At 40.0% G+C, this 72,089-nt stretch overlaps 3 pseudogenes across 3 annotated transcripts; all 3 read left to right on the forward strand.

Annotated features, from left to right (window-relative positions):
- The first annotated feature begins 16,195 nt into the window (after positions 1–16,195).
- LOC306641361 (zinc finger protein 518B-like) lies at positions 16,196–18,923 on the forward strand (annotated as a pseudogene). Its single transcript has one exon. The product of its transcript is annotated as a zinc finger protein 518B-like (transcript).
- A 33,553-nt stretch (positions 18,924–52,476) lies between these two features.
- LOC306641362 (cell division cycle-associated protein 4-like) lies at positions 52,477–53,096 on the forward strand (annotated as a pseudogene). Its single transcript has one exon. The product of its transcript is annotated as a cell division cycle-associated protein 4-like (transcript).
- A 14,453-nt stretch (positions 53,097–67,549) lies between these two features.
- LOC306641364 (low-density lipoprotein receptor-related protein 11-like) lies at positions 67,550–69,292 on the forward strand (annotated as a pseudogene). The gene has a single exon. The product of its transcript is annotated as a low-density lipoprotein receptor-related protein 11-like (transcript).
- Positions 69,293–72,089: the final 2,797 nt, after the last annotated feature.

Raw genomic sequence — 72,089 nt, forward strand, 5'->3', positions numbered from 1 at the left:
GAAGACACAGAGACAAATCAACACAGTAATCTCATACTAGACAAAGGTGCCAAAATCATAGAACGGATAAAAGATCGCCTGTTCAACAAATGGTGCTGGAAAAACTGGAAATCCATATGAGGTAAAATGAAATTAAACCCCTATCTCTCATCCCAAACAAAACTCAACTCAAAATGGTTCAGGAATCTAGTCATTAGACCTGAGACCCTTTACCAAATAGAAGAAAAAGTAGGCCCGAATCTTCTTCATGTTGTCTTATGACCAGACTTCCTTTACAAGACTCCCAGAGCATAAAAAATAAAATCAAGAATCAATAAATGGATGGATCCAAACTAAAAAACTTTTATTCAGCAAAGGAAACAATAATGTGAAAAGAGAGCCTACATAGTGGGAGAAAATCTTTGCCACACACACTTCAGATAAAGCACTAATCTCCAAAATTTATAAAGAATTTTAAATACTTTACAACAAAAATACAAAGAAGCCAATCAATAAAAGGTCTAAAGAACTGGGCAGACACTGCACAGAAGAAGTTATACAGATGATCAGCAAATATAGGCAAAAGTGCTCATTGTCTCTAATAGTTAGAGAACTGCAAATCAAAACCACCCTAAGATTTTATCTAACTCCAATTAGAATGGCTGTTACAAGAACATAAGCAATAATAATTGTTGGTGTGGATGTGGGGGAAAAGGCACACTTTTACATTGCTGGTGGATTTGCAAATTGGTGCAGCCCCTCTGGAAAGCACTATGGTAATTCCTCAGAAAACTTGAAATGGACCCACTATTTCACCCAGCTATCCTACTCCTTGGTTTATACTAAAAGGACGTAATATCAGCATACTAGAGCAATGCAGCCACATCAATTATATCTGCTCAATTCACAATAGCTAGATTGTGAAACCAACTTAGATGCCCTTGAATAGGTGACTGAATAAAGAACCTGTGGTATCTAGCTAGATTGTGAAACCAACCTGGATGCCCTTCATTCAATAGGTGACTGGATAAAGAACTGTGGTATCTATGCACAATGGAATATTAATCAGCCATAAAGAAGAATAAAATTATGGCATTTGCAGGTAAATGAATGAACATAAGCCAATTGCAAAATAACAAAGGTCTTATGATTTCTCTGATAAGTGGATGATGATGCATAACAGGGGGAGGGTAGGTGGGGGTGTGATAAGAGAAGAATGGAGGAACTTTGGATTGTGTAGCGGGAACTAGGGTGGGAGGGAGTCGGGAAGGAAAGATAGTGAACTGAGACAGATATTATTACCCTATCTACATGTATGAATACAAAAATGATATGAATCTACATTGTGTACAATCATAGAAATGAAAAGTTGTACCCCATTTGTGTATAATGAATCAAAATGCAGTCTGTAAACATAAAAAAAAAACTTTAAAAGAATGAATAAAAAATAAAAAATAATTTGTTCATTTTATTTTTACTTTGAGATGTTTAACATCTTTGGAAATCACATAAGCTTACTGTGGAGCAATATAATCAATGTTGATTACAAAATTCATCAGAAGTGTAGTTCAAAACTTAGGATGGGATACCATATATCTTAAAGTGATTGATTTCTAAGGCAATAAATCATGCAGCAGAAAGAGTCTGCGTGATTTAAAATTTTAGAAAAATAGAAATGCTTTCTATATTGATTATATTGGTTACATACATGCCAAAACTGATCAAATATGTGCATTTTATTGTATTTCAATTATACCTCAATAAAGCTATGGAAAATATTATTAACCAATATACATATATTTCATCTATGTAAAATTAGAATATAAAATGTGCATTTATGAACTTACCACCAGTTTTAGAAATACAACTTTATCTTTGAAGCCCCTTTGACTCCCCTCTGTTTCCCTTTCATCTTATTTTCCACATTCATTCGTTCAAATATTTCTTGAATGCCTAAAATGAGCAGGAACTGTTCTAGGTTGCTATTCTATGTTTGTAGTAACAAGTGTGTCTTGATTTCCCCACATTTTCCCTTTCTTTACTACTGTCTCTGCTGCCCACTACCTGAGTTTTGAGTCTCCCCTTGAGCTGCTGTCTGCTTTCCAGGTGCATTCAGATCCCTTCTGTCAAACCAGATATACAGATACCTCTGTACAAACTTGAGCTTGAACCTGCAGAAACTCCAGGCGCCCTATACCACCCTTGACTGTTGTCAAAGGCAGAGGCTAGGATCACAAATTAGGCAAATGCTTCTGTTCATAAACCAGTCACAGATGGGAAGGTGGAGGTGCCATTGGACACATCTGGGGAACACTGCCTGACACACAAAAAATACATAATTAATACTTTTGAACTAATGAAGTGGAGTACTATTATTTTCTCACTGGATGTACACATATATACAGATTTCTATGACTGGATACATAATGCACATACATACACATTTCTATTTAAAACTGCTTCTCAACTAGTTTTGCTTATACTGCTTCAGGAAGAATTCTACCAAAGAATGAAAGAAAGAAAGTGAGTGAGAGAGTGAGTGAGTGAGTGTGTGGGGGAGGGAGAGGAAGGGAGGGAAGGAGGGAAAAAAGTCAGGTGCAATGGTGCATGCCTGTGGTAACAGCAACTCAGGAGGCTAAGATTTAGGAGGACTACTAGAGACCAGGGATTTGAGGCTAGCCTGGAAAACAGCAAACCCTGTCTCAAAACATAAGCAAACAAATAAAACAACAACAACAACAAACCCTTCTGTGCTAATTCATATTTATATAAATGTTTATACTTTAGTTCTGTGATTTTAGGGCTCATATATATACTTCTATGACATACTGTAAACAGTTACTTGCAGTCACTTTTATAGCTTGGACAGAATTTATTTCCAGAATTGATGCAGTTTCTATGCTTCTTCCCTCCAAAAAATAAAAAATAAAAAGACCAAAGAAAGAAAAAAGAAAATGATGTGGACCTGAGACTTCTCTTTAAAATAAAGTTGCTTAAAAAAGAGAACAAACATAGCTTGGTGACTATATGACTTAAATGGGCTTTCAAATTTCTCTTTTGTTATGTATGGGTCAGGAGGTCAAGATCAACCACAGCAACTTACTGAAATCCTAATCAACTTGGTGAAACCCCTATCAAAATAAAAAAATAAAAATGGCTGGGGATGTAGCTCAGTGGTAAACTGCCCCTAGGTTAGACTCCCAGTACCACCCCCATTCCCCCAAATTGCTATTTTTTAGTAAATCTGTTCTGCCAGGGTTCATGTCAGCTGAAATACCTCAACATAGCCACACTGGCAAGGCCTCAGTGTGCACTGACCTGAGTATTTAAAGCAAAATGCCCTGCTACTTTTCCAGGAACAAGACTCCTCTATCTAAGGAGACTGTCCAAGGGTGTTTCCCAACTGTCTGACTCATTTCAGTGAGACTAAGTTCTATTTCCTTCTCACTTACCTGTGAACCTGCTCCAACTTGCTGAAATTCAGTTAGTTCCTCAATGCAGAATCACTTAGCATTCATAACACCCATTATCTGACCTGTGGGATTAAGGATGTTGTCCCATGATATTAGAGGTGCAGGGAGCTAACATCATGTTTATCATGGTTTTGCTATCCTTTAAGGATAATAAGCGACTTGAACCCCATCAGGTCCTTTTTCCTTACTCGTTTAATCTATAAATGGGGTGCTATGCTGTTGTCTAGAATTGCTAGATTGCTTGAAACTCCTCCTATCACATTGCCTCAATGGACACAGATGTGCTTTAGAGCATCATAGTCCCAAATAGCAGGGCTCCCAATGGCTCACACTCTATAGTCTATGATTTTGTAGCTCAGCCTTGAGTATTCGTAGCAAATGACTGAAAATGACTGATGATTGTTTACATAACAAGTGTTGTTAATAATATCCCAGAAAAGCAAAGGTAGGAATGCCATGAAGACAAAGAGGAATCTGGTGTTCTGTTCTACTTTGTTATATTCTTTTGTGACAAACTTTGTGTGTGTGTGTGTGTGTGTGTGTGTGGTGCTGGTGGCTGGGGATTGCACTCCCTAGGGCCTTGTGCATGGCAGACAAGCACTCTACCAAATGAACTATATCTCAAGCCCCTAGTGACAAACTTTCTTATTGGGAATTTCCTTTATTTTACCTAAGGATTTTAAGTAATGACATAACTTAACACCCAGACTCTTAAACCATATCATGCCGAGCATATAAACCTAACAAGAGTCCAATTCTAGAATACAAAAAGAAAGTTTTTGTAAACTTTATAAAATATTCGAAGTTTGTATAAGTTATTCAAAGACTTAACTGAAAAAGACAACTAATATTTTGTAAGGTAAAATAACAGGTGTCCTTAAAAAGTAGAACTGATCATGGAAACCAAACACATGCTAGGCAAACACTTCACCACTGAGAAACAACCCAAGTCCCCAGCTCTTTTTGTTTTTTGGTTTTTGGTTTTTTTTTTTTTGCTTCACACATGCTAGGCAAGTGCTCTGTCACTAAGCCACAACCCCAGTCCCTTTTGCTTGTATTACTGATAATTGCCATTCTGACTGGAGTAGGGGGATGCTATGGCCACTTAAGTTTCTTAATATCTATTGTGAAATGTTGCTCCGGAGACATGGTTCCATATATATTCAACCAAGATCAGCACGCAAGAGTCAACACAAGTACAGGCTCAATGATCTTCAAATCTATAATATATTCACCCCAGGTCAACACTGTGGGGAGGCTGCCTTAATAATTCACTGAAACCCAGAGGAAGAGGTCCTCGTATCAGTTCCCCACCAATCACGATGCACAGAATTTTGCATCTGATGTGAGAGCAAAAGAATACCTATTGCATATTATCCACTTTGCAAGGATTCACAACCAGTGTGAGTCCAGGTGATGCAGATGCCATGACCCCAGCCCTCTTTCATGCTACTCCTGCATACATATATCAAAACTACTCTGGAGACTCATTTTCCAGAAGATATGAAGAAACTACAAAATGCACATAGCATTTACCCAGTAATTCTGCCTCTATAATATTACCAAGAAAATAACCAGATATGCTGACAAAGACTTACATACTAAGTGTTTACTCCCACATGTCTTAGAGTGCCCTCAAAAGGAAAGCAGTTGACATGCCCTATCAATAGGAAACAGGAAAGAAAGTAGAAATACTAACAAGACATCTCCTATGACATTAAATGTCACCTACTGAAAGGAGACTAGATGCCTGGGAAAAGATAGAGATTTCTACTGAGGCCTAGCAGAACTTCATTGACCCCAAGGACTCTGCTGGTTTTCACTCATTCTGTGACATGGCTCTCCAGAAGGATGGACTTGAATGCACAGTGTCCAATACGGAAACAAAAATGCTAGCACGTGTTAAAAATATGCAAGAATGCTAGGGCAACATCAACAAAACAAACCTGAGAGTAACTGGGAGAGAAAATAACATTGAGATGTAGTCTAAAGGCATTAAGAATATTTCTAATGTGATAGTAATAGAAATAAGACATCCTTCATGATAAAGGATGAATATAGGACCCCAAACAACTGATGAGAAGTTCTCTAAGACACATCAGAATCCAAATGCCTCATGTAGAAAACAAGGAAAGAATATTAAATCCTGCAAGAGCAAGACACCAAGTTATAATGATAGGTAAGCCAACAGGCTCACTTCTGACTTAACTCAGACCCTAAAATTGAGGAGGGCCCAGAATCAGATACTCCAAGCTCTAAAAGAAAACAATCCCAGCCAAGATTGCTACACCCCACAAAACTCTCCTTTGTATCTCACAATGTAAGTCTTAGCTAATACAAAAATATCAGTATAATCCCAAGAATTCGAGCAGAGACCATAATGAAATTAAACCAGAAATCAATAACAAGAAAAATATATGAAACCACATAAACACATGAATTTTGAAAAATACCCTTTCAAATGAAGAATGGATCAAAGAAAAACAAAGATATTCTTCAAACAAATAAAAACAAAGAAAAAAACAATAAAAATTTTGGGGACCATATGAAAAAAGAAGTGAAAAATTGTTACCATTGTGTACATACAATTAAAAAAAAGAAACCAAAAAATAATTTTAGACTACACCAAAAGGCCTTAGGAATGAAAAAGTCAACTAGCTCCAAAACCAATAGAAGACAGGGGACAAAATTGGTCAGAACAGAAATTAATGAAATTGAGAAGAAAAAATACAAAGAAGCAAGAAAAAAAAAAAAAAAACAACAAACAAAAAAAAATGCAGGGAGTTGGATATGTGAAAAGATAAGTAGGATTGGTAAACCCTTAGCCAAACTAACCAAAGGGAGAGAGAACAATTTCACAGAGTCAGAGATGAGAAAGGATATAATAGTTCAAACATTTTTAAATCCAGAGGATCATTAGAGACTATTATGAAAATATTAACTCTAATAAACTGGCAAATCTAGAAGACATTGACAAATTTGTTGACACATATGACCTGCCCACTGTGAACCAGAAGACAGGGACAAATTTGTTGACACGTATGACCTTCCCACTTTGAACTAAGAGAATAATATGAACAAATGAGATTGAAACACCATTTAAAAGGCCTAACAAAAAAGAAAAATCAGGACCACATGGATTCTCAAATTAATATTACCAGACTTTTAACGAAGTAAAAACACCAGTCTTTCTCAAATTATTCCATAAAATTGAAAGGAACTCTCCAGCTACATTCCCTGAACCCAGTATAACCCTGATACCAAAACACAACAATGAAATATCAAGAGAAGACAACTACAGATGAAAAACACCATCAACATACATGTAATAGGCTATAATAAAAGGTCAGCAAACTTCACTAAAAATCACCTTAAGAAGATAATACACCATGACTGAGTGAACTTCCTCCTGGAAAACCAGTGATGTTTCAGCATAAGGAAAATCAATTCATGTAATTTACCACTTAAAGAGAATTAAGAATAGGAATCACATGATCTTCTCAAAGAGGCAGTGGTCAAGAAATTAGTTTTGGTGCACCAAATGCAGCATATTGCCTGTCTATAAAATAAACATTAGTGGTAGGGGGAGGGCTTTTTGGTGCTGTTGATCCAACTGGGGGCATCCTGTATGCTGTCCAAGTACTCTGCTGCTGAGAAAAGCCCCAGTTCCTATACAGGCAGGTTTGGAGGAATGTAGCCACACCCACGAGACCCAATAATTCACAGAGCCTAAAATAGCAACAGAGAGTCTTCAAAAAAAAAAAAAAAAAAAAGCTTTCCAATTCCTAATAAAATACACATTATGGAATGTTGCTAGGTCTCCTCCCATATTTATATAAATGTCCTTCCTACATATTTAATATATATCTATATTATCTTTCATTTAAATATGGTATACCCAAAATGCAATTATCCATTGTAACATATAACACATAATAAAGATCCTGATAATTTGTATGTATGCACAGCTTTGAAATCACATTTTTCTAACACTGAAGGATTCAGTTCCAAAAATGAAGCTACTGGATGAAAAGAATATACTGGAAATTTTGATATATGCTTCAAAAATCACCCTTCAAAATGATTTTTCAAATTCTACTTCCTAACAGTTCCAACAATGCATATTAATGTCTTTTTCCTCAGTTTTGCCAGCATGTCAGGCAACTACATGAATGACATACTTTTTAGTGTGATTAAACTACTTGTTAACAACCGGTACCTCTCTGTTTTGCTACCTTGTTCTGATACTCATGCAAGGATGAATAGCTCTAATGAAGGCATTAAATTTGATAATGAATATAGCCTAAAATAGAATTCATTTTACAATAACTGTTATCTATGGAAAATATTTGCAGAATCTTACTGATCATGTTCTTCTTTCTCCTCAAGAGCAAACTGCTGTTTCCCAGATTTTTTGCTACTTCTTTGTTGGATTAATTCATCACAACCAGCAGCAGCAGCAACATCATCACATGGTTGTTCTGATGTTTCCATTCCATGACTTCCATGCATCATGCATTGTTCTTCAACCTTTCAAGAAAGTCTGATATTAAGATAGCTGGTATTTTTCAATAAAAGGCACATTTTGTTTTCTCTGAGGTTAGAACCTGACTCATTGGATTGTCATGATTTCAGTATATAAAAGGTAAATAAGAAAATTCCAGCCTGCACAATTGTCCAAGACAAGGACAATTCCTCCTGTGTTTAGGTCATTATATTAAAGATCCTTAAGACGAAGGGTTATTGTTTTTTGTTACATGTTGGTACAGCTGAAGTTTGTTTTATTTGCACATTTGTACATATTGTTACCAAGTGCCTTAATTGTTTAAAATTTCTGACTTGAAAGTTCTTTTGAAAAAGTTAGATTTACCTCACATTTAGGTACCTCACAAAATTTATTATGGTACCATAGCTGTTAGATTTTAGTGGGTACTGTAGGATTCATTTGAAAATTTACAGAATTCCATTCTTCACAAGATGGCAAAAATTAGCTACAGTGGTATAATCATCATTTGCCTGGATATAAATTCCTTTCCACACATTACGGTCAACATATGTAGCAAACTTGGTGAAAATGTGACTTGAATTTTTCTGTAATTCTGAACAGTCCTCTAACAACAAAAGCACAATACTGTTAGATTTTGCAAGTCTACAGATGAGATCCAGGAACAGATTTCATAGTCTTTTCTGACTTTCCCCCTTCCTTTTAGTATCATGAAACATTAATAATTTTTTTTAATTCAGAAGGTATATTATAGAAACTTTTTCAGATTTTTCATCTAATTTGCTCGCGCAGATGTAGGTCTATCAAATATCTTATTTTCTTTATAGTTATTTGTTGCATAGGCAGGAACTGCAGTATTTAGAAATTTCTATTTCAGTTCATTTTCAACTGCAAAACCAATGTGTATCATGTAACAAATTGATTTAAAATAAATCTACATTTGTTAAACAACAAAAAAATTAAAGCTAAATAGGTGCTTACTTTAATTTAGTCATTACCCTCCAGTGAAATATTTGTAAATTTTGCTTCATTTCTATTTAAGGAAGGAATCCATGTTCCAAAATGTAAAGAGGGACATTAATAATTCTATGATTTAATTTCACCTTTCTTGGCCACCTACTAATTTCTATTCCCACGTAACTGCCAGAAGCAAAAAAGAACATCATGAAGGTTGTCCTCTTCTGTCTTTACTACCTGATCTAACATTCACCAGGCAGATTAGAGAACAAGACTTTGTGAGGCTTCAGGAGCAATAGGCAGCTTTTCATTTCTGCACTAATCTATTCTTACCCCCATCACCTTTTCCCATTTGAATTCTAAGGTTTTAAAAATGGGGTGGAGGTCACTAAAGTTGAAGGCCAAAGTTAGTATAATCAGAGGGGCAGAGTCAAACTGTGAAGTTACTAACATACAACAATAGAAAATGAGCTGCTTCTCAGTTTCTCAGATTTCTCAATTAAGAAAACTATCAAGAAAGTTTCACAGCTGGATGGTATGGAAATATTTACCAATTCTAGCCTGATACACTATTTAAAATAGGAATAAAACCAAGAAAGTTTAAATGATCTCTTCAAAGATCCTAAATGTCATGAGCTAGAATTTTTGGCATACCATCTAAGGATACAATCCCATCAATTTCATCATGCTGGGTCAAAACTTTCATCAAATAAGATAAATTTTATCATATCAGATGCATTACATGTGTAATTTAGTGAAAGTATTTCATGAATTCGAGAACAACAGAAAGCCTCATCTACTTTTCTTTTACCTGATATCTTTGACTGGTTGGTTGTTTTTGTGTTTCTTAAAATCTTAGGGTACCTTGGACTTCATCTTCTCCTTTGGCATCATATACCAAATGTTGGGCTGAGGGTGTGTACTCCTTATGTGATGAAATCACACATGTCTACACTTACCCAACATTTTACAACATCATGTAAACAGCTGATTCAAAAAAAGCATATGAGACTGGTGACTTCTTAAAAAGTATGGAAGCACATGCAATTTTTTCTAAATATTTAAAGTCATGTTGGAACTGTGTTTTCAATATTTTGACAAAAAAAGAAAAATCTTTAACCATGAAAGTACAACGACTATTTAGAATATTACTCAGGTGCTCAAATTGAAATATGTTTTTGTGTCCCCTCTCACTCTCCATTTCCTTCTCAATATACTTGATTGTTGGTTTAAATGAAAATAATTTATCTCTAAATCAACACCCCAAAATACCTTGAGCAAGTAACAACTCTTCACTAATTATCTCTAAAGTTATTTTGGTTGATAAAGTCACAGGGTATAGGTCTGCATTAGGCCACTTGGAAAAATGACAGAAAGTCTTCAGATGTTTAAGAAGCAAAGATTATGAGAATATTTCCCGCAACCTGAGACTTAAAGTTCCAGGTGCTCTCTCCATTATGTAAAAATGCTATACAAATTGAATATACAGAAAAATTAATACTTGATTCCAAGGATAAGCTTTAGCTACAAGTTACTGTAGGATTTGAGAATATTTTAAACTAGACAACTAGCTAAAATATTTTAATATTAACTGTCAAACTTTGATCAATTGATTCTAAAGGGCAAGGCTGAATGGTAATTCCATTTGGCATAGTTTTCATTATGAAAAAAATTATAAAAGCAAAATATTCATTTTAATGAATTTTAATTCCATGGAATTCAGGTCTTGTCTTTTCTTCTTATATCAATTCTAAGAGTGCTTTTGCTGACAAATTCATATATTTTTAGTTAAAAAAAACTTAGAATAATTATAAATGGAAAATCTTTACTATAAAATAAAAAAAATTCAAGATAAAAATCTACTTTTTTTCTCAATGAAAAAATTGATTATCCCTCACATGAGACTCACATGAGACTCACAAAAAAGTTCTTAAATTTTTAATAAAAGAAGTTATTAGTTTTTTAAGATACCTACTGATGCTGTCACTGTACATTATAGCAAGAACTAGTCACTATAACACTTGAGTCAGTTGAAATTGGATGCAACAGGATGTGTGCCTAATTTTAGCACCTTGAAAACACACTCAAGGAAATTTGATTCTGACAGTCTCCATGAGGTCATAGATAGCATGACTTCACGGAAAATACTCTAAACTTAGAAGTTGTTCCAGATTCTAAGCACCAGTCTAGTGTTGTTAAGTAAGTCATTTCCTAAAGACTCAAATTTTTCTTTTAAAAATGTACTTTAGCTTGCCAAAGAAACAGGAAAGCAATGAAAGAATTTGTTCCCTATTCTGAAGTATATAGGAATTGCAAATATGATTTAAGGTGCATTTTGCCTCAGGTTATTATGTTGAAGTACTCAGAAGATAGTAAGCCCTAACTTGGGCCACCAGCTGTTCTTTGAGTCTAGAAATTCACAGAAGTCAGCAATATAATGATTAATAACCCAATTTATTTATAAATATATCATTCTATTAAATTAAGTGATATAATTGTCACCTATGATTGAACCAATTAAACCAAGGGTAGAAAAATAATAAATGTTGAGACTTGACTTGGGACTATTCATATTCCTTGCCTATGTATTCATTCATTCCCTGAACCAGGAGTTCTTTGTTAGAATGATGCTTAATCTCCACACTTACCTCCAGCAACTTGGAGCACAAAACCCTCCTATGTATAGAAATAGTGCTGAAACATGATAAAGTTTAGCTCTCTAAATCCAAGTGCATTTTGATTTCAAAAAATTGTACCCAATGTCCTCCTCATTAAGGCTGATTTTAAAATATTTGGATAACCTGAGGGATATATACAAGTAGATTGGGAGATTTTCATTACTACAAAAAAAAAAATGACCACTTGAGTGTAAATGGAATGATGTTACCCACCCCAAGGAAAGAAGATTATCAATTCTACCATGACTTAAGAAAAAGATCTACACTGACCAGTAGGTCATTTGGGTGCAGAGTTTGGGGCACAAAAGAAACACAGGGGCAATTTCTTCCTGCAACATTCCCTGAACCTATCTGATAGTTTAGAATGATACCAAATTACTGGTGCCTCATAGCATAACTCACCACAACGGTCTCTACTTCGATGTCAGATCCATATAAGTTTGACAGTAAGTGGGAAGGGTCAGCTTGCTCACTAAATATGTGACTAAATCTAGAAGGTCCAGGTGCCAAAGCATGTGATTCCACTTTGGGAAAAATGAGTGACCATAACAGAATATGAATGCATAAAATGTATAACTTTTAAGTCTACGCATGCATCACCATGAAGAGTGCAGGACCTGGATCAGGTAGTAGAGTTAGTAGAGGCTAATAATTACCCAACCACAAGACAAAATTTCAAAAGTGCCACTGTAAGAATAGTATTAAAAGAGTGATAAAGATGCCCTTTTCCTCTCCCCTACTTTTTAAAGAGGATTTCCTTGACTAAAGGACAGCCCTAGCTTCTAGAAAAAATTAGGAGTGTGTGGTCCAAGGTATGTGCTCTTAACAGGAAAATTACTTCCTTGTAACAGGAAATTCACAAGATTTCCTGTTAAACTTAATGTGTGAAGTCTCAAATGTCTACTTTGAAACATCAAACATGTGGCACTCTTGGAATCCCAAGGACAGGGGTTCTACTTGGAATGAAATGGATGATGTTGGGATTCATAATGATAAGATCTTAAAAGTCCTGAGGTAGGGCTTGGGTGTTTTGCACAGTAGGAACACTCACCTAACAAGCCTGAGTCCCTAGTGTCAAACCCCAGTTCTTGGATGGAACAAACTCTTGAAAGAATCCTACAATCTTTGCAGCATCTGACTTCTCAAACTTTGTTTAGTATTCTTGGTTTCATGGCTGCTTTTCCAAATGATCAAAATTACCAGAACTCAGTTGAAATCTCACCTGATGTAGAAGATGCAATTCTTCTGCTGATTGTGAACCTCCTTTCAATATTAGCTAGCATTTCATGTAAACAATCACAGGGCATCACCACTATCAACAGCATAAGATAATGCAGTCTGACCCCAGCGATCTTGCAAAAACACGTCAACTCCTTGTTGAAGAAGCAGCCTGACTGTTCCTTTGCTTTTGTGTCCTGAAGCAAGCATGAGAGATATTCTAAAACAGCAGAGAGATAACTTCACCTCAAGAATCCCAATGAAGTTATTCAAACAGCTCACCTGATCTGTACTACCAGTTTCATATCTTGCCTGTCCCTGTAACATTGACCATTTGCACATGGTAACAGAAACAAACCTCTAGAGAGCTTCAGGGTTCATCTATGTACAAGAGCTTCAGAGATAAAAGGAGAATACAGGAAACATCTTGACCCACTCAGGGCATACAGTGTAGAATTTACTAATTTAACGTCCTTTGATGGCCTATGCCGAAGCCATTTATTTGAAATAGGAATGAATTAAAGAGAACGATTGCCTACTATTTTCCTAGGATACTGTGCTATACTGCAATGCATAGCTGAAAATAAAAGAAATTAAAGTGATTTTCAGGATTAAAGCTGTAATAACAATCATAGTATTAAAATAATTATAAGATTAATGTTAGTATTCATATGAAAATACAATATTAGAATATTAAGGTAATGATAGTCTAAAATACTGGCCATAGGAGTTCCACTTAATGATGTTGATAAAAGGTACTAGGTTAAAACAAATGTGCTTTGGTATAAACCTTACAACCACATCTTGGGCATATACCATTTTCCTTTTCCTATCAGAAAATATTTTGGTTGATAGGCAATTTTCCAAGGTAGCACAACTCTCAAGTAAAACTAACAAGTAAACCCAGTCCTGTGTGAATTAAATTTCTATATATTTTCCTTTGTCAAACAACTATGACTTTTATTGAGGGAAGCAAAACAATAACGATATAGGTTATTTTCCTTAACTCTTCCCATTCCAACTAAAAAAAAGAACATCAGAATGTGTTTCCAAAAAAGAAAAAGGTGAAAACCATCAGATAATAGCCAAAAACAGTCATATAGAAACACCCTTTTTCAAGGAAAGCAATTGAAACCAAAAAGCATCCAAAAGACAAAATGAGTTTTAACTCTGCATTACATGTGATGCAGAATTCTTAAGGCATGGCTAAGCAAACAGAGATTTAAAAATCAGATGAAATAAGAGAAAATTTAACATAGAATCAAAAAGCAAACAAAAGTTTTTATTTTCAAAGCTAATCAAAATAATATATGCCTTTAGCTAACAGAAATGCATAGATAGATAACAAAATGTCACTCTTCATTGTAAAGGAGTAAGAGTCCTGTTACACTGTCTTTGTTTTCCCCACCCTAATACTTGGTAACTGATGTTTTATTTTGGAAAACTGTACAATGCCCTAAACATTGTAAGATAATCAACTTCCTCCCATGAATTGAACATGTCTGACTTATGGGATTCTTACCTCTTTACACCATCAGTAAGGTCAAAAGAAACAGGGGATAAATAAAGGTCTGTACTTTCCCTGATCAACTGCATGTGTAATTGCTCCCTTGTCTAGTAAAAATTCTTCCATGTGTTGTTTTGCCTTAGATTAGTAACAGTGGTGTGTCTCTCCTGTAAGAAAACAGAAACACTTTAGATTCACCCAGTTGTATATTTCACAACTGAACTGAAAATTGTATAAACGACAATTTTAAAGTGAAATTATAATGAGAGAAAACACATAGTAGCTCTTCCTCCTTAGAGCTTGGCACTTTGACAAGTGCTGCTCCTTCCCTTTGAGGTGGCCCTCCCCTGCCTATAGTGACAACATGAACTTCAGCTGTCTCCACAACTCACTCCAAATACTCACCAACTCCAAGAACCTTGCATTTATCATGGTACTATAGGGTAATAAGATTATTCCACACCTGAACCAAGACCAGCTTGAAGGCAGGGGCTATATCCTTGATGTGGACAGACATGAACCCAGAAACATGGTAATAAATTTTTAAGTATTTCTGTTGACTGAATGGGCTATATTCCTCATCTTCACGGCAGCTTTTCTCTTTCTATATTCTGAAGCATATTTTCTTTTCCAGAAGTATCAGCCCCCAACAGAAAGATCTTGATCACTGGTTTCTGCAACAATACAAAACTATGCATTCTATATCCAGTATTAAAGGAACAGCTTTAACTTTGCTTAATGTCAATGGGGTAACTCTTTTTGGAGGCAATTACAAATATTTCAGGCATTAGAGTTTCAAGGAGCTCTAATTTCAGGGAGCTCTTCAACAATAATAGAGTTTTATTCAGGTTAAATAGAAATTAAATTGATTCTCTGTTACTTGTGTTGTTAGGATCCAGAATCTGCTATAAGGCAGTCCCACCCCGAAAGGATCATATTGAGAACTGGGTCTGGACAGTAAACAAACAGATGGTTTTGGTTGGTTATGATTAAAAGACCCATGAGCTTTCTCCAATTATCAGAGGAAAAATTCCCGCATTAACTGCTCTTAACCTCAGTACAAAATTATGTTCCTACTTATAAGGATAACTCAGTGACACTCATGCATATCTGGTTTTTAAATAATTGTACAGGTTCCATTTTAATTTCCACTTCAAGTCACTTTTCATTTGAGGACAAATAAAAATGAGAATATAAAAACTACTGGTTTGTCATTAGAAATTAACTGTGATCTACATGGTTAGCATAATGAAAGGCACTAAAGGAACTAGATCACTTGATATTTTAGAGACACTGCTGATGAAAAAAATACCATGTGGTTGACGATATCCATAACCTATCTACTTATAACCATAATTATTCTACTGAGGCTTATGTATAATCATATTGCAATACAGAATCATGCTTTGGATGAAAAAATATGTAAAATACCAAGTTTAAATTCTAAAAAAGTAATTCAGTTTCAAATGGATCATATTCTAATCAAATAAAATAATCAAGTTTAAAGACACTAAATTTTAAAGACACTAAATTCCTTATCAAAATACATTATCAAACAGGAATTGTAAACTCAAACACTTCTAGAGGAAAAGTGATTACATGAGGAAATGCCTATGTAGATCAACAAAGAACTGGAGAACTCATAGTCCTAAGACAAAGGACCTCATCTGTACACCTACCAGACAGCAATGTGTACTCAAAGGAGGACAGATACAACTCTTTCAGTGGGCTTAATAGCCACATTCTATGTGAGACTCCTCAATTTTCAGGCTGACTCAATTCACAGAGAGAAGCTAAATATGTGCATAGGTCACGTTTGATCCACAGACTTGGTGTGTGGGTAAGTGTATTGCTGTGGGTTTGTATCCAATGACTGTGTATGACTGTACATTTTAGCAGTAAAAATCTGCTCTGTGTCATATCTTTTGTTATCATAAAATTCAGGCCCAAAAATATCCTAAGAAGAACAGATTTAAGTCCTTATCAGTGTAAGTACTGTGACTACGGTGCTATTAGAAATGACTACTTGTCAAGAACAGGAAGAGAATCCACGTGAGGGCTGGTGCTAAGAGACCACTCAAAACTGCCACCAAGCTAGAGCCAAAAAAAACCGGTGTTTCCCGACAAAACATAGAGATCTTAAAGCCTCCCAAACCAAGGGCCACATTTCAAAATAAACTGTCGAATCAGCTTTTGAGATTCTCTCTCCATGTAAATAAAGATAAAATTCACAATAGTCTGCTGTTACCTGAATCAGAGGAATATCAAAAAGACGTGTGTATTCCAAATCAAATGACCTTATTCGAGCCAAATGAAATCAGCCTGTTTGAGAACAAAAGCATTGAGGTGGAAGTGTTATCCAAGTGTTATCTCCTGCAAAGGAACCCATTCAGCCCGGGGTAGCCCCTGTGGAGCTAGTTGTCCCTGTGAACTGTTTAGCCCAGTTGATGGACATGAAGGTTGTCAATGGCACACAGCAGGTCCTTCTCAAACTGTTTCCACTGGAGGAAAAGAGTTGCCTGGAAGCTGGCAGGGGAGATGGAAGGGATCCCAAGCACATGAGTAAAGAGAAAGGTGCAAAGGAGCCAGAAAATATACTTTGTGCAGAAGAAATAAAGTCACTAGCAATGGAAAGAAACACTGGAAAACTTGTAGGTGTCAATAGTCTTCAGTCTTCAATTTAGAAACAACTGAAAGGTATGAAGTGGGTAAGGTCTTATGATCTTTTCACGTCTGGCTCTGGTGTGCACAATCACAGGGAAACTTTTCTCAATTCTGATGTAGTTGAGGATTTGCAGACAAAAATGATTTGTATCCACATAGGACCACTTTTTCTTTTGCCTCCTTAAAAGGTCACTCTCCAGTCTCTGTCGTGAAAAGCAGTGTCCTGTGTGGTCCTGGAGCTGCATCAGGCCCCTTTCCTTGTAAAGCTGCTGGTTCTTTTGTTGAAGATGGAAGAAATGTGCACAGTGATTCTCAGCAGGTATTTCATCTGGCTGTGTCACCTACAGCCACTTCCTGCTCTGGAGAGAAGGGCTTATTGCCTGCAGTCAATCACAGTGACTTGGAACCTGGAAGTCAGAGCAAGGTTCCTGCAAAAATGTCTCCTCTATTGGAAAACTGAAAGATGACCAGGCAGAAGACAAGGCAGCCTCAAGTCCAGGCCAGACCTCCTCTCCACAGGAGAGTGAGTATTTACACACAGACATGACAGGAGGAGAAGACAGAGTTAGATCTCAGCCTGGAGGTGAACCTGGGGAATTAAAGGATTCTGATTGGATCAGTGAGACTTCTGAGGGCCCTGTCATCTCATCAGTACTTTCTCTGAGCTCTGGGTCTGAAAATGTCCGAGAGGGCATTAAATGGAATAGTTCGATATCCAAAATAAAGTCAATTGAACCCTGACGCCGATCGCCAGCTGAATGAGTCCTGTGCCAAGCCTTCATCTTTGTTTGCAAACAGCGCCCGGATTCGATCCGCATCAAAGGGAACCTCTAAAGCAACACCTGAGGGCATTCAAGACATGAATGTGTCTCTTCCTGGTCTGGGGCCTTCCACAGGTCCTCTTCAGCAACCCCTGAATGAGGATGGCAATGGAGAGCTTCCTCATCAGCAAATCTAATAACAGTTTGCTAATGGCAGTGACAGGAACACCAAGAATAGAGGGACCAGGACGGCTCATGTTGCCACTCCAGTGCTGATCCCCAAAGGGGCTGGGCTGAGGGTGCTCAACTCCTCAGAGGATGCCCACATCGTACAGGCTACCTGTGATGAACCTGCTGGCATACCTTGCAGCGAAGCACAGTTAACAAAACCACCTCCTTCCTGCCCCATGAAACAAGACTCAGACCTGCAGCCTTTGATGAGTGACAGTGAGCCAATTGACATGTCCCCAAGTCTCCTTGAGACAGCCCTTTGGCCTAAACCAAGAAAAGAGGATGCTCTGTGTAGCACCATCCCTAAGAAAACTGGCCCTGTGCCTGGGCATCACAGCTGTGGCAACTTGAATAGGCAAGGGAGACTGCTGTCCAGGAGTCTTCCAATGAATAGAAATAAAACCAGGCAAGTAAACTCATCCAAGAAGAAAAGCAAGCTTCAGGTCAATCCCAGCCACTGCCTCAAGGATCCTGCCATTTTTCAGGTTGCCAGACAGCTCCAACTGATGGCTGCCAAACCGGATCAGCTGATTAAATGTCCCCATCAGAACCAGCTGGTCATCATGCTGAATCATCCCAATGTGGACTCATCAGAATGACCAATATAATGAAGGTGATCAATAAAAACAAGGGCAATGTCCTCAAGGTGGTTTTATCAGAGACAATGAGGTGTCAGCTGGGCATTTGACGGCAGCACATGTGGCTGACCTACCAAAACGTGGAGGACACTAACCAGCTTAAGAGGCAAATGATGTTGAAAATGAAAGTGAAAAAGGTTCATAAAAACAACTACCAGGTGGTGGATTCCTTGCCTGATGACTCTTCACCGTGTATATTTAAGTGCTGGTTTTGTGCACAGCTGTATGAAGACCTGGAAGAGTGGATGAGTCACGGCAGCATTTGATAGAGGCGACCAGAGACTGGGATGTTCTTTCTTCCAAGGGCAAATGAGGAAAAGCTCATCTTTGAAGTGAGTTGCTTTTCTTTCAATTTTTCTGTTTGGGGGATTATTCCCCCAGATTCAATTGGAGAAATGCAGACTGTAGGAATGAGATTTACTGATTCTTCAAATCCCCTGTGGAAATGTTGATTCTTATCCGGGACTGTAGGACTGGACTCCAGGAGGTATTTGAAGCCTCTGAAACTGCACACAAATGGATGTGCATGCATTTTTCTGAAGAAAGGAAATGAAACTCTCAGTGTTTTTCGGTGGGATCCAAGACTTTTCTTTGTTTAGTTCTCACTTTTTTGAGTAGATACAAATCTTTCATATTCCACTTAGGAGGGGCAAGTTTAGAATAATTTATACCTGCTCCTTATACAAATGCTACTGAAGAATTAAATCTACATTTTGGTGTGCAAAAAAAAAAAAAAAAAAAAAAAGAGAGAGAGAGAGCATCTATAAGCCCATTTCTAAGGATTTTCTAAATGGCGAGGAATGATAAAAGGTTGGAAGAAAATGGATGCTACTCTGCAAGTTAGCAGATAAAATCTTAAACACTCCTTTTTAATTCCCAAGCACAGAAGTGGTGAAAGGCAGGTGAAAGTTAGATTACCATTATTGGGATGAAGAGGTTTGAAAAAAGAAGGACCTGACAAATATCCCACTCTTCCAGAGACTTCAGCAGCTTTGGACATCTGGGATTTATATGTGACTTGAATGTATTTAGTGGCTCTTATCTAGGACTCTTATCTGAGTCAGTACAAAACATGTTTAAATCTGAATATCCATACTATATTTACTAAATCTAGATCTTCAGTGGAGAGGCTACACGTCTAAGTTTTCAAAACTTTCCCCCAGACACTTTCATGCACAGTTTCATGGCAGAGCCTGACGGGCAGAAAACCACCACTTCAGTGTCAACTCTGTATCAAGGAAAATTCCCTTTACCTTAGGGGATTGGGTCACAAAGAAGAAAGTGTAAGATAGGGTAAGAAAGTCATGTACAGAAAATCTCATAAAATTTTTCCAGGTAGGGGAAGGATGTAAGTAATGTAAGTACATTTCATTCTAGCAAAAACAAAAATGAAAATCTCTCCCTTCTCCAGATTATAGATTTCATAGAAGGCCCCAAAGATAGGTAATTTAAAAAGTAAAAGACCCATCAAGGATCAAGAAATCATGTTACACAGAGTGAATACAAATCATGAAGGTATTAGATATATACTAATTGCCCAATTTTCTCCAGAGGTGTTCTATATCAACTCTCCTTGAAAATAGCCTTAGTGACATGTTTGCAGCCAAGAAAATGCAGGAGCATATCTGTGTGATTTCTGAGGCTGCATCACAGAAGTCATTCAGTCCTTCCCTGCTAGCTCAGATGCTCAGTTTTAGACCCTGGACCAATGTGTACATCCAACTACCTGGAAGCAGCCATGTAATAAGGAAACCCAGGTCAGTGCTGTTGTCAACAGAATCAGCTGTGGTCCAGTAGATGGCAGTACCCTTCATCGGACATGTGAATGAAGATGCCCCCAGAAGATTCCAGACTCTAGCTGTCAAGTCACCCAAGTCACTAACTCTTGTAGGTAAGTCTTTAGTGTGGGGCAGAGAAAAGTCATTACCACTGTGCCCTGATGGAACTCCTGAAGCAGAGTTGGTGAGCATAACTAGACAGCTTTTGAAGTCACCAAGTGTGGGAGTGTTTTTTTATTCAGCAGTAGAAACTGGATTTTCTCTCTCTCTCTCTCTCTCACACACACACACAGAATAGAAACATACAGTTACTCTGCGACATTCAGTAATAGATCTTACATGTATGATCCTAGCTTAACAATGTCCTAAAGAGTACTGTCATCTAACGTAACATCATATAAACTGCATTTGAGAAAAAAATAAAAACAAAAACACTCCCACAAGGCTTCAATGAGGTATGTGGTACATTTGATGAGAGGTATGTTATTCACAACAACAAGGTAACACTGATCTTGTAAGAATGTCATCTTTTAATATAAGGTCAAAGGACTTCTTATTAACCAGGGCCATTGAAAAGCCCTTCTCCCAGGCTTGTTCTCTGTTCGTTCCTACTCAGTCTCTTTCTGGTGTTTCTACACTTCTAGTGTCACTCTTAGATCTGCCCCCACCCTATCCCAAATCTAATCCGTGGCCTGACTCATCCCCAACTGCCCATCAGCATCTTTGCTTGAGTTCCATAGTAACCTCAGCACCTTCAACTTGGAGGTGCTAAGTGAAACACAACCTTTTCTTGTTTTTGGTACTAGGAATTGAACTCAGGGGCACTCTACCACTGAGAGCCCTATTTTGTATTTTGTTTACAGACAGGGTCTCCCTGAGTTGCTTAGTGCCTCACTTTTACTGAGACTGGCATTGAACTCTCAATCCTCCTGCCTCAGCCTCCGAGCTGCTGGGATTACATGCACACACCACCATGCCCCACTCATAATCGATTCTTCATCAAATTGTATTCCCCACCCCACTGTTGTCATGTATGTGACACTCCCTACAAACAGGGCTGCCAACACTCTATACAGTCCCAAGTTGGATCTTCTCCTCACCTGCTTGTGGCAATGCTGGGGTAAACAAACCTACTGTGCGGCCAGCCAATTTGAGGTTTAGCATGCATGATTCTGTACAAGGCATAGCATTTGAATATGATAATAAATTACCAAATTAATTGTTTATGTATTTTTGACACTACACTTTTTCATATTTATTTTAGTGTATTACTACTTATTGTAAAAAATTTACTGTTAAACAATGGCCGTTTGGCAGTAGCCTGCTACATGTCACGTTGACCAGGTCTCATGAGAGTATCAAGATGCCATGTGGCACAATTAACCCACACCATCCCAGCATGTGTCAGGGCACCCCAGGACGTTTGCACAATGAAGAAATGGCCTAACTTCTCTGAACAGATCTCTGTCATTAAGCACCACACAAGCATAGTTCAACTCTGCCAGAGCATGAATTTTGAGGGTTAGAGGAGGGAACAGTGTGGGAAATGAGGCTGGGAGAGTGAACAGAGGTGAGATCTTTAAGCAATGTGGAATATTAAAAACCTGCTTCTTATTCTTTATATAATCAGGTGTCGCTGGAGGATTTCAGGTAGAAAACTTAAGACCTTCTCTTTATAAATCTCTCTCTGGAAAAAGCAGTGAGGACACACAATAGATCAGAGACTAGAAGCAGGAAAACAGGAGAGCAGCTCTGCAGGGAACCCAGGTGGAGAGGTTTGTGGCTTTGGACTAAGGTTGGGGTGAGGGGGGTGGGCAGGAGGTGGCAGATTAGAGAGAAACTGAGGAAGCAGAAGCAGCACAGACTGCAACCAGACCAGGTGCATGAGAGATATTAAGAGGTCAAAGGCGAGTCCCAGGTGACAGGCAAAATCATGCTACCATCACCCAAGACAAGGCTTATGGGCCAGGGAGAAGATGAGAAATCTTCTCTGAGGGGAGGGAAGTTTGAGATACCTATGGGATAACAAGAGGATAAATCTTCTGTTTGGTTTTATAGTCAGACCAAGTCAAAGACACTATTTGTTATCATTGTGGATTCTTAAAACCATGGATACACATGACATTTCTGGAGAAGATGAACTGGGTCTACCTCTCAGGAAACTGTTCCTTCAGGTCTAGATTGTGAGACTAAGTTTGATACCTACACAGGTTGTAAAGAGCAGTCACTGCAAGGCAGTCTGAACTGCAAGCCAAAGATACCCTGACATTAGAGGGTCTCCTCATTTGATTTGTACCACATGGTCTCAGCCAGATAAGCAAGCTTCCAGGACATTTGATTATGACCAGGCTAAATACCATATGTTCCATTAGGTTCCTATTCTAGCACAAAATTTATTGAGAAACTGCTATCTGAACCTGCAATATGTGCCTTCCAAATGATTTCTAAGCTTCAAAAAGCAGCTGTGCAATTAAATTTTAGCAGAGAAGCACTAATAGCTAGCTGTCCATCATGTGCAGCAGGCCCGAAAGGAACACATTTTACGTTGGCCATAAAGAACATGTTGCTGTCCATATTTCATTCGTCTCTCTTCAAAGGACAAAAAATTGTGTTCGTTAGCCAAGGCAGGAATATAATTTAACTTTGTGCATGACTGAAATGGTTCACATGAACCTGGGGACATCTGCTGTTTGTTCTCTTATTGTTTGTTGACAATAAGAGATGGTCACTTATTCTCCAGAGACTGGGACATCAAAAGACAGTTGGGAAACTTCTTTTTTGCTTTATGACAATTTGCACCTCATACAGGAGTTGCATGAGACAAATGTGGAATGGATGGTCATTTCCTGTCATTTTAAAACAAAGCAAGCAACTATTAATACTTACTATATGTTTGATTTGGGCCCAAAACAGTGCTAAACACTTTGCGTGCATGCCTCATTGAATTATCCCAAATCTTATGGGATAGCTCTTTTTGTGTCACTTTACAGATTATGAGATTTGTTCAACCTAGCCATAAATATTCAGACAATTGGGACTTCCCCAGTTATATTTATTTTGAGAGAGCTAAATCCATGATTTAGGAGTCACTGATGTTTCCTCCACGGTTACTTTCTTTTTTTTTTATATTTATTTTTTTTAATTTTTTTAAATTTATTTTTATCGTAAACAAATGCGAAACGTGTTGTTTCAGTTTGTACATGGAGTAACAGCATACCACTTGCATATTCATATATTTACATAGAGTAATGATGTTTGATTCATTCCATTATTTTTTTCCTTCCCCCCCACCCCTCCCACCTCTCTTTTCCCTCTATACAGTTCCTCCTTCCCACATTCTTGTCCCCCTCCCACCTCCCATTAAGTGTCATCATCCGCTTATCAGTGAGATCATTCCTCTTTTGGATTTTTGAGATTGGCTTATCTCACTTAACATGATATTCTCCAATTTCATCCATTTGCCTGCAAATGCCATAATTTTATCATTCTTTATACCTGAGTAATATTCCATTGTATATATATATACCACAGTTTCTTTATCCATTCATCAATTGAAGGGCATCTAGGTTGGTTCCACAGTCTGTCTATTGTCAATTGAGCTGCTATGAATATTGATGTGGCTGTATCTCTGTAGTATGCTGATTATAAGACCTTTGCATATAGGCGGAGGAGTGGGATAGCTGGGTCAAATGGTGGTTCCATTCCAAGTTTTCTAAGGAATCTCCACACTGCTTTCCAGAGTGGCTGCACTAATTTACATCCCCACCAGCAATGTATGAGTATACTTTTTTCCCCACATCCTCTCCAACACCTATTGTTGCTTGTGTTCTTGATAATCGCCATTCTAATTGGGGTGAGATGGAATCTTAATGTAGTTTTGATTTGCATTTCTCTTATTACTAAAGATGTTGAACATTTTTTCATATATCTGTTGATTGATTGTACATCTTCTGTGAAGTGTCTGTTCATTTCGTTAGCCCATTTGTTGATTGGGTTATTTGTATTCTTGGTGTAGAGTTTTTTGAGTTCTTTATAGATTCTGTAAATTAGTGCTCTATCTGAAGTATGAGTGGCAAAGATATGCTCCCACTCTGTAGGCTCTCTCTTCACAGTGCTGATAAGTTTCCTTTGCTGAGAGAAAGCTATTTAGTTTGATTCTATCTCAGTTATTGATTCTTGCTTTTATTTCTTGTGCTATGGGAGTCCTGTTAAGGAAGTCTGATCCTAAGCCAACAAGGTGAAGATTTGGACCTACTTTTTCTTCAGTAAGATGCAGGGTCTCTGGTCTGATTTCAAGGTCCTTGATCCATTCTGAGTTGAGTTTTGTGCAGGGTGAGAGATAGGGGTTTAGTTTCATTCTGTTGCATATGGATTTCCAGTTTTCCCAGCACCATTTGTTGAAGAGGCTATTTTTTCTCCATTGCATACTTTTGGCACCTTTGTCTACTATGAGAAAATTGTATTCATTTCGGTTTGTGTCCGTGTTCTCTATTCTGTACCATTGATCTACCTGTCTATTTTGGTGCCAATATCATGCTGTTTTTATTACTATTGCTTTGTAGTATAGTTGAAGTTCTGGTATTGTGATATCCCCTGTTTCATTCTTCCTGCTAAGGATTGCTTTAGTTATTCTGGCTTTCTTATTCTTCCAGGTGAATTTCATGATTGCTTGCTCTATTTCTGTGAGGTATGTCACTGGGATTTTAATTGGAATTGCATTGAATCTGTATAGCACTGTTGGTAGTATGGCCATTTTGACAATATTAATTCTGCCTATCCAAGAACATGGGAGATCTTTCCATTTTCTAAGGTCTTCCATAATTTCTTTCTTCAATGTTTTGTAGTTTTCATTGTAGAGATCTTTTACCTCTTTGGTTAGATTGATACCGAAGTGTTTTATTTATTTTTTTTTTTGAGGCTATTGCAAATGGAGTTGTTTTCCTCATTTCCCTTTCAGCTGTTTCGTCGCTTGCGTATAAAAATGCTGTAGTTTTATGCGTGTTGATTTTATAGCCTGCTATTTTGCTGAATTCATTGATGAGGTCTAGAAGTTTTCTGGAGGAGGTTTTTGGATCCTCTAAATACAGAATCATGTCATCCGCAAATAGCGACAGCTTAAGTTCCTCTTTTCCTATTCGTATCCCTTTAATTTCTTTAGTCTGCCTAATTGCTCTGGCTAGAGTTTCGAGGACAATGTTGAATAGAAGTGGTGAAAGAGGACATCCCTGTCTTGTTTCTGTTTTTAAAGGGAATGGTTTCAGTTTTTCTCCATTAAGAATGATGTTGGCCATGGGATTAGCATAAACAGCCTTTACAATGTTCAGGTATGTTCCTACTATCCCTATTTTTCCTAGTGTGGTTACTTTCTTAAGAGCCCTACAATGGTACACAACGTGCAGGACACTGTAATAACCACCTACTGTCTTTTCCTTGTTAGATACCCCTGCACCTTTCTGGTCAAATAGCTCTTCTCCTTTAGGAACCTGAACTTTCCACTCCATATGATACCACGTGAGGTATCAGCTAACCAAGATACCTGCTTCTTCCCCACAGGTCTAGACACAGAAGCAAACTTGCTTGGTCAGAAATCCCTATCCCTGAAACTAGCCAAGTGGCCCAGGACAAATCTGTTACCAAAGAGGGCCAGATAGAGCTTGTGAACAGTGACACATAAATAAAGTCCTGCTTATTTACCTGCCTTCACTAACTCTGAGGACAAGGGGCTCTAGAACAATTTTTGATGGGGAACAATATGCCAGAGACTAAAGTCAACACAGAAAAAGCAGGGACAAGGTGCAGCAGAGCCAAAGGAATGGGTTCTGACACCATCATTCAAAGTCCTCCATTCAGCCTCCCCTGGTGCTCTTTAATCCCTGGGACTCCCCAGCTACATGAGTCAATAAGTTGCCCTTTTTGCTAATTCTGGTGATTGAGCCAGTCTCTGTTGTTTAGACCCACAGAAACAGTTTTGTCAGAAAGTGATATTTTAAAGATCTGCAAAACATGATCTGAAAGAATTATTGTCATTGACTTCAAACTTTATCCATTGTACATTAGGTGTTAACAACAGAAACTATTAATATAATGATTTCAGATATACCATTGAGAAATTGCACCTTACAAGATGGTTGTTTCAATCTTAGAATGATTTTAACTACTGAGTCAGATATAACAATGATATGACCAGTTCCCACAGAGTTTGACAATTAACCTACTTTAAACAAACCTCAAAGATAACTGACACTATGAATCAGTTCCACCCTACACTGAAACATTAAGATAACCTACCCTGAATATAATCTTTTAGATAGCTAGATCCTGTATTACCACATCATTATTATTCTCTAAATTTCCATAAAGTTTGTCAATACTAATTCATTTCAAATTTATGAGTTAATCATTATGAAAAGCAGGGTAGCATCTCATATTCATCACAAGTTATCTGAGGCATCTTGGGCCATTAACTTCTCTGAACTCAAGGTCATCATGTAAGAAGATGACAGAGTACCCACCTGCTGCAGGGTGGAGAACGTCTGGTGAGCCAAGAGAAACAAAAGCACTTTGAAAAATATAAAGATCACTAATATTAACTCAAAAACAAGATTTCTCAAGATAGAACTCAATTTTATTATGTGCCTTTGTCATTTGGGTTATGAGGAATATCCACTAAAAACTCCAAATGGGGGCAGGTCAAATATAGAAGAAAATTAGACTACAATAATAGAACTAGAAAACATACTCACACCTCACCTGCCTTTCAGATCTAGTAACTCCTTATCACCTACAGGAAATCTACCCAAAACAGTCAAAACTTCATCTTCAAAATACTTTAAACTTTGACATAACAACCATGCCATGTACCTCAAATCTTCTCTTTTAATGTTACCTAAGCTTCCAAGAAACCCTTCCTTCAGCAACACGCAGGCCTAACTCTTTCTGGAGCTATTTGCCTGTATTTTTCTACACATAATCCAAACTCCCAGGTCCCTAAAAGTCTCCTGGTTCCTCAGATAGTATACTTGAGGCCAGTAGGCAGGGAGATAAGGTATCACAGACAGCAGCATTAGTGAAGAGGAATGATGAATAAAGGGCAAATTTTCCAGAAAAGGACTCTTACTCCTTCTACTCCTTTTCCCACAGTAAAATCAGAAGTCACAGAGGCCCATGCAATTTCAGCAATCCAAATGCTTCTGTGAGCCAAATGACTTTCTGGGTAACAAAGCACCAGGGTATCTGTTCTTCACTTGACCTGGCTTGCCCCCAGGAGACAGGCTCCCCCTTGCCTATTCTCCAAGTCACCTTCATAAACTCATCAGGCCTCACCAAACTGCATTTCCCTTCTCAGTCAGAAAACACACATCAATATGCTCAGCAGAAGCATGAAATCTCTTGTGCAAATGTTGGGAACATTCCTGTGCCAAGCTGATACAGGTTAGTTCTAGTGACCCTCTTGCCCTGACATGTACGCTTCTAGGCAGAGGAAAAGAGTGAGGGCAAAATGACAGCAAAAAGTCAACTATGAACAGAAAGTGAAGCAAAAAGTCAATCAGATTACAACCAGATGATGCCATGGTCTGTGTTTGCTTTAAAATGCTAAGAGCCAGGGTTTTCTTAACATGATGGAAATCATGCCGGGGAAGTGAAGTAGGTCAGTGGTTCACGCACATATAAATGCCTGGGCAAGTTGGTCAGCATCTCCCTGTCAACCATAGATGGGAGAAGACTTTCCTCCAACTCTGTAGCCCAAGTTTCACAAGGGTCACCATGAACCTCTCCAGATTCTACTGGGAAATCTTGAGCAGACACTTGGGCCCCTGGAGGGAAGATCCCATTCAATCACTATGTGGACAAAAATGCCTCAATGTCATGAGAAGAAAACAAACAAACAAACAAATATGTTTCTCTGGATTTCAGTTCAAAAGACCAAAGTTAAAGGAAGCTGGAGCCCCAGGGGGAGACATCCTAATGATCTATTTTGAGGAACTCTTAGCACCTGTTTGCAAGCACATCTCCCAAAATAGCATTCAGCAACAAGTTTCTAAAATGGCAAACATACTGCATTTTTCCCCCTGGGAATGCTTAGTCTTGCTGATACTCTGTTCCAAGAAGTAATTTCAAATAAGCCTGCAGAATAAAGCAGAGCAATGCTTACCCTGTGTACAGCCACTGCAGCAGCTGCAGCAGCAGACCCTGGTGCAGAGGAGACTGGAGTAGGTGCTACCTAGGCCCCACTTCCTACCCAGCACACTCACCCATCAACAAGCTGAGAGCAGAGCCCTCTGTCAGCTACACAGCCAAGACCTCTGGTGCAGATTCTCATTCACAAACACTCCTGCAGAGTCAGTCCACCTGGGCCATGTAGCAGCTGCAGAGCATGGACAAACACTTACAATAATCCAGCAGGGAATCCAGACATAGGGTACAAAAGGTTCAAGGTGAAGCTGGGCCACATTTCCCATGGGGTGCGGAGGAGTGCAGGGGGATATTGGAGGATGGGGTCAGAAGTGTGCTTAGGGGGAGAGGGAGGGAGAGAGGGAAAGAGAGGGAGAAAGAGAAAGAAAAGGAAAATAGGAAGCTGCAGGTTATTTAAAGGTGAGCCCTTGCTAGCTTCTCTAAACTGCACAAACAGAAAGACCACATCAAAGACAAATGTAAAAGCTTAGGGAACACAGTTTTTCACTGCTACCTTAGCCTAAGCAAAAATTCTTTTTTTAACTAAGAATTAAAATAAAATATTCCCTACTGCAGAAAATCAGCCAACCCGAGCAATTCCTTCTCTCTGCATCTCTCAGCAATTCTGCTGCATAAACATGCTGAATGTCGCAATGTCACAACCTACCACTTGTAATCTGGTCAGTGTCCTTTTTCCTGTAGATAGGTGTGTCCCTTTCACAAAGTCAGCATCTGGGAGGAACGAGTCCATTCTGACCAGGAGGCACCAGTCACTGGAGATCAGCAAATGCTCTTATCATAGCAGAGGAAGAAGTCACTTTATGAATTGATCCTTCCACCTTCTCCAAATCTACTCTTCCTCTCCAAGTAGACTAATGAGTTCAGTTCCCCGCAGGGCTAACATATGTATGAGAAACATAGAATTATACTGCCTTTCTGTTAGTGTTCTGATCTCCCTGCCTGTACCATATGAATGCAACATAGACACTCTCTACCTCTCCCTCCCTCCCTCCCATCTCTCCACAGAGCTGCCAGGTAAGAATTTTAAAGGATCCTCCCCAGCTCAGAGAAAGGAAGACATAGGAAGCTAATTTGTAATAAGAAACACTGATAAGACAAAAAGCCATATTCGCCTTAAATATCACATCATACAGCATTTTCCCCTGAAGATGTCAATGGAAAAAAAGCAGAAAAAGACTGGCTTCCCAGTCTTGTTACATAAATGAGTAGCTCCAAAGTCTTCCCAAAGACTGAAGAAAATCAAGAAATAATTTTTATGAGCACTGCCAGAAATGTTATGTTCTTATGGAGTCCACATATTCAACTAAAATTGAGATTATGTATATTTCAGGTAATAATTTTCATGTCCTTTTCTGATTTCTTCCATTACTCACCTGCTATCATGTCTCCAAAAATTTCTTAAAATTAACTGTACAATAGTGTATTAATACATGTGTAGAGAGTAATAATGTATAATTAGAACAAATTCCAAAATTAAAAAAAAATTAACTGCACAGCATGAAATATACGACAAGGGAAAAAACTTTCTAAGTGAGAAACTAGGGGAAGAAATTAACAACCTGTAAATCTTCCTCTGCACAGTATAGCTGTTGTACCTGTAAACTTCATACTTTTAAAAGTATTTTTTCTAGTTTTTAGGGGGAATGCTTTCAGTTTTTCTCCATTTAGAATGATGTTGGCCATGAGTTTAGCATAGACAGTCTTTACAATGTTGAGGAATGTTCCTACTATTCCTATATTACCTAGTGTTTTGAGGATGAAGGGGTGCTGTATTTTATAAAATGCAATTTCTGCATCTATTGAAATAATCATGTGATTCTTAACTTTAAGTCTGTTGATATGGTGAATGACATTTACTGATTTCTGGATGTTGAACCAACCTCACATCTCTGGGATAAAACCCACTTGATCATGGTGCACTATCTTTCTAATATGTTTTTTGTATGTACTTTGCTAAAATTTTGTTAAGAATTTTTGCATCTATGTTAAGGATATTGGTCTGAAATTTTCTTCCCTCTATGTGTCTTTGTATGGTTTTTGTATCAGGGTGATATCAGCTTCAGAGAATGAGTTTGGAAGGGTCCCCCCTCTTCCATTTCATGGAATACTTTGAGGACAAAAAATAAAAACAGGAATCAGTAATTGGGATAAACTAACTAAAAAATTTTTTCTCAGAAAAGGAAACTATCAACATTGTGAAGAGAGAGACTACATAGTGGGAGAAAATCTTTGCCACACATACTTCAGATAGATTACTATCTCCAGAATCTATAAAGAACTAAAAACCTTTACACCAAGAATTACAAATAATCCAGTCAATAAATGGACTAAGGAAATGAGCAGACACTTCACAGAAGATCATCCATAAGCAATCAACATACATATGAAGAAATGTTCAACATCTCTAGTAATAAGAAAAATGTAAATCAAAACCACCCTAAGATTCCATCTCACCCCAATTAGAATGGCAATTATCAAGAATACAAGCAACAACAGGTGTTGGCAAGGATGTGGGAGAAAAGGTACACTCATTCTTGCTGGTGGGTTTGCAAATTAGTTCAGCCACTCTGGAAAGTAGTGTGGAGATTCCTTAGAAAAGTTGGAGTGGAACCACCATTTGAGCCAGCCATCCCACTCCTTGGCCTATACTCAAAGGACTTAAAATCAGCGTACTACAGTGATGCAGCCACATCAATGTTCATAGCTGCTCAATTCACAATAGCCAGATTGTGGAACCAACCTAGATGTCCTTCAATTGATGAGTGGATAAAGAAACTGTGGTATATATACACAATGGAATATTACTCAGTCATAGAGAATAAAATTATGGCATTTGCAGGTAAATGGATGCAGTTGGAGAATATGCTAAGTGAGATAAGCCAATCCCAAAAGACCAAAGGCTGAATGATCTCTCTGATAAGCAGATGATGATACATAACAGGGGGTGGGAGGGATGTAAGAATGGAGGAAGGATGGATTGTATAGAGGAAAAAGAGGGGTGGGGAAGGGATGGGGGAAGGAAAAATAACAGAATGAGACAAACATCATTATCCTATGTACATGTATGATTATACAAATGGTGTGACTCTACTTCGTATACAACCAGAAAAACAACAGTTGTACCCCATTTGTATACAATGAATTAAAATAAATAAATTTTTAAAAGTACTTATTGGCTGAATATGGTGCCACATGCCTATAATCCCAGCAGCTTGGGAGGCTGAAGTAGGAGGATCAAGAGTTCAAGGCCAGCCTCAGCAAAAGCAAGATGCTAAGCAACTCACTGAGATCACCCTAAATAAAATACAAAATAGGGCTGGGGATGTGGCTCAATGGTCGAGTACCCCTGAGTTCAACAGTAGTACCAAAAAAAAAAAAAAAAAGTATTTGTTTGATCATCACAGTGCTTAACAGAGTTAGTGCTAGAAAATATCCTTGAACCTTTTTACCATGTGGTATAACTGATTACTGCCACTAACCTCCTGAATCCCAGAGAATATCACTCCCTGATATCAGGTGCCAAGTCAAGTTACCTATGTGTCACTTTGCACAAAGATGTAGGAACATTCCTGACACATTGGTGGGTTTCATAATAATATTCAAAAGCAATAATGATATTCATATTTAAAAATCATAAGGATAATTTAATGAACAAGTCTACGATACTTTCTTAAGGAACCTAAGAACCTAACCTTACAGGTAGATTTCTACATGTTAACCTGCTGACGTTTGTGGAGTACCTGCATTGTACCTCCATCCTAAAGGGATCTTTAGTTTATTAAATGTGATGAGAAGGTACAAGAATCATATATGATACGAGATGTGATAAGTGCTATAATGTGACAAAAAACAAACCCTCCCACTGGCACAAAGACAGGAGAGTCTGCTTTGATTTCCAGAACTTGATAATTCTTGAGATGGAACTTGAGGAAGTGTAGGATACATTTTTTAAATGACTTTTGTTTTCTGATTCTATATGCAAGTCCTAACAAAATCTCGAATAGAACCACTTCGACACAGTTATGCCACTCCTTGGTATATACCCAAAAGACTTAAAATCAGCATACTACAGCAACACAGCCACATAAGTGTCTATAGCATCTTAATTCACAATAGCTAAGCTATGGAACAAACCCTAGATGCCCATCAACAGAGAATGGATTAAAAAAATGTGGTATACATACACAATGGAATATTAATCAGCCATAAAGAAGAATGAAACAATGGCATTTGCTGGTAAATGGATGGAACTGGAGACTATCATGTAAGTGAAATAAGCCAATCCCCCAAATCCAAAGGCTGACTGTTCTTTTTGACATGTGGATGCTAACAAATAAGGGGGCGGGGTGAATAGAAGAATAGAACTTAATTGGATCAGACAAAGTGGAATGAAGGGAACGGATGCAAGATGGAAAGAAGAAAGACGATACAATGAATGATCTTCCTATGTTCACTTAGGAATACATGACCAGTGAAACTCCACATCATGTACAACCGTAAGAATGAAATTCTAATTAGAACAAATTATACACCATGTATGTATAACATGTCAAAATATGCTTTCCTATCACACACACACACATATATATATATATATATATATATATATATATATATATATATATATATAAAGAGTAAAAAAAAAAGAATCGCCAATGACTGGGATCCCCAATGAGCATGTGATAAGAGGGACCACATAATTCCAGAAAGTAAATCAACTGAGTGCCTGCAACTTTCAATGTTAAAAGTTAGGTAATTCATGAAATGTTTCTTGAGTTTTCTATTCAAGCATTTATATTTGCTTTGTTGGTACAACTTTCAAGATATTTTTTTAAAATTATGGTTACTCTCTTTTTTTTTCTATTACTCCCCTTCTAGAGAGGAATTTACTTGATGTCAAAAGTAGGTAACCCATGCCTCTGTTTACACTTGCAGTTCTAAGCATCAAATACTAGGAGCAGCAGGTGCTCGATGATATCACGTCGTGATAGTGGAAATGCCCACTTGTTAGGAAGGAAGAGGAAAGAGCAAGGAAAACACTACATGGGGTGGGTAGGATATGCAAGTGTGTGAGGAAAAGCTATACTAGGCAGAGAAGGAACAGTCAGAGGAGGAGGGGAGCTCCAGAATTCAAGTGGAGTCATGCACACAGAAGTCAAGCTGCATGGAATTATGGAGCAGGTTGTGGAAAAGAGGAATTAATTTATATGAATAGACACTCAAAAAATGTAGCAAAACATGAACTATCTGTGTCCTTTTAAGAACATGTTAAAAAGCGATTAAGGTCACAGAAGGCAGAAGGTGTGGTGGATGCAATATTTTCCTCTTAGTAACTAAGTTCCATTCTTGGCTAATTTTATATCTTAAGAAAGCTACACATGATCCATGCCAGTTAGCTCCTCATAAAACTCAATGAAGGGTGGTTCAATGTCACATCTAGCAAAAAGCAAAAAAAAAAAAAAAACAAAGAAACCCTTACACACACCTCTTCTGTATTTGCCATGAGGTTGTCAAGACATTCGTCCTGGGATTGCTGGCTGTTACCTGTGAAAATCCACTAGTGGATTAACTGGAGGGTAACTATATATAGGCAGCCAAGTAGGGTTGGTCACAATGGATGTTCCTTTCAGGTACATGTTTTATCCCTGGTGAGTGGAGTTCTCTGTGCTTCCTGGCACCATTTGTGAGCTGCTTTCCTCTGCTACACCCTTGTGCCCTGAATATTCTGCCTAAACTCAGGCCCAGAGCCACAGAGTTAGCCATCTACAGACTATGACCTCTGAAATTGTAAGCCAAATTTTTCCTCCTCTAAAATTGTTCTTGTAAGGTCTTTTTCATCACAGCAGTGAAAAAGCTGACTGAAACAGTATGATTTCAATAACTGGTAATCCCCTGTCAGTCCTCTCTGCATTCTGATAAAAATAATGTAACTAATTACAATTGGCAGAGTTGATGGCCAGAATGCTCAAAGTCTAAATTTACTTTGATTACAGAAATTATTATCATAATTGGCAATATTGTTATTTCATTGCTTTTCTTGACCTTACTTTTCCTTTTAATTCATATTGCATTACTATTATTTAGCAGACCTTTTTGTCAGTAAGTCCTCTGAAATTCTGTTTCGGAAAGAGATAGGGCATAAATCATTCCTTAATGTATGAACTACTCTAAAGCAAATTTGCACACTAAAGTATTTTTCAGATATTTAAATGACAATTATGAAGCCTTTTAAGGACTATAGCAAATGTTTGAAATATAATATAAATATGACCATAAAATGAGGCATATATACTAATTGTAACCATATAAATAAGTGTACTTCAAGAGGATATAAAGGAACTTATTTTTCTAGCCAAGACAAAGCAACAGGGATGAGATTTACACTCCAAAATGAAAGAAAAAATGCATATAATAAATGAAACACTTTTAAAGACAAAGGCTATAAGATAACAAAGGATAACAACCCCTGAGAGGTAAAACTAGATGAGATTTAACCTCTCAGTTGTCTCAACTGAATTAAAAGTATTCCCAGGTCACAGAATAGAGAGGAATCAGGTGGAATAAGGTGTCTCTCTAAGTCACAAATGGAGATAAGAGGCAAGCCCAAGATGGACAGAGTTTGCCAGGCAGTACCAACGAGGACTCAGCTACAGAGAACTTCAGAGACCTTCAAAGGGTTCTGCTTGGCATAGAGTTGGTACCTGATCTCCATGGGCCTGTGAGAAAACTACACAAGGTTTGGATGGCAAGTGTCCCTCAAAGGTCTGAATGTAAAGGTTTGGTCCCCAGGGTGGCAGACTGGGAGGTACTGTAGGCCTTTAAGAGGCAGGGCCTACTGGCAGGTCCTAAGATTTTTGGAGGGGGCTATGAAAGTTCTGTGAGATCCAAACCATTCTTTTTTTTCTCTCTCTCTCCCTGCACTACTCTGCCAGTTCAAGGTGTGACTGTTCCCTACATTAGCTTCCACAATGATAATGATGAGCCACCATCTGCTTCCCTCACCATAGGCCAAACAAACTTCCAAAACTGTGATGCCACGGTCCAGCCCTAGCAGGAGTCGATGGGTTCCACACTGGTAAACGGGGCGCGGGGAGACAGCGTTGGCGATGGATGGAGAATGAAAGACACAGACTCTAGTTCTGGTGCAATCAATCCCACTTTATTCTGGGGAAGGCTGGGTTTACACACACTTTTCAGGCTTTGATGACAGGCTTATGATTAATAAAATCAAAGAAGTTTCCAAAGCATAGGCAGAAATTGTTTTTACCAAAAGATTATGAGAAAACAGTAACCGTACAGATTATCCTTACTAAATCACAATTATTTTAAGAATATCTAACTACGTCGATGAGCTAATACAATGTTTATTTCCTTAATATCTAAACTCTAAATGACCTAAGACTAATCTTAGTATTTTTGCGGTAAAGCAATAGACAAATAATCTCACGTGACCATTTCTAATAGGTCCATCTGGTTAGTATCTAAATTGCTGAGTTAAGGGTTACAGGAGGGCAGTGGTCCCAATGGTTATTATGTACCAACGTTAATTATAGGGGTGACATATTCTTTGTAGGACAGAAGGAATGTTGTGAAACCTTATTCTTTTACCTTACCACCACACATAAACAAAACCATCATCTGAATTAAACCACCCTGTAGGAGACAGGGGGAGATCTATATCTACATTCTGTAAGGGCTTGCCTTTAGGGGGGTACCAGGGCTTGCCATTGATAAAATAAGCTAGTCCGTATCTAGTAGCTACTGTGGGAGGTGCTTTGTGTTTAGAACTTGGGGAAACATTGTTATCTATAAGTTTCTGTGCCCCAACAGGTTCTGGCTGTGCCAGTAAGTGCAGTGTTTGATTTTTAACATAATAAAAACATTCTTCTGTAGTGAGGTTAACATCACAGGGTTTCAACATGTGTTTTTGTCTCCATGATGTTTTTCTGGAAATTTGTAGAATTATTCCCATCACCTCTAGCAAGATCCCCAGACTGAAGTGAATAATATATTATTAGAAAAACTCCACAGAATAACATCCAAGCTAGGGAGGCATACATCTGGCATACAATCCTTTTAGGATGAGTCTCTGCAATCATCCTTGAGTGGAACTCTGTCAAGCACTGCAAGGAGAGCCAGGCGCCCCTGCACTGTGAGATAAATAAACTGATCTTAACTTTGGATAGAAGTTAAGTATAACCTGTGTCAGGTATTTCATGATAGTGACAGAAAGCTAACTAATATAACTAGGTGAAGAACTGTGTACAAGGACCAGAAGAACAGTGAGCAGGGCTTAAACAGGACTAGAATGGTGTCTGTTCTCACCAGCCAGATTGGGAAACCTGATAAATCATGCCATATCAGAACACTCAGAAGGTGCCTGCCTCATTTGTGAGGAACAAATAACCAGAGATTGATCACTTTTCAAAATCTAACATCTGACAAGTAAGACCTAAAAGAATTAAACTGTCTCCACACAACTTAGTTGCATTCTAGAACAAACTTAAAAGAATAGTTACAAAAATACAAAAATATTTAGCACCCCAAAAATATAAAACTTATAATGTCTGGCACCTAAAGAAAATGTTACAAGGTATGGAAAGCAGCAGGAAAACATGATCACCAAATAGAAAACAATCAAAATTATCCAGATATAATGTAAATGTTAAAGCTAGCAAAAATGATATTAGTTATTATAATTGTATTCAACATGTTAAAAACCTAAGACATGAGATATAAAAATTTTAATATTGAGAAATAATTAAATTTCCCCAAATTTCATGTAAATGGAAGAACAACAAACATGAAGAAAACTGTACCAAGCACATCACGATCAAATTGCTCAATAGTGACCATGAAGAGAATATTCTTCAAGCAACCAGAAGAGGAAACACATATGTCACATACAGGAGAACAAAGATAAGGATGGCAGATTTTTTTGTTGAAAGCAATGTGAATGAAAACAGAGTGAATGGAGGAACATTCTTTTTAAAATTTCAAGAAAATCTATCAATATACGATTCTCTACCCTCCAAAAATAGGTTTCAAAAATGAAAACCAAATAGAGACTTTTTTAAGTGATACAAAGATAACAAAGGTAAATGATTGGGAAGAAGTAAAACTTCCCACAAAGAAAACACCAGACTCAGATGGCTTCATTGGTATATTATAGCAAATATTTAAGGAAGAAATAATACCCTTGAGAAAACTCAAAAAGAAAAATATAATTCTAAACTCATTTGTCAAAAAACCTCACCAAAGAATATATAGGTTTTAATACACCTCCCACCAAACAATAAAATTCAATGTGATAGCATCATTACTCACCGAATTTATCTTTAACAGAATCCTGTTGCCGTTTGCATTCTTTTGTAGAACTTAATGAGCTGATTGTACATTTGCATGTAAAAGGGCATACTGAAGCCAAATAACTCTGAAAAAGAAAAATCTGGATTACTAATAATACCTAATTTCAAGATTTTATCATGCACTTGTAGTAGATGACAGGGTATAATTGTTGTAAGATAGACACACAGTTCAAAACTGACCTGAGAATTCAGAAAGAGACCATACATATACTGACAAGTGGTATTTGATGAAAGTGCAAAGGCAGTGCAGGGGAGAAAGCATAGTCTTTTTAACAAGTGGTACAAGAACAACAGAATTAAGGTATGAACTTAATCCATATGGTACAACCTATCATAGAGTGAACTGCATAACCCAGGGCTTTAAAATGTGTAGATGAACACATGAGGGAGAAAATTTTGTGACTTTAAGTTAATATTTTTTGAGACAGCACCAAAATCACAATGAAAGGATAATTATTTAATTAACAATTAACTAAAATTTCTATACTTTGGAAAACACTATTAAGAGTATAAAAACACAACCCATTAAATAGTAGCAAATATTTGCAAAGCATGCATTTGATAAAAGGTATTATATCCACAATAAATAAAAAATAAACACAATAATAAGAAAATAAGTGCCCTAATGAAAAATGCAGATTTAAATAAGCACCTCATCAATTTTATATATATATACACATGCATATATAAAATATATGTTATGCATGGCACATGAATATATGATAAGGGGCTAAACATCATTAGTCATCAGAAAACTTGCAAATTAAAATCATAACAAGATAACACCTATTAAACAGCAACAATTAAAACAATCACTCATACTAAGTGTCAGTATGTAGGAATATAAAATAGCATACAGTATCTACCTTGCTGGCCTTGGAAGAGTTTGACATTTTCTGAAAAGTTAAACATAACCTATTTTATAATCTGGCTATTCCAAGAAAACACAAGCTTTGTCCACTGAAAGACTTGTACACGAAGGTTTATGGCAACCTTATTTATAATATTCCAAACCTGGAAACAGCCCAGATGTCCATCAGTGAATGAATATACACATGGGCTACATATCCACAGAACAAATTCCTACTCAACTATAAGAAAGAATGAAGGCCTGGTGCACACTACAACCTGTATGAACTCAAAACATTATGCTGAATGGAAGACACCAGATGCACAGACCACACCTTGATTATTCCCTTTACTAGAAATGTACAAAGGAGCCAAACCTGTAGTGACAGGTGATAGTTGTGTGCATCTAGAGGAAGAAACAGAGAGTGATGGAAAACAGCCACAAATGGTGTTTTGGAGGTGGTAGAACAGTCCTGACACTGCACTGTGGTGATGGTGGTGGAATTTATTATAAATAAGTGAACTGCACACTTATAATGGGTGAAATTTAAACTGTACCTTTAAAAAGCTGAGTTTTATAAAATGAATGACTTAGTAATACAGTAGAAAACATGGATGAATCTCAAAATAATTACACTGGATGAAAAAGTCCACCCCCCTCCCCACCCCCAATACTGTGTGCTTTAAAATACATAAAATTCCAGACAATTCAAAATGAATGTGGAGTGAGAGAGAAACAACCAGTGGTTGGGGGACATGGACAAGGCTAGAAACACAGATCACACAGTAAGGGGTAGGGGACAGAAATTACAGAGGGGAAGCTGTGGGAGTGAGAGGTGATTGATACATTCATTATCTTGATGGTAGTGATGGATTGGTGGGTGTATACATGGGTCAAAATGTATCAAACTATGAACTTTAAACACATGCAGATTATTCTGATTTCACCTCGATAGAATGACATTTTTTAAAAAATTTTTTATTATAAACAAATGGGATACATGTTGTTTCTGTTTGTACATGGAGTAACAGCACACCATTTGCGTAATCATACATTTACATAGGGTAATGAAGTTTGATTCATTATGTTATTATTTCCCTTACCCCCCACCACTCCCACCCTTCTTTTCCCTCTACACAGTCCTTCCTTCCTCCTTTCTTGCCCCCCTCCCACCCCCCATTAAGTGTCATCATCCACTTATCAGTGAGATCATTCGTCTTTTGGATTTTTGAGATTGGCTTATCTCACTTAACAAGATATTCTCCAATTTCATCCATTTGCCTGCAAATGCCATAATTTTATTATTCTTTATACCTGAGTAATATTCCATTGTATATATATACCACAGTTTCTTTTCCATTCATCAATTGAAGGACATCTAGGTTGGTTTCACAGTCTGGCTATTGTGAATTGAGCAGCTATGAACATTGACGTGGCTGTATCTCTGTAGTACGCTGATTTTAAGACCTTTGCATATAGGCCGAGGAGTGGGATAGCTGGGTCAAATGGTGGTTCCATTCCAAGTTTACTAAGGAATCTCCACACTGCTTTCCAGAGTGGCTGCACTAATTTACATCCCCACCAGCAATGTATGAGTGTACCTTTTTCCTCACTTCCAAGCCAACATCTATCATTGCTTGTATTCTTGATAATTGTCATTCTAATTGGGGTGAGATGGAATCTTAGTGTAGTTTTATTTTGCAATTCTCTTATTACTAAAGATGATGAACATTTTTTCATATGTTTCTTGATTGCTTGTGTATCTTCTGTGAAGTGTCTGTTCATATCCTTAGCCCATTTATTGATTGGGTTATTTGTATTTTTCGTGTAGAATTCTATGAGTTCTTTAAATATTCTGGAAATTAGTGCTCTATCTGAAGTATGAGTGGCAAAGATATTCTCCCACTCTGTAGGCTCTCTCGTCCCATTGCTGATAGTTTCTTTCGCTGAGAGAAAGCTATTTAGTTTCAATCCATGCCAGTTACTGATTCTTGCTTTTATTTCTTGTGCTATGGGAGTCCTGTTAAGGAAGTCTGATCCTAAGCCAACAAGGTGAAGATTTGGACCTACTTTTTCTTCTATAAGATGCAAGGTCTCTGGTCTGATTTCAAGCTCCTTTATCCATTTTGAGTTGATTATTGTGCAGGGTGAGAGATAGGGGTTTAGTTTCATTCTGTTGCATATGGATTTCCAGTTTTCCCAGCACCATTTGTTGAAGAGGCTATCTTTTCTCCATTGCATACTTTTGGCACCTTTGTCTACTATGAGAAAATTGTATTCATTTGGGTTTGTGTCTGTGTCCTCTATTCTGTACCATTGATCTACCTGTCTATTTTGGTGCCAATACCATGCTGTTTTTATTACTATTGCTTTGTAGTATAGTTGAAGTTCTGGTATTGTGATATCCCCTGTTTCATTCTTCCTGCTAAGGATTGCTTTAGCTATTCTGGCTTTCTTATTCTTCCAGGTGAATTTCATGATTGCTCTATTTCTGTAAGGAATGTCATTGGGATTTTAATCAGAATTGCATTGAATATGTATACCACCTTTGGTAGTATGGCCATTTTGACAATATTAATTCTGCCTATTCAAGAACATGGGAAATCTTTCCATTTTCTAAGGTCTTCCTTAATTTCTTTCTTCAATGTTTTGTAGTTTTCATTGTAGAGATCTTTTACCTCTTTGGTTAGATTGATACCGAAGTGTTTTATTTATTTATTTATTTTTTTGAGGCTATTGCAAATGGGGTTGTTTTCCTCATTTCCCTTTCAGCTGTTTCGTCGCTTGCGTATAAAAATGCTGTAGTTTTATGCGTGTTGATTTTATAGCCTGCTATTTTGCTGAATTCATTGATGAGGTCTAGAAGTTTTCTGGAGGAGGTTTTTGGATCCTCTAAATATAGAATCATGTCATCCGCAAATAGTGACAGCTTAAGTTCCTCTTTTCCTATTCATATCCCTTTAATTTCTTTAGTCTGCCTAATTGCTCTGGCTAGAATTTCGAGGACAATGTTGAATAGAAGTGGTGAAAGAGGACATCCCTATCTTGTTCCCGTTTTAAAGGGAATGGTTTCAGTTTTTCTCCATTATGAATGATGTTGGCCATGGACTTAGCATAAATAGCCTTTACAATGTTCAGGTATGTTCCTACTATTCCTATTTTTTTCTAATGTTTTGGGCATGAAGGGGTGTTGTATTTGGTCAAACGCTTTTTCTGTGTCAATGGAAATAACCATACACTTCTTATCCTTAAGTCTATTGCCATGATGGATTATATTTATTGATTTATGGATATTAAACCATCCTTGCATTCCATGGATGAACCCCACTTGATAATGGTGCACAATTTTCTTAATATGTTTTGGATACAGTTTGCCAATATTTTTTTTAGGAATCTTTGCATCTATATTCATCAAGGATATTGGTCTAAAATTTTCTTTCCTTGATGTGTCTCTTCCTGGTTTGGGTATGAGGGTGATATTAGCTTCATAGAATGAGTTTGGTAGGGTACCCTCTTTTTCTATTTCCTGGAATACTTTGAGAAGTATTGGAATGAGTTCTTGGAAGGTATTGTAGAACTCGGCTGAGAATCTATCTGGTCCTGGGCTTTTCTTTGATGGTAGATTTTTAATGGCTTTTTTAAATTTCATTGCTTGATATTGAGCTGTTTAAATTGTGTACATCCTGCCGGTTCAGTTTGGGAGGAGCATATGTCTCTAGAAATTTGTCAATGTCTTTGGTAGTTTCTATTTTGTTGGAATACAGATTTTTGAAGTAGCTTCTCATTATGTTATGTATCTCAGTGTTTTCTTTCGTGATATTTCCTATTTCATTACAAATTTTAGTAATTTGAGTCTTCTTTCTCCCTCTCTTTGTTAGTGTGGCTAAGGGTTTTTCTATTTTGTTTACTTTCTCAAAGAACCAACTTTTTGTTTTGTCAATTTTTTGAATTGTTTCTTTTGTTTCAATTTCACTGATTTCAGCTCTGATTTTAATTATTTCCTGTCTTCTACTACTTTTGCTGTTATTCTGCTCTTCTTTTTCTAGGGCTTTGAACTGTAATGTTAGGTTTTCAGTTGTTGACTTTTCATTCTTTTCTGGAATGGGCTCCGTGCAATGCATTTTTCTCTTCATACCACTTTCATAGTGTCCCAGAGATTTTGATATGTTGTATTGTCATTCTCATTGACCTCTAAGAATTTTTTTATCTCCTCCCTCCCTGATGTTTTTTGTTATCCATGTTTCATTCAATAGCATATTATTTAGTCTCCAGGTTTTGGAGTAATTTCTGTTTTTTATTTTGTCATTGATTTCTATTCTCAGTCCATTATGATCTGATAGAACACAAGGCAGTATCTCTATTATTTTGCATTTCCTAAGGGCTGCTTTGTGGCATAACATATGGTCTATTTTTGAGAAGGTTCTACGTGCTGCTTAGAAGAAAGTGAATGGAATATTTTATATATGTCTATTAATGGAATATTTTATATATGTCTATTAAGTCTAGGTTATTGACTGTGTTATTGATTTCTATGGTTTCTTTGGTTGGTTTTTGTTTGGAAGATCTATCTAGTGGTGACAGCTGTGCATTGAAGTCACCCATAATTATTGTGTTGTGGTCTATGTGATTCCTGAAATTGAGAAGGATTTTTTTGATGTACAGGGATGCACCATTGTTTGGGGCATAAATATTTACTATCGTTATGTCTTCCTGATTTATGGTTCCCTTAAGCAGTATGAAATGTCCTTCTTTATCCTTTCTGACTAACTTTGGCTTGACGTCCACTTTATCTGATATAAGGATGGCAACCCCCCCTTTTTTACTGAGTCCATGTGCGTGGTAGGTTTTTTCCCATCCTTTCACCTTTAGTCTGTGGATGTCATTTTCTATGAGATGAGTCTCTCAGGCAGCATATTTTTGGGTCTTTCTTTGTAATCCATTCTGCCAGTCTATGACTTTTGATTGATGAGTTTAGGCCATTAACATTCAGGGTTATTATTGAGATATGATTTGTAGTCCCAGTCATTTGGCTTATTTTTGGTTTTTAAGTTGGCTTAGTTTCTCCTTTGAGTGCTTTTCCTCTAAGGTAGTTCCTCCCTTCACAGACCTACCTTGATGTTTTTCATTTCCTCCTCATGGAATATTTTGTAGAGAACATTCTGTAGCATAGGCTTTCTGTTTGTAAATTCTTTTAACTTTTGTTTATCATGGAAGGATTTTATTTTATCTTCAAATCTGAAGGCTAGTTTTGCTGGGTATAGGATTCTTGGTTGGCAACCATGTTCTTTCAGAACTTGAAATATGTTGGTCCAGGCCCTTTTAGCTTTTAGAGTCTGGGTTGAGAAGTTGGCTGCTATCCATATTGGTCTCCCCCTATATGTAATCTGATGCTTTTCTCTAGCTGCTTTCAAAAACCTATCTTTATTTGAATGTTACGAATTTTCATTATAATGTGCCTTGTGGATCTGTTGTTATTTAGTACATTTGGTGTTCTGTTAGCTTCCTGTATTTGATTTTCCATTTCATTCTTCAGGTTTGGGAAATTTTCTGATATTATTTCATTGAATAGCTTGTTCATTCCTTTGGTTTGTATCTCTGTGCCTTCCTCAATCCCAATAATTCTTAAATTTGGTCTTTTCATGATGTCCCATAGTTCTTGGAGATTCTGTTCATGATTTCTTACCATCTTCTCTGTTTGGGCAACTTTATTTTCAAGATTAAATATTTTGTCTTCATTGTCTGAGGTTCTGTCTTCCAAGTGGTCTAGTCTTTTGGTGATGCTTTCCATTGAGTTTTTTCTTTGGTTTATTGTTTCCTTCATTTCAAGGATTTCCGTTTGGTGTTTTTTGAGAATCTCTATCTCTTTGTTGAAATGATCTTTTGCTTCCTGCAGGTGCTCTTTCAGCTTATTGGTATTATCATTCATTGCCTGCATTTCCTCTCTTATCTTATCCTTTGCTTCATGAATTATCTTTATCATGTATAATCTGAAGTTCTTTTCTGACATTTCTTCTAACATACTGTCATTGGATTCTATTAATATAGAATCCAGATTTGTTTGGATCATTTTCTTCCCTTGTTTTTTCATGTTGTTCATGAATCTTCCCCTCTAGCAGTGCAGATCTGGGGTATTACAGATTTCCCCCTATAGGCTTATAGTGGCCCTATAGGTTTCCAAAACCCTTTTCTTTAAGGGGAGATCAATATTAGCTGTGCCCAATTCAGACACTATGCAATCCTAGACAAAACCCCCTATGAGGACAATAACAAAATTGTCATAATAAACAGAATGAATTCAAATATTATCTTCAGTAAAACAAACTTACAATAAGGTCTGCAGTTTCAAATGGAGGACAAAGAGGATGCAGAGGGATGTAGAATGTGGCTGTTAATGGGAAAAGAAAAGAATATACAGAAGTTCTAGATAATAGAAAGGGTGAGAGTTTAATCAAAAGAAATTGGATGTTAGCATGCAAAAAAGGGAGAAAGAGACTCTGAGAGAACAGGTAAACAAAAGGAAAAGAGAGCCAAAATAAGTAACGAAAAACTTAAATTTTTCCAATAAGGAGAAAAAAGCAATTCTACAGTATAACCATCATATAGTAATGAAACCTCTCAGAGTTCAGTAGCCTGATGCATGAGAGGTACCTGACAATGAGCTTCAAGCCTCCAGCAGGCATCACAGGATAGGTTTTGCCCCACCTTTAGGTGGAGCTACAGCTTCCAGGATTATCCAAGATGGCTGCTCTGGCTTTGAAATGTGTTGGCAAATGGGTAGATGCAGCTCAGGGTGTGGCCGTGGTCAGCAGGAGGTCCTGGAGGCGGGATGTGGTTGGTCAAGCAGGTATCCTGGAGGTTGGGTGTGTTTGGTGTGGTTGCGGGATCCTGGAGGCCGGGTGCAGTCAGTCAGTCTGGGGTCCCAGTGATAGGGCACACTTAGTTGGTATGGGGTTCCTGGCGGCAGGGAGCAGTCAGTCGATGTGAGGGCCCCAGAGACAGGGATTGATCAGTCGGGCTGAGGGATCCTGGAGACAGGGCTCAGTCAGTCTGGCCAGGGGTCCTATGGGGCCTGGTTATTGTCTCAAAATGGCAGCAGCCACGTGTAATCAAACCTGCAGGTACTATAACAGTGAACTTCCAGGCAACAACAGGCAGCTGGAGGTGAACCTCATTCTTTGGGTGATCAATAGGTGTAAGGCAGGCAATGTGCAGGCAAGAGGCAGGCAAATGATGGATGATAGGCGCCTGACAGTAAGCAATCTGCACTCAAAAAACGTGTCGATATGCTGGTAGACTGCAGGTGATCACTCTGACAAATGGGGTAAACAGCAGGGGATCGATAAGCAGCAAAAACTGTCTTATCTAGAAACAGATATCCTCTGCTTGAAACCGGAGTTACAGAGCAACAAGGAATGCAGCCTCCCTCTAGTCTGCCATCTTGGAATCCCTCAGTAGAGCTATTTTTTAAGGGAAATGAATGGTATGATAATTACACAAACAAAATTAGTTGTAATAGTGATTTTTTTCCTTTTCAAAAGTTTAAGTTGTTATTATGTATAAGCAAATGAAAATGCTTTTAGAAGTAGCTCATTACACCTAGCTTGGGGAGCTGGAGAGTGAAGAGACGGTGATGCTGCTCTTGCTGTTAGAGGCAAGAAAGCCCTCAGGGTGTTTTAAGGCACAAGAAGCCAGTAAGAAGAAAAGGGAAAGTTCTGTAAGTCCTGTAGTAGGCCAGGAGGAAGGAAATCCAAGCAGATGGGTTATTTTTCCTGGAAGAGGGTGGAATGTTCACAAAGAGAAAAAAAACAAAAAGAAAAAGGTGGAAGTCCAGAGAAGTGTTGAGGAAATAGGAAGGGGTGCTGACAGAGATATTTTAATGGAGTAAGGAGAGCCTTGCAGGCAACTTCATTTAAGGTATTGATCTCAAAGGAGGTTCCACATATTTCTGGGCCCCTTCTCCTGTTGTCACAGTGGTACCAACCTGCCCTGGGAGCTGCTGGTCCCAGAATGACAGTCCATGCCCTCTGGCATCCTACCCATGTCAGGCTCCTCACTGAGAGTGCTGCCCAACAGATAACAAAAGGTGCCCGGACAAACGTAGCCCCCAAACTGCAGATTAGGACCTACCCACGCACCCAGAATCCTGGGGGCCAAGGAGATGACCAGGGAAGACCCAGCTATCCTGGACATGACCAAGGTTGGGCCGATTCCCATTCCCTTATATTGCTCTTTCAGAGTCCCTAACCCAGAGCCTGACCTGTCCGGCTGCAGCCCAGCCCCAGGCTCAACATGAGCTTCTGCCTACACCTGAAGTAGGACTGTCCATGGTAGGCCCACACTGACCTCAGCCCTTCCCATCTCAGGTAGATTATGCCAGAATGAGGGGCCCACTACAATCCTGCATGGGGTCCTAAGGATCCTGGGGTCTACACCTTTGTCTGCCACATCCTCATTAGGACAACTGGATCCATATAACTGGCTTCCTTGTCCTTTGCCAAGCACTCCAATATCACCAAACTCAAACCATGTACCCAAATCTTAGGTCATGTGACTATGAAGAAAAACTCCAGTCAGGCACAGTGGTGCACAGCTGTATTTCCAACAGCTTGGGAGATTATGGCTGGAGGCTGGAGGATTATGAGTTCAAAGCTAGCCTCAACAACTTAGTGAGGCAATTAAGCAACAAAGCAGGACCTCTCTAAATAAAATATAAAATGGAGCTTAAGATGTGACTCTGGTACAGCACCCTTTACCAAAATAAAACAAAACCAAACAGAATCCAGGGAACTCTTGTCTTCCAACAGGCTACATTCTCCTCCATCCCAGTATTATCTACCTGAGCTCCTAAATACTGACCCTATTGTCCTGCTGGTCAATGATTTGCCTTCAGATGGCAACATCCACTGGCATCCAGCTCATTTTGACAGTTCCCAAAAGACCTAGTGTCTTGCAAACCACGTGCCTCCCATGCAGCATCACAAGCTTCCTCTGCTCCACCCCCATTACTCTCCTGCCCCAAGGAACCACAAAACAAAGATCTCAACAGAAAATGCTCATGTTCACCCCAGTTCTCAAATGAAATGAGCAGTGCTGTTTAAGGCAGTCAGAACATAAGGAAATGGCCATTTGATCCATTTCTTGTAACACCCAAACATTTCCAACTAATTCCTTAATACAGCAAGTTGCTCACATATATTCTTTCATGACTTTTTGAAATTTGACACCAATTAATACTCAAATTCCTTCACCTACACTCAACTACATTTTTCAGTTATATCTTCTACCTTTAACCATAGGAAAACATTTTTCTCTTTATGGATCATGGTGAAACTTTTGTTTCTTTTCCTTATAAATCTTATGCAACAAATATTTAGTTTCCTACCTCAGATTTACAGTAAACATGAAATATGGTTCATGCATCAAACTACTAAGCTACAGGTTACTTGATCTTTCTCCAATTGTAAAAGATTTATTTGGTTTCTAGTTGTTGCTTTCTATTATATACCTTTCTGCATGTAGCATTTATTTTTCTTTCAAATTATTCTTCTAATGAAAATATTTCCACAAATGGGTTTCCTAGAAGAAAGCTAAAAATATGTTAAAGCTGACTAAAACACTGCCCTAGTGGAAGATTGAATCCATCAATAGTGTCAGTTCTGCAGGAGGCACCTTTTAGATTCATCAGTGTCCCCTGGATGTATTCCCAGGTATGTAACTGACCACACAACTAATTTCTGTATCTTTCTTTATTAACAATGTTAGAGGATTTTTCTTTTGTTTGAGTAACTTTAGGGTAGGTATGTGTGCAAGTGTGTATGTATGCATGTGTATGTCTACTGGAGATTTGGTGACAATTTTTGAAATTTTATAAACTTTTGTATATTTTATAATTAAATCTCCATCTTCTACATTTAATTTGAAAAATATCAGAAACTCCAAAGAATACTTAATAACATTGTCCATCTGGTGGTTGGACCTCTTGCAATGACTTAAAATGTTTTGCTTATTTTGCTATTATTTTAATCATATTTTATTGTAATTTTACAGATATCTGAATTTTCTTTAGACACTTTTGCCTACCTTTTCTCCATAACTCCTTCAATAATCTGAATGATTTTCCTATTTTATTAAATCAACCTCTTTTTGGATGAGTTGATCTTTTATTATAATTCACTGAGGTAAAATTTCTTTTTTAACCTTATTGAAAATAAAGCTAATTCAAGCAAAATGTACAAGAAAATTATGTTCTGTATAATTTCATTACATTAATTTGCAACACATTGTATTTTGATATATATGTAAAATTATTAATATGCATTCTGTATTATTTAAAGGTCTCTATTTCTCCTTCTAATGCAGTGTTACACCACATAAGTTCTTGTATTTTAGAACAGTCTACTTTGTGAGCTAATTATTATTCCTTCATTGGTCCTCTAGCATTCTTGTCTATCTTACCACTTATACTGAAGAGGCAATCATTTTCAATTCTACAAAATGCCAACATCATTGTTGGAATTTCAGCTGAAGTCATATTACAATCACAAATTAAACCATCAAAAGTTGCCTCTTCCATATGGTCTTCTAATCCAGGAATAAAAACTATTTCTCTATTTTTTTCATCATTAAACTTTTGTGGAATTTTATACAGATACATACCCATATAAAAACTTAATTAACAGTAATTCAATTGTGTTGACCATTAATTGGAAGTCTTTCATTATTACATTTTTAGCTGCCTAGTAAAGTATTCAAGTATCAGACCGATTTGTGTTATTCTATCTTGACCAGCAGTGTTTTTTCACTGTTCTCTTATCTCTACTAGCTTTGGGGTTGATTACTTTCCCTCTTCGGGTGAATAATCATACAATCTTCTAACAGAGATCCTTTTAAATCTTGGTTCTTTTCTACTCTTTATTATGCAGACCAGATAACTCTCTGGAAGGTCCTGCATAGTCCCTGTTGCCCATGCCAAAAGGAAACTCTGGCATCAAAACCTCCCTTCAAAACAGCTGGAGTCCCACCGTTTTCACCATCTCCCCTGCACCACCCATTCTCACAGGGACCACTGCAATGAGATCTTAATTATAATCCTAAAGAATAGCCAGGGCAGTTTTTGAGAACTGGGTTCACAGGTCACACTTTTGCTAGAAACCCTCCTCAGCCCTTACAAAGTCCTACATGGTCTGCCTTCTCCATCTGTCTAACTTCATCTCTTATTACCCTACCCCATGCACACCTCTTAAGCCAAAGGAGACCCCCTTGCTATTCCCTAAACCTGCCAGATATGCTTCTGCCTCTGGACCTTTGCACTTCCTACATTCATTGTCAGGGAAGTCTTTTCCCATGTATCTATGTGGCTCACCTCCCCACCTCCTCTGGGTATAGCTCAAATGTCAGATTCTCAGCAAGGCCTTCCCTGACTCCTCTATTTAAATTTGCATCTTTCTCCTCATGTTCCTTAAGCCCTTCCTGCCTTATTTTTCTGCATTACACTTTTTGCCATCTGATATTTTATAAATTATTTACTTCTCAAGTCTCTATCTTTCTTTCACATCCACACACACTCCACTAACCTGAAACATAAATTTCTGAGAGAAAGGATTACTGCCTGCTTTTCTCATGACTGTATCCTTAGCATTGAAAAATAGATGCTCAATAAATTGTGTTGAATGAAAATGTATCTATTTTTATATCAGACTGAAGATAAGTCATTCTGAAATAACTAAATTCAGTAAAATTTTTATCTGTACTATTAAGTGGACTTTGTGGTCCTATTGAGGGAGAACATTTTCACAGATTGGTATGTGCTGAATTTGATTAAACACTTCATCGGACAGATGTAATTTTATGTGCTATGTCATCCTACAGAGAATGAATACATTCCTCTTAAGAATTTTCCCCTTGAATGATTCAATAAAACTAATTTCCAGGGATATACCTAAAACATTAGATCCACTGTTCAAGTGGACCCTCTGCTTTCTCATGGATACAAACCAATGATGAATATGAATGAGTTAGCCAACAGAAAAAACAGGAGTGATGGAGAGAAAATGCTGTGCTGACTTATTTCAAATCAACCCAGTTGATATGTCCTATTCATTTATGTATTTACCACTAATTAACAATCGTATATGGATTGACTGATGGGAGTTCCAGTTATCAACTACTACTTTTATGCAAGTAATTTATCACCATCATATTATCACTTCTTTTAACCTCCTTATCTGTTTTACCACCATTTGGAAGTTTCCCTAGTCCTTTTTATTTCCTATATATAATAGGCATATGGGTAAGAAGAAATAAAAAGTAAACTTATTCACTCAGGTTTTGAATCCAACATATGTATGTGTGATTCAAGCAAGGTAAGGTGTTCAAATATTTTAATAAACACATTACATTAGCCCTTGTGTTTCAGGGGTAAAAGTCTGATGTATTTTGGAGTATAAGGTTCCTAATACCTAAATGATATTTTCAAATTGTCTTTATACTTCCAATAATAAAAAGAAGTGAAATTTTAACTTGGTCAGAAATTTAAACAGTTTGTCAATTTGGGCTAGTTTCAGGTGAGTCCATCTCAGTGCAATCTCCTCCTATTCAAAATTAACATTATCATAAAAATTTGTTTCAAATGAAAGCCAAGTTCCTAACAGGAGGCACGTAAGTCAATTTTTAATCATCTTTTAACTATGTTGGGGGAATTTGTTATTTTAAAAAATGCTAAGTCTCACAGACAATCTTTCTACCAGGTGATCAAGGGCAACAGCAATAAGCCACATTGTAAGAACCCTCGCTGTGTCACGGTGAAACTGATAAGTTATTTCTGGGTCTTCCTCTCCAGACATAACCCAGTCTAAATATACGAGAAGACCACTGGGAAAATCCCAACCAGGGGACATTCTACGAAATATCTGAATAATTATCTAACATAACAGTACCTTTGAAACCGAATTCTTCGATGAAGCTCAGTTCACGGCTTCTGCATGTAGGTGGGGTCTGCACAAGCTTCAGGCCTCCGCAGGGAGAAACGTTGCAGTTCCTAACGGTCCCCCGCGGCTCAACATCCCTTCCTTCTTTCTGACTTCCTGTCTCGCGAATCCCGCGGCTCAACATCCCTTCCTTCTTTCTGACTTCCTGTCTCGCGAACCCTGAGGCTCAACATCACTTCCTTTCTGTCTTCCTCTCTCTTGAACCCCGTGCTCTTCTTTCCGGCCTGCTGTTCCCAGAACTCCTTCCTCACAACTCCCAGCTACAGTGGTGGATGCAGTGGCGTCTTTCCCTGGCAGCGCGCTCGCTGGAGGTTTATATAGCACTTGGCTCACTGCTATTGGTCCAAACGCATGCTAATTAGGTTTGGAGCAAGTACTAACGCGATTGGTCCAAAATTTATGCTAATTAGGGCTCGAAAACGTACTAACCCTATTAGTCAGTTTTTTGTTTTTTGTTTTTTTGACGATTTATAGTAGACTCATTCTTAGCAGTTAATAAAAGGAGTGAATGAATGAGTTGGGATTATAGCTGCAGCAAACCACTTGCCGCTGGGTTGAGCTCCCTTTCCAAGAAAGAAAAGGCAAATGCAAAACAAAAACCCTACAGGGAAAAAAAAATAAAAATAAAAAAATAAAACATGAATAGGTCGCTGTCGGTTCTCTGGCTAGAGCAGAGCTGCAGCCAGCCACGCAGCCTAGGGCACGATGTTTGCACCAGGACTGAAGAGGAAATGTGCTGACCAGGAGGAATACAGGGAGGGTGCCCCCGCTGGCTTTGGCTCAGTCCCTGACTATAGCCTACAGTGGCAGTCGCTCTGGACTTGTCCTTGGGCAAGCTCCAGCTCTGCCACAGACTGGTGGAACCTAGTCTCTGACGCTGGGTCGTTATCGCCAACACAGTCCGGCAGATTGGAGAGGAGATGAGCCAGGATGGCACATGGAAAGGGGCAGCACCCCAGAGTGCGGGGGCGAGTGCTGCTGGACTGCCTGGGGTCCACAGAGACCCTGTGTCACACAGCAAGGGGACCCGAGGAGCACCCTGCTCCTGACTTGGGAGATGACCTCTTGCAAAGCCCAGTTTCCAACTTTCCACAGTCAGCTCAACACAGGTGCCAAGGAACCCTCAGAGAAGCCTTTGTGATATGGGCAACCCTCTGGAAAACAGGAAGCTTTCAGAAGTCTCTAGTTCAGATATTTGAGAACAAAAGTCCCACTCCTGTGGAGGAGCTGTTCTCTGATATGGACAGTTCCTACTACGACCTGGACACCATGATGATAGGAATGATGGGGGCCAATGGTCACCCTAAGTGAATGTAGAAAGGGTTCTTAATGGCTTGGTGTCATTGTGTAATTTTCTAGTATTTGTGGCTCTCAGAGCAGCTTCTTCAGAAATATCACCTGCACTTTTGTAATTAAGCATGTCATCTATTCATGGGAGGGTCGCGGGCCCTTTATACCACAAAACACAAAACACAGAGAGGCACCCTCAATCTTACTAGTGAAACACCTTCCAGCTGCTCCTGCTGCCACAGATCAATGGCTTGATCTTTCACATGTAAAATCGGGATTCCCATTGTTATGCCCAGCGGCTCGAGACCCCACAAAGACCACCAGAGACCACGATCAATGCAAGCAACAAAGAGTCATTTATTGGCAAGCTCGAGCCTGGTCCTCTGCGCACACAGTAACCCGGTGATGCTAAGAGGCCCCGAGCCTTTGTTCAACAGGCCTATTTATAATGAAAGGCGAAAAGTTTTACAGTGTTCTTTTTAATTGGCTGACATAAAATTATATATATGATGTTATTTTAAGTTCTGAGTCTCCGAGAGGAGTGTTATCATTATCTTTTAAGTTTGCCTTGGCACCGGCAAGGTCAGCTGCCTGGCCTTTACGGATAAGAGGTGAAGATTCTTTGCAGCTTTTATGAGGGGTTTGAGGGCAATTAGGGAAGAGGCTTTTGTTTACACAGGTGCGGGCTCTTTCTATCTTTACATTCCCCCCTTTCCAAGAACATTTAGAGAGCCAATCTTGGGTCTCTCTAGTTTTAACCCTTACTGCTTCCCGGGCTGATATTGGGCCCTCAGCACCATTAGTTGTACCGTATTTATTCTATGTTTAACAAAAGCAATTAACCTATTGATTATACAAGGTCCTATAGTTACAGCTAGTAGCAACAATATTAGGGGTCCCACTATAGCAGACACTAGAGTAGTTAACCAAGTGGAAAAATTGAACCAAGATTCAAACCAGTTCTGACGAGCTTCTCGTTCTTTCTTTCTGTTTGTGAGTCCTTCTCTGACTTTTGCCATATTATCCTTGATTGTCCCAGAGTGATCTATATAAAAACAACATTCTTCCCCTAGGGCAACACATAAGCCTCCTTGTTGTAAAATTATTAAGTCTAAACCTCTTCTATTCTGTAAGACCACTTTGGCTAGGGAAGTTAAAGATTGCTCTAAATGAGAGATTGAATCTTCTAAACGCTCTATGTCCGCATCTATTGCTGCTCTTAGATTAGAATAGTGTTGGCTCTGAGTGACTAAGGATGCTACTCCAGTTCCTAATCCTCCCAGGCTAGCTCCGAGCAGCAGACTGAGAGTTAGAGAAGTAATAGGCTCCCGTTTTTGTCGAATGGGGCTCTGTTTCGTGCCCCATCCTTGTTCAATCATAGTCATAAAACTCTGGTGCTCATGGTAAATTAGCTGCGGAACCAATCTGACTAGAACACAGTAATCCTTTGACCGTTTTAACACACTCCAGTGGACACATGGGGTGAGTCCAGAGGAGCAAGCCCACCAGGTATCATTGTGGGGTATTATAAAAGAGTTTTCTGCCTGAGGTTGGATTCCCCAAGTCGAGTGACAGAGGGATCGGCTGGCATGGGGCACTTTTCCTAAACAGAGCCCTTGCCCGGACACTTGCTCTAGGGTTAGGGACTGTTTGGATCGCCAACGACAGTCCTGGAGGCTGGTGGAGATAGTAACATGCGCTTGTACTGCTACTCCCTCATAATACGGGGGAAGAGTGTCATAGCAGAGCCAGCAGGACCGGGTCATATTAGGGTGGGTGGCATTGAGCACCATGAAGGACCAAGACAAAAGACTCAGAAGGGGATGAACTTCTGTTTGAATTGGATTTACAATCAACTGTTTGTGGGGTTGTGTGATCCTTAAGTAGGGGGCACTTAAGGAGTGGGTGGTTGGTCGTGAGGTAACTGATTTAATAATTTTTGGACCTCGGGTAGGGGGGATGACCGGAATTCTTCGGGCTGGGGGGCGTAAAATTTGGTTATGCCCTAAAGACTGGGTGAATGGCTTCATAATCATCTGAACAGTGAACACAACCCCTAAATCAGGTCCCTCAGCATAGAGGCGTAACCCCCATGACCGGGTTCTTGTCCATTGTTTGTCCCGCCTCCCCTTATCAGTGAAGGTGATTAACAGGGGGTTACAATTACTGCTACATGAGGCTTTTTCACCTCGCTTGACTTCAATTAAATCACGAGAGGCTTTTATCCAATAAGCCTGCCCTGTGGTTTCACATCCCCATTTAGCACAGAAATACAATTCTTCCCCTCCACATTCTTTCTGGTGAGAATAACCAGGACACACATAGAAGGGGAGATGCTGGAGTTCCTCCCTCCCCCGAGTATAAACACAGTTAAATCTCCTTGTTCTCCCACTTACTGTATCTGAAAGGGCCCGTTTACTTAGGTGTAATTCTTCATTAACGCTAATAGTGCCTGTTCCCACAGAAAAAGCCCCATTTGCTAAAGTGCAAAGGTCTACTTGCAGGTCAGGCCACCATGTCCATAAAGGGTGGTATTCAGTCACAGTCAGGCTGGGAACTCTTGCCGCCGGGTTGGTTACTTCCCAGGTGATTTCATAAGGCTGATGTGGGCTGAGGTTGGTGGCTCCAAAAACTGGAGCCACAGCCACGGTTGTGGCCAGGGCAAAATAACAAAGCAAAAGTAAGAACATAATCACAGTCGGTGGCGGCAAAGCTTGATCTTTAGTGGGTTATTTTTGGACCTGTCCACTCTCCACGTTGAGTCGTCTAGGGCAGGAAGCACAATGTCAGCAAGGGGTTCAGTCGGCTTAACGTGGGTGTGATGAATCCAGGAGGCGATGCCGTCGACTTTGAGAGCGGTGGGTGTAGTCAGAATGACCATGTAGGGGCCCTTCCACCGAGGCTCCAGGTTACTCTGTCGGTGTCGCTTCACTAGGACCCAGTCCCCTGGGTGGAAGTTGTGAGGAACAGGAGGCGGGCCTGACTTGTACAGGCCTCTGAGCTTTGGCCAAACTTCTCTGTGGGCCCTCTGCAGGGCCTGGAGGGAAAATAAAAGTTCAAAATCATCTACATTTTCTCCTTATAGGAGCCGCTCAGTCAGATCAGGGAGTATTGGAGGTGGGGGTCCCAAACGTGATTTCATAAGGGATGAGTCCCATCTTGTAGGGAGAATTACACACCCGATATAGGGCATAGGGAAGGAGAGCTACCCAGTTACCGCCAGTCTCCATGGTTAATTTAGTTAAGGTCTCTTTTAAAGTTCTGTTCATTCTCTCTACCTGTCCTGAGCTTTGGGGTTGATAAGCACAATGTAGTTTCCAATTTGCCCCAAGTACTGTAGCCAGCCCCTGACTTACCTGGGAAGTAAACGCTGGCCCACTGTCCGACCCTATCATTACAGGAAATCCATACCTTGGCAGGAGGTCTTCTAAAATCTTTTTAGCCACTATTTGCGCTGTTTCTCGCTTGGTGGGAAAGGCTTCGACCCATCCTGAAAAAGTATCTACAAAGACTAATAGATATTTATACCCATATTTTCCAGGTTTTACTTCAGTGAAATCAACTTCCCAATATGCCCCCGGCCTATCTCCCCTTAATCTATTTCCTGATTCCCACTTACTATATCCTGCATTTGTTAACTTACAAACCCTGCAACTTTTGACAATCTGTTCTATCTTATTCTGCACACCTTTAATTCTAATTCCTGCTTGCTGCATCAAGTCCTTTAATTTTCTTGTCCCCAGGTGGGTGGTCTGGTGGAGCCTGCACAACACTTTCTGTCCCAACAGTTCTGGAAGTATTATCCGGCTTTCAGAGTCTTTCCACCATCTGTCTAAGCATTGGGCTTTTGGCTGCTGGCGAATCCATGATAAGTCCTCTTCCGTGTAGTTTGGGTCTTTTGGAAGGGTTCGTGGGCCAGAGTCTGGGAGTTGAGCAACCGTAATCAAGTCTCTCTGAAGGGCTATCTCTCGTGCCATCTTATCTGCTAAACAATTGCCCCTAGATCCTGGATCAGTTGGTTTTTGATGCCAACAAGGGCAGTGTACGATAGCCAATTTCTTGGGTAACCAAAGGGCGTCTATCAGGTACACAATTTCTTCCTTGTTTTTAATAGATTTACCTTCTGCTGTTAGCATTCCCCTTTCTCTATAAATAGCCCCATGAATATGGGCAGTTGCAAAGGCATAACGGCTGTCCGTGTATACGGTCAATTTTTTTCCTTCTCCCATCGTCAGAGCCTTAGTCATAGCTATTAATTCTGCCTTCTGGGCAGAGGTGCCTATTGGTAGGGGCTCAGTCCAGATCACCTCTGTCTCAGTTACTACTGCTGCGCCTGCATGCCTTTGACCCTGATGTAAAAAACTGCTCCCATCCGTGAACCACACTGCATCTGCATCGAGCAGCGGATGATCTTGCAGGTCTTCTCTAAGCCCATGAACCTGGGCTAGGACTTCTGAGCAGTCATGTATGGGTGTGTCCAGGTCAGGGTCAGGCAGCAGCGTAGCAGGATTGAGAGCTGAGGGTGCCTGAAAAATAATCCTGGGAGGGTTAAGCAATAGGCTCTGATAATGTGTGAGCCGAGCATTACTGAGCCATCGATCTGGAGGTTGACTCAGGATTCCCTCAATAGCATGTGGAGTAATCACATGTAATTCTTGTCCCATAGTCAATTTATCAGCATCTTTTACCATTAGGGCTGTGGCAGCAATCATACGTAGGCATGGGGGCCAGCCTGCAGCCACCGGGTCCAGTTTTTTTGACAGGTATGCTACTGGTCTCCTCCAGGGGCCTAGGTATTGAGTCAAGACTTCTTTTGCTATCCCTTTACTTTCATCTATATAGAGAAAGAACGGTTTAATAACATCGGGGAGTCCCAGGGCCGGGGCTGACAAGAGGGCATCCTTGATTTGTTGAAATGCTTTATCTGCCTCTATTGTCCAATTAAAGGGCTGCTTGTCTTTTGTGGCCTCGTACAGTGGTTTGGCTAATTCTGCAAACCCTGGAATCCATAGTCGACAGAAGCCAGCTGACCCAAGGAATTCCCTTACTTGACGTGGGGACTGAGGCTTTGGGATTCTTAGAACAGTTTCTTTTCGGGCTTGAGTTAACCATCGTTTTCCTCCCTTTAAGAGATAGCCCAAGTACGTTACCTCAGGTCTGCAGATTTGGGCCTTCTTTGCTGATGCCCGATATCCCAGGTTGCCCAGTGTCTGGAGTAAATTTTCTGTTCCTCGGATGCATTCATCCCAGTTTTCAGCGGCTACAAGGAGATCATCTACATATTGTAACAAGGTTAGGTTGGGATGGTTTTTCCTAAACTCACCCAAGTCCTCATGTAGAGCTTCATCAAACAAGGTGGGAGAATTTTTGAATCCCTGCGGCAATCTTGTCCAGGTGAGTTGCCCATTGATACCCATATCAATGTCCGTCCATTCAAAGGCAAATAGCTCTTGGCTTTTTGGAGCTAGAGACAAGCTGAAAAAGGCATCTTTTAAATCCAGCACCGTATACCATTGTCTGTAAGGAGGAAGCGCACTCAGAAGTGTATACGGATTAGGCACAGTAGGGTGTATGTCCGCCACCCTTTTGTTTACCTCTCTTAGGTCCTGTACTGGGCAGTACTCGTTTGAGTTGGGCTTCCGTATTGGAAGCAGGGGGGTGTTCCATGCCGACAGGCAAGGTCGTAGTATCCCTTGGTTCAGCAGTCGCCTGATGTGGGGGGTTATTCCTGTCCGTGCCTCCCTGGTCATGGGGTATTGTTTAACCCTAACGGGGTTAGCTCCTGGTTTTGTCTCTATATAGAGGGCAGGCCGATGTTTAGCTAGCCCAATTCCTCTAGTCTCTGCCCAAGCGTCTGGGAACCGCTGTACCCAGTCTTTAATGTTTTTATCAGGGGATTGCGGCTGCTGGTGTAGCCGATACTCATCCTCCAAAGTAAGAGTTAGCATAGGTAACAACTTTCCTTGTCCATCTGTTACCTGGGTGCCTTCGGGATTAAAATGAATTTGGGCCCCGATTTTGGTTAATAAATCTCTTCCCAGCAAGGGATAGGGGCTGTCGGGTATGACTAAGAATGAGTGGGACACTTTTCCCGTTCCCAAGTCTACTGTTCTTTTGGTCGTCCAGGGGCACTTTTTAATCCCCGTAGCCCCTTGTACCCACGAGGAGCTTGTTGAAATCTTTCCTTGAGGGTCAGTCAAAACTGAATATTGAGCTCCTGTATCCACCAAAAACTGCACTGGAGTCCCCTCCACTTTCAGAGTTACCCTGGGTTCGGGGAGGGGTTCCGAACCCCGTCGCCCCTAATCGTGCATTTCATCTCGGGTGACCAGGACCGATGACCTCCTAGTCGTTCTTCTACCATCTCTAGATCTGTGGTTTCTTTTTTTAGGGCATTCTCTAGCCCAATGACCTTCCTCTTTACCGTAGGTGCACTGATTCTGACCCAGCTCATGTGCCCTGGAGTCCCCAGGTGGTGGCCCATTGCTCGGGAGTCTGTTTCTTTCTCTCTCTGTCCTCCCGCCCTGCACTGCTACTGCTAATGCTTTAGTCATTTCCCTAGTAGCCCTAAGCTGTTTTTCTTCTGGTGCATCTCTGTTGTTGAATACCCACTGGGCTATTCTCATTAAGTCTTGAATACTTCTCCCTTCTAAATCCTCTATTCTCTGTAACTTACGCCTTATATCCGGTGCTGCCTGGTTAACAAAACTCATTACTACAGCCGCCTGATTCTCGGGTGACTCTGGATCCATAGGAGTGTACTGTCTAAATGCTTCCATTAATCTTTCTAAGTAAGCTGAGGGTGATTCCTGCCTTTCTTGCATTACTGAGTATACCTTGGCCAAATTGGTGGGCTTACGAGCTGCGGCCCGGAGACCCCCCATTAGAGTCTGGCGATAAACCCGGAGCCTCTCCCTACCTTCAGCCGTATTGTAGTCCCATTCATCTTGTGGCGGCCTGGACAAGGGGAAAGAAGCATTAATTATGTCAGGGTTTACAGTAGGCTGTCCGTCGTCCCCTGGGACCAACTTTCTGGCTTCCATCGGGATTCTTTCACGCTCCTCGGTCGTAAACAGGATCCGGAGTAGCTGCTGACAGTCATCCCAAGTAGGCTGATGAGTAAACATGACACTATCTAAAAGGGAAATTAAGTCTTTAGGATTGTCAGAAAACTTAGCATTTTGATTCTTCCAATTATATAAATCACTCGTAGAGAAGGGCCAATATTGAAGCCAGGTGTTGCCAGCGTTGTCTGGCGGCCCAGTTTCTCGGAGCGGCAGAGCGATCGTAGAATCTGGAGCTTCTGGTTGGGAGGGGTAGGCTGCCCGCTGAACTCGGCCTCGCGTTCTCCTTGCCGGCCCTCCCGAGCCAGTTCTTTCTTCTTCATTTCCGGCTGCAGCAGCTTCTCTTTCTTCTGCAGCCTCCTGTCCTGGGTCCTGAGGAGGAATAGGGGCTTGCATATACGGAGGGGGGTTAGAGAAAAGGTGGTCTGAATCTTCCTCTGGGAGAATGGGGTGAGGAGCTGTGGGCTTTTCTGAGGAGCCTAACTTCTTTAGGGCAAGCATTTCAGTTGTGGGGGAGGGCGGTGGCGGTAGGAAGGGAGAAAGCCAGGTTGGAGGGTCACTGTCTACTAAGCTTTCCCAGGTCAGAATATATGGAATTTGATCTGGGTAGCCAATTTTCCCTGATTGGAAGACTTTCTCTTTGACTTTTCGGGTGGTTGGAAGGTTGAAGGTTCCCTCTGGGGGCCATCCCACTTGGAAGGTGGGCCATTCCGACCTGCAAAGGGTTACAAATTTTTTTTTATTGATCTCAGCTGACAAATTGCGTGCTCTGGCTTGAGCCTCCCCAAAGTGGCTGACTACTATGGCCAAAGGGGTACTCTGAGTTTGGCCCATTTCTACAGCAACTAGATATCCCACTATGGAGAGGAGGAGAAATGTAAAGGTTAGATAAAAAGAAATTGGATCAGACGACGCCGGCGTGGGTTGGAGATGTCGTTACAGCAGAGAGCCTCCGCTGGTTGTCTATCCGGTTGAAATCCTGTTTCCTGTATAATTCCAAAAGGATGAAGTGAATTTGACCATTGGTTAGTATTTCTCCTCTCCGTCAGGAGATTTATAGACCCGTCTTCCTCCAGATTGGAGATGAGAAGTTTAAGAATGAGAAACAGAACAGTAGTAGACTAACACACCGAAGAATTTTAATAGGAGGCAAGAGAAAAGACCATACAGGACAATACACAAATGCACAAACAGACAGACATATATATATTGCGCACTAGATTACAATTGGCTAGTTGGTATTTTGTCGACAAAATCAAAAGTCCAGACGCAACACAAAGGTTGCCCAGATGCAGCACAAAGGCCGCCCAGACGCGACAAAGTCGCCCAGATGCAGCACACAGGCTGCCCAGATGGGTCGAGGGGACGTCTCCCGAGACCCTGCTGGGGTCCTATAGCGCGTCCGCCAGGACTTTGCCAGCCCAGAACCAGAACCTGCAGGCAATCCAGACAGAAATATGGCAATGCCTTACTCACCGGCCAATGATGTCACTTATGACTCTATGATCAGGTGTCTAGGTGGGCTTGGGGTATCCCGGACGAGCCCCCATATGTTATGCCCAGCGGCTCGAGACCCCACAAAGACCACCAGAGACCACGATCAATGCAAGCAACAAAGAGTCATTTATTGGCAAGCTCGAGCCTGGTCCTCTGCGCACACAGTAACCCGGTGATGCTAAGAGGCCCCGAGCCTTTGTTCAACAGGCCTATTTATAATGAAAGGCGAAAAGTTTTACAGTGTTCTTTTTAATTGGCTGACATAAAATTATATATATGATGTTATTTTAAGTTCTGAGTCTCTGAGAGGAGTGTTATCATTATCTTTTAAGTTTGCCTTGGCACCGGCAAGGTCAGCTGCCTGGCCTTTACGGATAAGAGGTGAAGATTCTTTGCAGCTTTTATGAGGGGTTTGAGGGCAATTAGGGAAGAGGCTTTTGTTTACACAGGTGCGGGCTCTTTCTATCTTTACACCATATGCAATCATGCTCCAAGCTGTCTCCGGCACTTTAGCAGGAGCCTTGCTCAGAGGCACATGTCCTATGAGCCTCATGTTTTCTTGAGTCTGTGCACCTGGAACCCTTTCACTCCTCTTCCCTGCAGCCTTGTCTGTCTGAGTGAACCGGAGCAACTTGGGGCTGTACACAACTTTGCCAGAGTAGGCTCGAACATGGCTCCAATCTTGCAACTTTTCTGCTCAAATCTCTAAGGAATCCTCTATTTCTAAATCTTCTAGTAAATCAGCAATTTCCCAGGCTCCATCCCTCCTCAGCCTGTATTCCTGCACTGCTGCCACTATCCATCCCTACCCATTCATCTCCATGGTGAATTGAAGACAAACTGGACATATCCTGTCACTTGGAAAGCCATGGCCAGAGAATAAAGTGGAATCAGCAGGACTTGACCCCTCTTGGACAATAAGTCACTGGTGAGGTCATTGCTGTAGACCTGCCTTTCCTCCTCCCTCCTCCCAGCACCAATGCAGCTTGTAAATAAAGCTGAAGCAGATGTCCCCATCTGATCATATCCTCTTTTCTTTACTACAGTGAAACTGCAAAACCACATAGCCACAGGGAGAAAGTGGCCCAGGACTCAGACTGCCCTTTGGAGATGGATTCAAAGAACTTCACTGCTCTTTCTCATCTGAGAAGACACATAACTCAAACATCCCCAACTTTTCCTTGAATAACAGGTGAAAGGGTGACTGGGGACATGAAGCTGCTCTGGAGAGAGCACCAGCCAGGCCACACCAGCTACAAGAGTCCCTGTGACTCCTGGCCAAAGTGAGCTCAGGCTCACCTGACACACTTGTCCTCTGCAGACCTCCTTCTTGCCTAGTGGAGTAAAGGACTCAGTGAAAATGTGAGGAAGAGCCATGTGTTCTGAAAGCAAAATGTGGGTGGAATTAGATCCCTCAAACTGCTGACCTGCTGACATGGAATGTCCACCACACAGTCCGTCTGGGAATGTGATGAGCCTATATTTTAAGTTTTCTCACTCTCTCTGCCAAAATTGAAATCCTTTTTAACTGATTTTTCCTCAGAATAGGTAATAAGCAACTTTGAGTTCAACTAAAGTAATTATGGAGACAATGAAGAAAAACATTTGAAATGTCCTCAGAACACTTCCTAAGTGAACAAGCAGAAATGCTGACATTCACACAGCCATGTGATAGGCACACGTGGCTGGTCCCAGACCCAGTTTTCTATGCTACATATGAAGATAGAACCTGACTCCCTACAATTTAGTCATGCAGAAAAATAAAGAAAAACAGCATTCCAAATGGGGAAGGTGAAGATAGGCATTTTGTGTCTCTCTCAAGACATCCTTCGTGGACACAGAATGTGACTGATCCAGGAAGAGATTGTGCTGGAGAAAACAAGGAAGAAAGGCATGTACTGGAAGGTTTTCCAGAGACCAGTGTCACTAGTACTTCCCCTCCCCCTCGCGCTACCCACTTGCTCAAGTCCTCACAAGGCTGCCTGGGGGAGAGAAGCCTGTGGGGACAATTTCTCTCATGGGTCACATCACTGTTTATTCTTTTTTGCAAGGACTTTTACAAAGAAAAAGAGACACATTTATTTTTCTTGTACTGGTAGGCACTGTGACACAATTGAAAATGCAGGGCCAGCCAGGGGTCCATCCCAACAGGTAGCAGTCCAGTTTCCCAGGAAAACGAACGATGACACCATATTCCCACTTGGAGCTCAGGGCTTGACCTCCCACTCTGAAACACAGAAGGGAATTGGAATCTCATGCTTCAGTTTGCAGTCACTTCCAAGGTAGAGCCAGAATAACTGGGACATGGGAATGGAGACCTGCAAAAACCTAGTTTTTCCTAAATTTGGCAGCTTTACTGTCACTCCTGCACCGCTCCCTTGAAAACACTTCTAACAACGCACACTGAGGTCATCAACATAGCTAGAGTGGTACTTTCCCCACTGTTGAATTTCTTCTTCTCTAGGCAGGTTGATTCTTTTTTCAAAATGAACCCCAAGTCATATGTTTTCATCCTCAAGATTTCTTTTAACTCCTAGAGCCCCGTGCAGCACTGAGACCAGTGCTTCCCCCTAAAACATGTCAGGAGTTCAATGTTTACAGAATACATCGCCCACAGGAAGCAGCTGTCAGTCGAGAAGCCATTTCAATGAAGTGATCTCTCACTGTGTTCCTCTTGTAGTTTCCACAAGATGAATGGAGGAATGATCTCACTGATAAGCGGATGATGACACTTAATGGGGGGTGGGAGGGGGACAAGCATGGAAGAAGGAGGGACTGTATAGAGGGAAAAGTGAGGTGGGAGGGGTGGGGGGAAAGGAAAAAAATAACGGAATGAATCAAACATCATTACTCTATATAAATATATGAATATGCAAATGGTATGCTGTTACTCCATGTACAAACTGAAACAACATGTATCCCATTTGTTTACAATAAAAATAAATTTAAAAAAAGATGAATGGCATTCAGGGGGTCTGGCAAGGAGTATTCTTTTGTGAGTGAGTGAATCAAAGTGAAAGCTGAAAAGTGAAGTAACTCATCTTAAATGAGCCCATTGTGATAAGTAGTAAACATTTAGCATGTCTTAAATGATATGGGGATTGTAGATGCATCCCTCCTTCAGGAGCTTGTGTTATGTTGGAAGGTGTCAGGACCAGCATGAATAAGCAAAAAGAAACCGAGCACCAAATTGCAGATCTTCCTGTGACAGAAAATGGAAAGGCTGGCATTCCCTATAGCCACACTGCTACATGGCCACATCTACCACTCCTGCACCAAGCCAGACAATACACCAGTGACCTTGCGTTAGAGATTTGACCTTCCTAACAGAGGTACACATCTGGCCACATCACATTAGTGATAACAGAAGAGTGTTTCCTGAACTTTGACATATCTGTCACCCTGAGGAACCCTCTGGGGACTTTACTCAGCACAACTGCTTAAGTTGCTTGTGAGCCATCCTTCGCATCTCTTTGTGCCATTGCACTACTGCTTGGTGACAGAAGAAAAGACCAATACCAAAGATGCTGTGCCATGCTCCCTGGACAGGGATGGCCCCAATATGTGCCCTGAGCATAAAGCAGGTACGGGAGCCCCAGAGCCATGCCTTGGACACGTGCTGGAAGTCCACTACGGGTGAAGACTCAGACCAGTTCTCCTGTCTTCTTCCGTACTCATTCTCACAGGCTACCTGGAAGTGCAGTTGGTGTTTGATTTATGCTGAGAGCAGGAGGGTTGAGTGAGAGGTCCATTGAAGAAAAGAATGCTCAAGTCCAAGTGCTACAAGTTTGGGGGAGATGTCAATTACGGCGTTTCATCTCTCTCTTCTGGAAGGGCCTGTGAAGACTATAATTTATGGGTGTGGAGAAAGCCATAAAAACATGAGCAGAGGAAATAAATGAATCTAGCTATTAAGAATCATGAGGTAGATCTTATAGATCTCTTGCCATTATTTTTGAGAGAGTTCTCAGAAACTTAAATGTAGGGTAGAATAAACAATGCTGATTAATTTTAAAGATTCTTCTGTCTTTTTCATGTGAATTCTTACAAAGAAAACAGCTCCACTTTCAAATCTGTTTTATGGACTTTTCAAGTTCAATGTTTCAATCTCTGACTGTGTGCTTTGATAGTTCAATTAACAAACAGACATGTTTTTTGGTAGCAGGCCTTGGGAAAGGCATTCATTCCACAGGCAAAAAGAGAAAATAAGGAAGGGAAACCATCTTTCCACACAAGCTAGAGTGTGGAAAGCCTTCTGCATTCATGCACCTTAGTTCCCAGCAGCCCATCTCCCAGAAGCAGAGTGCAGGAGCCAGAGAGCCGGCTTGGTCTTGCCTGAGAGAGAACAGGACATCAGATCTGGAGCAGCTCACGAGTGTAAAGCAGACACTCACAGGCTGGGGTTCGGGGAGGCTGGACACAGGACAGAGGGTTGGGGATGCCCCAAGAACCCAGGCAAGGGATTGGACTCATGCAGTAAGCTAAGGAGGGCCTACCTTATATGACGGTAAAGTGGCTGGCTAGTGCTCGTGGCATCAGGTCACCCACCTGGTGGCATCACCTCAGGGAACTGGGTGGGTGCTCCTCCTGCAGTACTCTGCCCAGGCCTCCTGTGGCCCTCCAGAGCTCTGCTCAGGGAGTCTGCTCTGGTTCAACTCTCTCTAGTACTTACACTCCTCAGACCCTCCCTTTGGCCTGGATGCTCATCTTTGTCTTCCCAGCATGAAGGTATACAGCAGGCATCACCTATAATTCTGTAAAACTCAAAATTTATCTGACCTCATGGTTACAGTTGTGCTCCTGAGGACAGGTTCTCCCAGCAAGAACACAGTGGCATTCCCTCCAGGTGGTCCTGTCTGCAGTCAGAGGTAAAATATTTATAAAAACTACCCACTCTAAATAAAAATCCAGGGAGAACTAGAAGCACATGTGCTCTTCATTTCTCAAAGTATTTCATTTCATTACTTTATTCCCTCAGTGTTTTTCTAAGCATCAAACTGTATGATATACACAAGTACTGAGTGATTTCCTTTTCTCTGGGGAATCCTATCTATGCTATGAGTAAAACATTAGATATTTGTTGAATTGGATGTATGTACTCTGAGATGAGCTTCGGTCCAGGGTTTTGGGAAGGATACATAAGAAAAGTAGATTAGAAATGAGTCTTATCAGCTCAAAACTTCCACAAATTTGATTTTGATAGTGACAAGTATGTGACCTAAGACATAGAGATCTTTAATGCCTGTGCAGAAATGAGAGCATTGGTTGAAGTTACTTCTATCATTATTACAAGTTTTTGATTCATCTCATCCCCATTCTTATTACAAGGATACAATCTGAAAATGTTTAAGAGACTCTTTTAAAATATAAGCCATTTTTTGTTTAAAAAAATAATGCAAAATGAAGTCAACAGACATATAAAATCTGTAAGAAATAAAAAAGGGAAAATAATCCCAAGAAATAGTTGTACTAAAATCGTGTTTATATAAATAGAAAATATTTCAATATTAATTACCCAGCATAGCAACTATTCTTTTACAAGTACTAAGCATTAAGTATATGTGTAAGATTGCATTTCAAAAATGTAATTATCAATACCTGTTAGTACATTTCCTAATGAAAGGCATTCAGAGTAACCAAGTGTGTATTTCCTTAAGAAGCTTAATGTGCATGGGAAACCAGCTCCTTTTCAAATCCTGAGTTTTAATTTGTGCATAATAGTAATCAAGACAAGCAGAAGCAAAATCTTGTGTATGTTAGTTGCAAAAATTGAAATTCATATTTTTTCTATGCAGATACGTTAAGAAGGTAGTTTCCTTTCCCACCTGAGCTCAGATATGTGAGTTTAGCAAATATGCTGAAATTTTTTTAACCCACAAATTGGACTTTTAGCATTAAGAATCCATAACAGAGATGCCTCCACAGAGAGCTAGGAGAAGTGCCAGTCCCCTCCGGCTTTGCCTCCTGCTGCTGTGGTTCCCGCCGGCGGCTGCGCACCCGCGGCCTTGGGCGAGCAGCCCGGCCCCAGGGACGCCAGGCTTTGAGGCCAGGGCCTACCACCCGCCGCGGCCGCAAAGGAGGCGCCCAGGCCCGCCTTCCTGCCTCCCTTCGCACTTGGCCAGCCTAGGCTCGCCCCCCTCCGCTGCCCTGGCCATCGCTGCCCAGCAGGTCGCCGGCATCGGGCATCCGCAGCCACAGCAGCACAAGGCTCAGCGGCTCTGCTTGTGGCTGTTGAGCGGTTGTGCGGCCGTGCCACTCGCGGCGCAGCTGTCCAGTTGCATGCGCAGCTCTCCGACGTGGGGCAGCTGCTGGAGGAGTTCTGCCGGCAGCTGCACAGGAATGACTGACTGCAGGAGGAGCTGGAGCTGGAGCAGCGCGCCGGCGTTGACCCGCGGGAGGGCTGTTCAGCCTCGGGTGGCGACAGCTACAGCGCCGTGCTTGACGCCATCACCCGAACTAAGGACTCCATTGCGGCAGGTGCCAGTTTCCTGAGGGCACCGGCGGCTGTGCGGGACTGGCGTCAGTGCGTGGTGGCCTGCTATTCCAAGCCGCGCTGCGCGGTGGTGGTGGTGGAGCTGCCCAGACCCCCTGTGTCCCAGGCATCGTTCTTGGCTGCTACCTCTTCAATCAGACTGTGCCGGCCACAGTGTCTGCAAGTTCGCGCTGCACTGTGGATTCAGCAGCTACAGCCTCAGCTGCGCCTGGGACACCGAGCAGGGAGACCTGGAAACTGAAGACCCAGCTCTGTCCACCACCTGGGCCTCGCCTCTGCTGGACAAGGATGAACCTCCATTCAGCAAGGCTGGGAAGGATGTGGTTTTTTGCATCTGCCCTCAGATGGAGTGATTCTGGACGGCTGTGAAAGCACAGATGACCACACCATCGTCCAGTATGAATGGATACTGCTACAGGGTGACCCGTCAGTGGACATGAATGTGCCTCAACCAGGAACCCTGAAGATGACCCACCTACAGGAAGGAACATACACCTTCCAGCTGATTATGACTGACACCGCTGGTCGGAGAAGCTCTGACTATGTGTCCATGACAGGGCTGCCCAGGACCTACAGCACAGGAGGGTGCTTGAATGTTTTGCTCACCATACCACTTATTCTGTGACAATGGCTGCTGCACTGGTATCTCCTTGGCGTGTGATGGGGAGCAGCCATGTCCTGATGGGTCTGATGAGGATTTCTTTCAAAACTTGGGCCTTGACTCCAAGGTGGTAAGCCAGCTAGCCCTGCTCAAGCGCAAAGGAACTGAGTGAACATGCATGGGAGCACTCCTTGTTGGAAAAGGCCCAGAAAGTTACTGCCTCCAACCTGCTGGTCACCTCATCAGTCACAGAGAAAAGAATTCACTCCACCTCCTGAGGACCACAGAGTCAAATCATTTCTGTGATGCCAGGTGGTCATTTCTCACGCAAGAACAAAAAAGAGGAAGATTATATTTTTGAACCCAAGAGTGATCAAGGAAGAGGAGAACATCAAGCCCCAGAAATGGTGCGGTGCTGCCCCTGGCATTGGGATTCGCCAGCAGCGTTCTGCTGCTTCTTACGGCTGCTTGCTGACTGTGGCTGGTGAAACAGAAACTGAAGAAAGCTGGTCCCATTGCATCTGAGGAATCTGACTACCTCATAAATGGTATGTATCTGTAGCAAATGTAAAAGCGTAGGGCAAGAATGTGTTTCATGTACAATTTATTCTTTTATTAGGTTCTGATATTTATAACCTCTTTTGTTTTTAACTGGGCTAGAAGATTCTGCAAATCACAAATTTTGTATTTATTTACCCAAAGATCTGCTGGTGTTTGTCACTGCTCTCTTGTTGTATGAGTCATACAATGCCCTAGATATACATAATGTTACCCTGCTCCTGACTTATTTGCACAGATTTCTATCTATGAGTGAACTCCTGACCCAGGCAACTAGAAAAAATTAAATTAGCAAATGCATTATTATCTCAAAAGAGTTAGACAAAACCTAGAGTCAATGACAAAGAAAGAATAAAGATAACTCTAGATATTTCTTGCAAGAATAAAACATTAATTTGAAGACATGATGAAAAGTTTGGAAGGCAGTATTAGAAGTTCTCGAGAGCTAAATCAACCATTCCTAAAATTAACTGTGGCAGACACACCAAACCAAAAGTCTGTCTGGGTTGCATTCTGGAAGTGCATCTGCATCACCCAGAGTTAGAGGCCTTCAGTGCTGTTGGTGATCTGTCCACCTCCTCTTTGCTTGAGAGCACCTCTGTTATTCACTTAGGCTTAAATGTCTCATTGAAAGAAGCATTCCTCTTCCTGAGGATTTTAGAATGACTATAATTTAGTCTTGTCCTAATTCTTTCTGTCACATGAAAAATATTAACTCCCTTTAAATATTAAATATACTTTAGCATTTTCATCTATTTTGAAACAAGCACAAAACAAGCACAATTTCTTTGTCAATGTGAATTCAGTCCATGTTCAAAACTAGGGAGGTAAGAGAGTTTGAACTGCTTAAAATGGATTCAAATGGGAGTAACTGATAAAGTATAATTGAAATAATTGAGTTCTTGATTTGCAAAAAAAAAATCTTCCATAGTAAATGTGCTAAAATAATTTTATACTTTAAGACTCTTTCAGGTTCTTTTTATTATATTTCAGTAAACTGTGCTTTAGTAGCATGTATGTTGGAATTAGCTAGTAATGTGAAAGGAACCAGATGCTGAATTTTTGTATTACTTGAAGGAATTGCCTTTTATATCCTCTCCAGGAAATGGTCCTTGACACCACTCTCAGAAAAACCAATAAAAATTGAGACATGGAATTTTCCATCCTTAAGTAAAAATACAGATATTTTCTAGATGATAATTCTATAGGTCCAAAGGCTTCTGAACTGTTTTCATTAGCAGCTTGTCTCAGTAAGTGTGGCTTCAGAGAAGTTTTAGCAATAAAGCTTTTCTGGGCTTCCAGCATTTCTGTACTTGCCATACTGCCTGCTCTTTTCCTTTGCAGAATCCTATGGGGGAAGAACTGTGGAGGAAAGAGATAATTTCAAAGTATTGTAAGTGGTACAGTTCAAATAAATTCAGCTGGAATCGATTCAGCTCATCCCTAATCAGGTTGCATGGGGTGTTCCCTCAGTGACAGCAAAGATTGCCAGGGAGTAAGCTTCTTTACAGAGCTATAGGGAAAAACAACATAACAAAGCTGCACAGAAATATTTATTGGTCAAGGGAAGCAACTTATCTTTGTTAAATTAAAAAAAATCAGTGTTGCTATTGCAAAAACAAGCATTCAATTGCCTCCTTCCTGTATGGTTAGTTGAACATCTAGCATTAGTTTCACATTAGTCAATTAGAGATCATTTTTTCTCTAGATGAGACAACTGACATTCTAGAAAATGCCTGATAGCTCCAATAACCAGGAGACTGAATGGTAGAAAGTTATTTAATGACCTGGTTAGTCATATTGCTGATAGGCATGTGTGTGTCAGCATTTGTAGAGGCTGATGCTTAGGCACTTTGTATCTAGAAAAGTCATTATGGAGTATGGACATGCTTTTCCTTAAAATTAAGGAGTTTGGGCGATAAGAACACACCTTAGCCTATTTCCTTAGGCTTCTCAATGAAAATTTATCTTGGTCTTAATTTAGAGTTACTTCTCATACTTTTCTCTGAAGGTGTCACTTTTCCTTGCTTTTGGGTCCCACAATTCTCTTCAAGAGAAAACCCTCAATAACCTCAAACCTCCCACAAATCCCCACCTCTTAGAGTTTCTACTACCTCCCAAACAGCACCAAGTGGGGACTAAACCTTTAACACTTGTGCCTTTAAAGGATGATGTTTGATATCTAACCTGTAGCAATAACTACAAGTTGAGATGAGGTGTCCTTTTGGGGAGAAGGACAACATTGGCAGTGTTAATAATAGATAAAGACCTTGAACTTGACTACAGCCTGGAAAATCCAAGGAGCAGAAAGAAACCCAGTGTGGTTATGAGTGGCACCCTGCAAGGGCTCAGTGAGAGGTGATGTGAGGTTGCACCAGCCTTCTGGGCTGGAAATACCTTTCTGTTCTGTGGAGGCTTTAATCAGGAAGCCTCATGGTCTTCAGCACATTGTTAACACCTCAGTCTTGCTGCAGAGTGGAAATGTCCTGACACATTCATGGAAGAAAGGCACTTGCTGAAAGAAGGGACCTGTCCTAAAAGAGTAGCCTGAGAACATAATTGAAGGGAAAAGCAGAAGGTGAGAGGTAAAACTCAAGGACATTCTGAGAAGAGTGTGGTCATGGGTGACAAGAACTAAGGTCACGTAATATGAAGACAAAACATCCCCACAAAAAAGGTGTTATCTCATGAATATTGCCTTTAGAAGAGTTGGTGGCAAGGGGAGGTTAGACCCCTGGGCTGGGGTCCTTCCACCAGCTACCCAGCATGTTATCACCCCTCACTGCTTGTTCTGGCCTAAA

The sequence above is a fragment of the Sciurus vulgaris genome, assembly GCF_902686455.1.
Source record: "Sciurus vulgaris genome assembly, chromosome: 12".
Lineage (NCBI taxonomy): Eukaryota > Metazoa > Chordata > Mammalia > Rodentia > Sciuridae > Sciurus > Sciurus vulgaris.